The sequence below is a fragment of the Arachis hypogaea genome, chromosome 16 (assembly GCF_003086295.3).
Source record: "Arachis hypogaea cultivar Tifrunner chromosome 16, arahy.Tifrunner.gnm2.J5K5, whole genome shotgun sequence".
Taxonomy (NCBI): domain Eukaryota; kingdom Viridiplantae; phylum Streptophyta; class Magnoliopsida; order Fabales; family Fabaceae; genus Arachis; species Arachis hypogaea.
Window position 1 is genome coordinate 34,906,809 of NC_092051.1, and position 72,089 is coordinate 34,978,897.

General features: G+C 36.8%; 1 protein-coding gene, 1 non-coding gene and 1 pseudogene across 9 annotated transcripts; 2 read left to right on the forward strand and 1 right to left on the reverse strand.

Annotated features, from left to right (window-relative positions):
* The first annotated feature begins 9,664 nt into the window (after positions 1-9,664).
* LOC112760812 (small nucleolar RNA R71) lies at positions 9,665-9,771 on the forward strand. Its single transcript, XR_003181233.1, has one exon. It is a non-coding gene; the product is annotated as a small nucleolar RNA R71 (small nucleolar RNA).
* Positions 9,772-16,090: 6,319 nt separating this feature from the next.
* On the reverse strand, positions 16,091-18,947 carry LOC112758996 (uncharacterized). Of its 8 annotated transcripts, none has more exons than XM_025807803.3 (6): positions 18,424-18,947; positions 18,122-18,202; positions 17,853-17,981; positions 17,681-17,741; positions 17,508-17,583; positions 16,091-17,382 (listed from the first exon to the last, which is right to left on the reverse strand). In XM_025807803.3, the coding sequence occupies exons 1-5, from the start codon at positions 18,732-18,734 to the stop codon at positions 17,545-17,547; spliced, it is 621 nt and encodes a 206-aa protein (XP_025663588.1). In that variant the 5' UTR covers positions 18,735-18,947; the 3' UTR covers positions 16,091-17,382; positions 17,508-17,544. The 8 variants fall into 8 exon arrangements, with proteins under 8 accessions (XP_025663588.1, XP_072076307.1, XP_025663587.1 ...); XM_072220206.1 differs by having other exon boundaries at positions 16,091-17,405; XM_025807802.3 differs by having other exon boundaries at positions 17,508-17,586.
* Positions 18,948-33,933: 14,986 nt separating this feature from the next.
* Positions 33,934-46,728, forward strand: LOC140180098 (uncharacterized; annotated as a pseudogene).
* Positions 46,729-72,089: the final 25,361 nt, after the last annotated feature.

Consider the following 72,089-nt stretch of genomic DNA (forward strand, 5'->3'; position numbering starts at 1 on the left):
GTTCTTTTTAAATTTTTAGTTATCTTTATAATTTTTTTTTTATTTATACAGTCTTCTATTCTTTCTTCCTCTCATGAAAATATACTAATTAAATATGATATTTAGATTTTCAATCAAATATATTAACATCTAATTTTGTAATATTTTAAATTTTAATAATAATTTTAAAAGTATTATCTCGTCAAAAATAATATTTTTAAATTTATCATAAATATATATAACTAAAATCACAATCAGTTATAGATAAGAAAGTTGCGATACTATCTATTCTGAGGGTTACCTAAAATGCTGAATTGGGCCTGAACGTGAGGTCTAGATCCCTTTGTGTGGCAGCATCTGACTTATTGTTATCGAGGTGCCGCCTGCCCGAGTTTCTTGTGAGGAGGTGGGGGATGGTACCTGCAAGAGACTCTGATGTTTAAGTTAGCAAGGGCTTTAGGCGGGTTTTTAGTAGATTGGGACGTGAATTATATTTGAGGGGTGTCAGTGTATTTATAGTAGAGTTGATAAGCACATTTGTTGGAGTAGTTCTATCTTTTCTGATGGATAACCGTTCATTTTATCTTGTGAGTTTGTTGGGATCTATCTTTTTAATGAAGATAGAGATTGTAGGCGAGATTTGGAGAGGCAGTTACTTGCTTTTGGACAGGTAGAGCTGAGCTCCTTTGTCAGTGTCTGACCTTTTTGAAGAGGTCGGGCGTGTCGTGGAGGCCACCCTTCTTGGTGGGCCTTTTTGTCTTATTGGGTCTGACTTTATTTATTGGGTCAGAGTATAAACAGTGCCCCCTGCTTGAGTCCTGAGCTTTCTGTAGGTCGGGCTTGAGCATTTCGTGGCTTTTGCTTTGTCATCGAGTGCCCGCCTTTCCAAAGGTTGAGTTCTCGATGTGTTTGAAAATTTGAACGTTGCCTCTTAAATGGAGGCGAACATTGCGCGGCAGTTTTTCTTGGAATCCGCACAAGTTTTTGAAGAGGAGTTAAGTGGGCATTAAGCCACTTGTCTCTTATAAAATCTCCTTGGCTTCCCTTCTTCTCACTTCTCCATTTCTAAGAAAAGTCCTTCGTTTTGCTCTTCTTCACTGTAAAAAAGATTATTTCTTTTCCTTCATCTCTCTTTGCGACTCCATTTTCAAGATTCTCCTAACCTCGTCCCCTTCAGAAGAGTCCTTTGAAGAGGATTGTTTGTGTCTTGCTGCCTGGCGTGCCCTTTTTCTACTTGATTCGTCCATCAAGGTTGGTGCTTTTTCTTACTTTATCAATGGTTTTGCATTTTGATTGTGTTGAATGGCACCTGAGTAGTAGCTATTGATAGTGGGTTTTGTTGATACTTTAGATTTTGGTGATGGTCTTTGCTGTTTTTTTTTTAGAACTTCCTCTTTGCTTGGCTGTTGTTTCTTTGTTTAAAGATTCCCTTTTGATTGAAGTCTTTATTTGGTTGTTTGAGGGTTCTAGAATTTCTGAAAACGAATTTCTGAAACTTATAGTAGTTTGTTACATTTGTATTGCTCCTAATGTGACAGTCCAGACCACCCGCTAGCACGATATTGTTCGCTTTGGCACACAAGGCCTCACGGTTTTACCTTTGACGATAGGGATGCTAGCCGAAGCCCCCCACACTCACTCGTCAAAACGCGTCATGCTAGGGAGAGGTATCCACATCCTTATAAGGCATGCTTCGTTCCCCTCCCCAACCGATGTGGGCCTTACAATCCACCCCCCTAAGGGAGTCCAGCGCCCTCGCTGGCACATCGATCCGGGTTCCGGCTCTGATACCATCTGTAACAGCCCAGACCACCCGCTAGCACGATATTGTCCGCTTTAGCACACAAGGCCTCACGGTTTTGCCTTTGACGATAGGGATGCTAGCCGAAGCCCCCCCACTCACTCGTCAAAACGCGTCATGCTAGGGAGAGGTATCCACATCCTTATAAGGCATGCTTTGTTCCCCTCCCCAACCGATGTGGGCCTTACACCTAATGGTGTCGCTTTCTGTGTGATGACGCCGTTGCATAGGAGAGAGGCCATTATTGTCATGCCTTGTAGAAATTCTTGAAAAAATGGCTTTCTTTTGTTTAGCTTGTTTTGACCGACCTCTTATGTACGATGTCCAAGTTGTTGTAGTAACAATCTTTTCATTTTGTATCTGTAGGTGTAGCTTTTATGTCACGTGCTGTAGTTCTGAATATGTCGACTAAGGTTCCTCCTAGCCTCTTATCTTGGGTAGATACCACCGTCCTCTCTTGTGTCCCGGTACAGGATAGGGAATATTGTGATGCTTTCCACTGTCATAATAAAATATGTGAGAATAGGGAGGATGAAAGGAATTACAAATTAGTGGTGCCCAACCCTGAAGAGAGAATTTGTTTGCCCCCTTTGAATGAGTTGGAGCATCCCTTCTTTTACGCCTATGATTGTTTTTTCACTAGGTTAGGCATATCTCTTCCTTTTACCAATTTCGAAACGAACATTCTTTGGGCTTGAAATGTAGCCCCTTCCCAACTTCACCCGAACTCTTGGACCTTTCTAAAAATTTTTCAGCTTCTATGTCGGGAATTTAATGTCCAACCTTCTACCAAGCTCTTCCTCTACCTGTTTGTTTTTACCAAACCCGAGACACTAAAAGGAAAAGCTTCTTGGCTTTCCTTCCACGCTGTCGAGGGTAAAAAGGTGTTCTCCATTTTTGATAAATCCTTCCATGACTTCAAAAATCATTTCTTTAAAATCCGAGTCGTGGACATGGAGGATGCCCGACCTTTCTTTTTGGATGGGAATGACGAACCTTTCTTTCCTCTTTACTGGCAAGAACAACCTATAGTGACCAAATATGCCATAGATAGTCTAGATGAAGTTGAAAAAGCCTTCGTGGATGTGTTGCAAGAGTGCTGGGGCCGAGCTCCTCACTTGGACACAAAGAGATTCTTAGGAGACCTCGGTCAACTCTGGTCCGAGTTAGGTAGTTTTCCCGACCTCTAGCTTTTTATGTTATCTCGGGTTATATTTTTATTATCTTAACGTGCCTTTGTATCTCTTTTCAGAAAGTATGGCTTCCAAGACTTCTTCTATGAAGTATTTGCGCCAGGCTCGTAAGACTGTGGTGGCCCGAAGTCTTCAAGACAAAGAGGCTGAGGGGACATCATCCCGATCTTCCCCCCAGAAATTGGATTCTGGTGCTGCTTCCCAGAAGAAGCTCATCCCTACTCCAACTGTTAGCTTGATCCCTTCTGACCCAACTTTGGAGAGCTCGGGTACCCTATCACCTCAAGGGCCTCCCCCTAAAAAACAGAAAACTTCTGGGGAGCCGAATATCAACGATAAGGGCTTTGACAGGTTCGCCTGGAGTGAGAGGAATATCCTGCCCTATAGCCATATAGTCATGGATGACGTGGCTATTCAGAATTACCTCAACCATATGGCGTGTAATTGTATCCGTATGGAGGGGGTGAGTACTGCTCTGGCCAAGGAGGTAAAAAAGACTCATGTTCGTGTCACTCAGGCTTTCTTGGACTCTGCTCGGGCTGAGGTGGAGAGACTAAATAGCTTGAAGGATGAGTTGGAGGGGGAGAATACCAAGCTGAAGTCGGATTTGAGAAAGGCTCATTCTCGAGCGATAAAAGCTGAGGCAGCAGCGTTGATGGCGGAAAGGGTGAAGAAGAGGGCTAAAGAGAGTTACATGAGGAACTATGGGGAGCTTATCAACCTGAGGGAGGAGCTAAAAAATGCCTGGGAGGAACACGCCGTTCTTCAAGAGAACGTGGTCGAGGGGATAGGCGAGCTGTTTGAAAACTTCAAGGCTCAGGTCCGAGTTCTTACCCCTGACCTTGACTCTCTCTGCTTGGCCAAGATAACATTGTGGTCAATGGGAAGATTGTGCCGGCCCCTGATGAGGGTGAGGGGCCTCCTCCTGATCCGAAGACTTCGGCTCCCCAGGTCGGTCGAACTTCTATAGCGTCCGATGTCCAACCTAAGGTTGTTATTGTAGAGACCTCTTCTCCGCCTTTTATTGATATCCCGGCCGTGTGATGAGCGGATATTTTATACGCTTTTGACATTATTTTCATATAGTTTTCATTGTATTTTGCTTAAGTTTTATTAAGTTTTCATAGGTTTTAGTGCAAAATTAACATTTTTAGATTCTACTTCGAGTTTGTGTGTTTTATGGTGATTTCAGGTATTTTTTGGCTGAAACTGAGGAGCTTGAGCAAAAGTCTGATTCAGAAACAGAGAAAGGACTGTAGATGCTATCAGGATCTGACCTCCGTGCACTCAAAGGAGCTTTTCTGGAGCTGCAGAAGTCCAAATGGCATGCTCTCAATGTCTCTGGAAATCTAACATTCAGGGCTTTCCAGAAATATATAATAGTCTATACTTTGATTTGGAAATGAAGGCCCAAAACTGGCGTTCAACGCCAGCCACCAGCCCCATTCCTGGCGTCCAGTGCCCACAGGGGAGCAACTGGCGTCCAACGCCTAGGATGGAGTCCATAGCCAGCGTTCAACACCCTTAAAGGGTACTAGCTTGTGGGAGACACTCAAGCTCAGCTCAAACACTCACCAAGTTGGCCTCAGAAGTAGATTTTCACACTATAAGACTAGTTTATCTTATTTTCTGTAATCCTTAGTTAGCAGACTAGTATATATAGAACAAAGATCACCCTTGTTAGAGATCTTGGCCCCATTCGAACCTTTGATTATTATTTTCTGTACAATATGAGTTACTAACCTCCGAAGTTAAGGTTAGGAGCTCTGCTGAGTTTTAAGGATCAATAATATTACTTTTCTAATTCAATATGACTGATTCTATTCTCTTATGCAACCCCGTTCTTCATCTTATGAATTGAGGGTGACCCGTGACAATCACCATTGTTCTACATGCGTTCCGTGCGATTCCTGACCCGGATAGCGTTGAACTAAATCTAGAGATTGCATTGCGGATTCCAATAGAGCATCTGAGTAACTATGGATATGTGACATAAAATTTCATTGACTATGGATGCGTGAGGTCTCTGTGGCGCTAAGGATAGAGTCAGAAAAGCAGCACTTTCTGATCCGGAAGATCTGCCTTGTCTGTGGCACCTTGAGTAGGATTGCGTGAAGGGAAGTGGATTGCTTAGAGCTTCATCTTCTGCAACAGTGAAAAACCTAGAGGTGGCTTAATGAGAGGACATGAGTCATCTCAACGTGGTGGATTACTGCAGTGGAGGAGGTTAACTTGATGAGAGGACATGGGTTAATCACTTTCGGCTGCCATTGAAGGAAAGAGAAGGTTATTGAAGTAGACAATAAGAAAAGTTAATCCGGAAAGACAAAGCATCTCCAAGGCCTTAACCGTTCTCATACCATTGAATTCTCGTCTATTTAGTAACATTTAGTTATTTATCTGTTTTATGCATTTTTTGTGACAAACTATATTTTCTATCCGCCTAACTAAGATCTGTAAGGTGTCCACTGCTTGCTCAAACCAACAATCTCCGTGGGATCGACCCTTACTTACCTGAGGTATTACTTGGACGACCCGGTATACCTATCGGTCTATCTGTGTGAATTCTTTGGAGCCAGTTTCGTGCACCACCGTGCCAGTTTTCATGCATCCTCCAACCCCTTCTATCAAAGGGAAAGATGCTGTTACGAACGAGGATCTCAACCCGCTTCTTGGCGAGAAATCTTAATTTCTTTTTGTTTTTTTTTTTATGTTTGGAAGGACCCGACTTATGGGTCTTTATGATACTTAATTTTTTGTAATAGTTGGTAGTTTCTTAAACACTTTTGCCTTTTATTTTAGTTATTTCTACAACTTTTATAAAGTAATGTTTTAGAGTTATTCTCCTTATCTCTCAGAGAACTTTTCTGCTTTCGAAATAAAGCTAGGTTTTTGTAGTTGAATATAGTTTGCTTGTCTTTAGCAACTTTTGTTAAGTTATGAGTTTCCTTTTATAGTTCCAACTTCGAGTAGTCGGCCTTTATTAAGTTACTTCTATAGCTCATTTTTTATCCGACCTCATTGAGGTCGCTTTGCACGAGTTGTTTATATAACTTCTTACATTAACTTGTATCTCATCGCTTCATCTTGCCGACTATTTTTAGGTCAGGCAATAATTTTCACAGTTTGTCGGGATTAAATTAATGCATTCTAAATAGAAAACTTTTGAAAAAAGAGATAGAAATTTTTATTAATAGTCCAGAAATTTCTTTACTTAGACTTACGTACTAGGGAATTTAGTACCCCTAGTTCTTGTGCTGGTGCCTCATTAAAAAACCCTTAAAATCAGGAAAAAGAGTGCACCAAGGCACAAGATTTTCTACTTAGCTATAGTAATTTTTTAGGTTACATGTGTGCCAAGACCTCGAGAGCTCCCGCCCTTGGAGGTCGGACACTTTGTAGTAACCTTTGCCTAAGACCTCAACTATTTTGTTAGGTCCCTTCCAATTAGCAGCCAACTTTCCTTCTCCTGATTTTTGTACTCCTATTGATCAACTTTTGGTTGTATCTTAGAGCCATCCTTCCTTAATTCAAGCTCTTTCTCGGACTTCGAAGAGAAGGTCGAGCTCTTCTTTCTGTGCCTGAAAGTTAGCTCTTTCATTGTAGAATATGACCCTAGGAGATTCTTCATCTACTTCTATGGGGATCATGGCTTCCATTCCGTAGGCAAGTCGAAAGGGTGACTCCCACGTTGTGCAATGTGGGGGTGATTCTTTATCAGCCCAAGCCCCTTTTGCGTCTTGTAGTCAGCGCTTTAACCTGGCCAGTATGACTTTGTTGGCAATTTCAGCCTGTCCATTGGTTTGAGGGTGCTCTACTGATGTGAACTGGTGTTTTATTTTAAGGTCGGCCACCAAGTTCCTGAAGGTTAAGTCTGGGGGGAGATATATATATATATAAAGGGGCGTATAATATGTTTATATATAAAAGTGAATCTAATTAGGGGGTGGGACCAAATCAAATTGATTTGGTAAGGAATTGGTGGATTGTGGTTGGAAGGATTGGGGGCAACCAGGAGATTCACGCCTAACTTGATATGTCCTTGTGCCTAACTTGGCCTGAAGAGACATTCTTATGGCGCCTAACTTCAGTTTCTTTGCGCCTAACATGAGTTAAACTCCTTTACTCACTGCGCCTGACTTGAAAAACCCTGTGCCTAACTTGAGGCCACCCATGAGTGCCAGCTACCGTTGCGCCCAACTTGGAAGAAGCTGCGCCTAACTTGAGGTGTGTCTTCACAGCTTGCGCCTAACATGAAAATTCTCAAGTTAGGCGCAGACACTCCAGAGAGAATTGTTCCCTTGTGCGTAATATGCGGCGCCTAACTTGAAAATTCTCAAGTTAGGCGCAGACTCTCCAGTGCAAAATTTTCCTCTGCGCATAGTATGTGGCGCTTGACTTGAGATTTTCAAGTTAGACGTCACCCAAATCTGAATCAATATCGTCCTGGGTGTTTGAAACTCTGTATTTAGAAACCTGTTTCTGTTTTTTTTAATATTCTGCATGATCAAAATACACATAAAACAAAGAAAAAACAGTAGAAACTCAATGAAATTCAAATAAATAATAAAATCAAAGCAACGAAAATTAAACTAAGGATACGAAAACATCGGGTTGCCTCCCGACAAGCGCTTCTTTACCGTCACTAGCTTGACGGTCAGCTCCTCTAAGGAGGAGGATCATAAGGGCTCGGTTATTCACCCCTCACCTTAAACTTCTTTCCTGTTTCTCCATAAAGTAGCTCAATATGCTCCAGAGAGAGGATTCTATTTACTGTATAAGTCCACACTAGATTGCTAGTCAACACCACCTTCATTCCTGTGGAGAAACCTTTAGTGGGGATCTTCTTGTTTCTCCATCCCCTGGATATTTTCTTCTTTTTCGGAACCTCCTCCTTGGTGGATGATGCATTTCTGACACCAAACTTAGGTTTGATATCAGGAGAAATTTTATTGATTGTCACCAAAGGAGGTTTGAGCTGCAGATTCTGCTGTCTGTCATCAGGGGGTTCTTGAAGATTTGGATCAAGAAGCTCAGTCTGCATGCACCTCTCTTCTTCACCTGCTGAATGTATATCTTTGAAGACATGAAAGACCAGTTGCTCATTATGCACTCTAAGCACTAATTCACCTTCTTCCATATCAATTAGAGCTCTTCCAGTGGCTAGAAATGGGCTTCCCAGAATTATAGAGGCATTCTCATCCTCTCCTGTGTCAAGAATCACAAAATCTGCTGGGAGGAAGAACTTACCCACTTTGACCAAGATATTCTCCATTATTCCGTATGCAGGCTTTATAGATTTTTCTTCCATCTGTAATGCTATCCTTGTGGGTTGTGCCTCTTGGATTTGCAGCTTTTTCATCACAGACAATGGCATTAAATTGATGCTTGTTCCCAAATCACATAACGCTTTCTCAAAGGTTGTGCTCCCAATGGTGCATGGAATTTGAAAGCTCCCTGGATCCGGCATCTTTCTTGGCAAGTTATTCTGAATGGTGGAACTATATTCCTTAGTCAGGACCACTGTCTCATCTCCTTTTAGAAGCTTCTTCTTTGATAATAGCTCTTTCATGAACTTGACATAGAGAGGCATTTGCTCCAAAACCTCAGCAAAAGGAATATTGATTTGCAACTTTTTGAAGACTTCCAAGAACTTTGAAAACTGCTTGTCCTTGGTCTCCTTTTGAAGTCTCTGAGGATATGGCATTTTAGGCTTGTACTCAGGAGCCTTTGGCAATGTAGGATAAGTGTCAAGAGAGTCTGGGAATGGGTTGTCCGCACGCTTTAGAAGGATGTGCTCTACTTCTTCCTTCTTCTCCTCTGGAGATTCTTTTTCAACTGGCTCCTCATTAACTTGTGCTTCCGTACTTGCCACTTGTCCACTTATCAAGGTGATAGCCTTGCATTCCTCTCTTGGATTTGGAATTGTGTTACAAGGAAGGCTATTAGTGGTCCTCTGATCAATTTCATTAACTTTTATGGCTAATTGACCCATCTGAGTCTCCAAGTTCTTGATTGATGCTCTGGTTTCCTATCTAAAACTTGCCAATATTGCTTCCAAATCATTGTTCTACTGGGGCTGAGAAGTAGCTTGCTGAGATGACTGAAACTGGTGGCTATTAAAATTATTCTGTTAAAAACCATCCTGAGAATTATTATTAAAATCTGTGGCCTCTGAGGTTGCTCTCTCCACCCAAAATTTAGGTGATTTCTCCACCCCTGATTGTAGGTCTTAGAATAGGGATCATTATTAGAATTTCTAGGAGCACTCCCCATGTAATTGACCTGTTCAGAAGAAAATTGAGCATAATCATAATTTTCATTTTGCATAACATTACCTGTCATGTCATAAGAGGCTTCTTGGGGTGCATTCTGAGTGTTGACAGCTACTTGCATTCCACTCAACCGTTGAGTAATCAAATTTATTTGCTGAGACAAACGCTTGTTCTGAGCAAGAAGAGCATCAACAACTTTCACTTCTAAAACGCCTCTCTTCTGAGAGATCTCAGAGTTTACAGGGTTCCTGTTGGAGGAATATCAGTATTGGTTATTAGCAACCAACTCAATAAGCTCAGTAGTCTCCTCTGGTGTCTTCTTCATGTGCAAGGAACCACCTGCAGAATTATCTAAGCGCATCTTGGACATTTCAGATAAGCCCTCATAAAATATATCCAGCTGAGTCCATCTAGAGAACATGTCCGGAGGGCATTGCCTAGTCAGTAGCTTGAATCTCTCCCAAGCTTCATAATGGGTCTCACCATCTTTCTGTCTGAAAGTATGAACCTCCACCCTTAACTTAGTCAGTTTTTGAGGTGGGAAAAATTTAGTCAAAAATTCGATGACAACCTTATCCCAAGTATCTAGACTTTCCTTGGGTTGAGAATCTAACCACATCTTTGCTCTATCCCTCACAGCAAATGGGAAGAGCATGAGTTTGTACACCTCAGGATTCACTCCATTGGTCTTCATGGTATCACAAATCTGCAGAAAATCAGAAATAAACTGATTTGGATCTTCCTGCCCGTCCATGATACTAACAATTTTGTTGCACAAGAGTAACTAGCTGTGGCTTCAGTTCAAAATTATTTGCAGCTATTGGAGGCACCACAATACTTTTGCCATAAAGGTCTGCATTAGGAGCAGTGTAAGAGCTAAGCACTCTTCTAGGTTGCTCATTCCCAACTAGATTTGCCACATTGGCATTAACAACATTATTATGATCCATAGTGGACTCTGCAGCCTTGTAAAGTCTTGCTTGTTGCAAACGCCGCCTCAAAGTCCTTTCAGGTTTAGGATCAAAGTCTAAAAGAGGTTCCTTATCTCTGTTCCTGCTCATAAACAAACAGAAAACAAGAAAAGATGGAAATCTCTACGTCAAAGTGCAGAGAATTCCCAGTGAGGTAACCTGTGTAAAAGAAACAAAATAAAATAACTAAATAATTAAAGCAAAAAAGTTCAAAAATTATAACTAAAATTAAAGTGAAAATTTTGAAAATATATTTTTTAATTTTTTTAAATTTGAACAGAAAAATTAAAATAACTAACTAAGTGACACCAAACTTAATTTCAAGAATTAAGGAAAAATAAATATATGATGCAAATTTTTTTTAATTAAAGACAAATAAAATATAGAAATAAAAAATAATGGAAACAAAAAAAATGAAAAAAAATGAAAATAAAAGAACTAACGAAAGTTTGAAAAAAAATTAAGAATTAAAGTTAAAGAAAAAATGAACGATGACAAGGGGAGAAGGAATTACTAACGCCGAAAAAAAAGGAAAAAGAATTAAAGGAACATAAAAGAAATGGAAAATAAAAATTAATAATGCTAACAGAAACTAATTAAAGGTTAAAGTAAAAAAAAAATTATAGAAATAAATCAAGTAAAACTAAAGCAAAAACGCCTAATTTAAGCAATCAAACAACTGGTAGCTGTCAATCATAGTCAATTTCCGGCAACGATGTCAAAAATTTGGTGCGAAATTTATAACCCACAAACTAACCGACAAGTGCACTGGGTGATACCAAGTAATACCTCAGGTGAGTGAGGGTCGATCCTACGAGGATTGATGGACTAAGCAACAATTGTTGATTAATTTACTTAGTTAGACAAACAGAAAATGGTGTTGAAGGTTCAAAAGCATTAACAGTAAATTCAGAATATCAGAAAGCAAGCAATAAACAAGTTGTGAAATATATATGGAGAAATAGTTAAGGCTTCAGAGATATCTATCTTCCGGATTGACTTTTCTTACTAACTATTTTAATCATGCAAGATTTAATTAATGACAAACTATATGTGACTAAACCCTAATTCCTTAGACCTTTTTAGTCTCCTCTAAAATTCACCAATCGCCAATTCCTTGGTCACTTAATTCCAATTAGAGGGTGAAGTTCAATTCTAGTTATATGCCACAAAAATCCTAATTACCCAAATATAAGAGGATTATATGTCACGTATCCCATTAAGTCCAGATAATTAAAAATTTAGGAGAATATATTTTCAAACTATTGTTCAAGTAAAGAGCTTTTCCAAGTTATACAAGAACTCAATTAGAACAAGGGTCATACTTTCGTTCCACCCAAATTCATAATATAAAAAACGAAAACAATTCTTGAATTATAAATCAGTACATGAATTAAAATAGAAAAATAATAGTATCAATCCATACAATAGACAGAGCTCCTAACCTTAACAGTTGAGGTTTAGTTGCTCATGGTGCAGAGAGAAAAACTAGGATTCGTAAAAACTGTAAAGTGCGGAATGAGGTAGAAGAGAAGAGAAGAGGAGAGATAGCCCAAAGGGCTGATTCTTTTTCCCTTTTATATCTAATCCTAATTAATGTAATTATATTTTCTAAAATTAAATAATATCTTTTCCTATTTTTAAATAAAAATTAAAGTCTAATCAGAATAAATAGAAGATCTCGCATGGTTTGTACATAGGCGTGGGGACCACTTGATTCATTAACTCAGAAGCAAATCCCACGCCTAACTTGGCATGGAGCTGCGCCTTACTTGAGGTGGGCAGCAAAGAATGGCATAGAATGCTTGAACATTGGTGCCTTACTTGAGGGGATCATGCGCCTAACTTGAAGAATGGAGTGCTACGTTGCGTGTTGTTATGATGCTTCGCGCCTAACTTGAGAAATCTCAAGTTAGGCGCAGCCTTGGCAGCGTTGATGGAGAAGAAGTATGAACTATTATACATCGTTGGAAAGCTCTGGAAGTTAGCTTTCCAACGCCACTAAAATCATGTCCATTGGACCTCTGTAACTCAAGTTATTTAGGTTTGAGTGCGAGAGATCAGGGTTGACAGCATCATTTGCCTTCTTCTCTTTTTTCTGCGGAAACTTCATTAAATCCATCCGAATGCTACCTAAAATAAACAGAATTGCACACGACTCAAAGTAACATCCATAGTAGCTAAAATATAATTAATTCTTGATTAAACTCAACAAATTAAATGCAAATTCACTAGGAAAAGATAGGAAAGATGCTCACGCATCATAAATTGAGTCCCATTGTTCGTGGTGATGGAGGAGGAACTCCAAACCTTGTGACAATGTTATTATACAAGAATTTTTTATTTCTTTGGGCGGTGATAGTCGCTAAGGGCTTTGCCTTGATCCACCTAGTGAAGTAGTCAATCCCTACTATAAGGTATTTGACTTGTCCTGGTGCTTGTGGAAATGGTCCGAGCAGATCGAGACCCCATTTTGCAAATAGCCATGGTGAGGTAATGTTGATAAGCTCCTCAGGTGGCGCAATGTGGAAGTTGGCATGTTTCTGACAAGATGGGCACTTCTTAATAAATTCGGCCGCTTCCCTTTATAAGGTCAGCTAGAAGAAGCCAGCTCGGATTACCTTTTTGGCCATTGACCGAGCTCCTAAGTGATTTCCACATATGTCATTGTGTACATCTTCTAAGATTTTTTTGTATTGGAGGTCGGGACGCATTTCAAGAGTGGTGTTGAGATCCCTCTTTTATCTAGAACATTATGGACCAATGTGTAATTTTGCGCCTCCTTGATAAGCCTTCTGGCTTCTTTCTCATCCTTTGGAAGGAAATCAAATTTGAGGTAGTTGACTATAGGAGTCATTGATAGAAGGATAAATGTCGGTCTAGAATTTCTCAAAGGAATTTCATTGCAAGCATAGTCCAAACTAACAATTAACCCTCAATCAAAGTTTAAAATGTTGTCACAATACAAATCAAAATAGCCGGGAGTATTAATCCCGGGTCGTTCTCCCTAGGAATTGCAATCTAGTGCTCAATTATTGGCTATGAAGGGTTTCAAGGGTGAGGTAGCAATTGACAAGAAATGTAAATAACAAGAAAGTAAATGGAAACTTAACAAGACAATATATAAATCTAATTCTATTCTGGAACTAACTAAACAACTAAAATTAACTAAAGCGAGAAGCAAGTAAGTAGAATTGGGGTTTTTAAATATGAGTTGCAAAAGAACTCTTGGCTAAGGCATAGGAATTGAGATCACTATCCTTGTCTAATAACCATATATTGATAACTATGAGGGACCAAACCCATCAAGTCTACTTCTATGCTTGAAGTATGTCAAATAGGCTTGATCAACATCAACCCATAAGTCCCAACCTAACTACTAATTGACTTAGTAGTGGACTAGTGTTAATGGGTATCAAATTGACCAACAAGGGTTCCTAAATCACTAATCCAATTAGACCCAATGACTCAAGGTCACTCAATTTCCTTAGCCTAGGCCACGAGTATAAAAAAAAACTATACAAAAATTATAAGAGACATTTTATCAAACACTGAACATACATAAAAAGGGGGATTATGATAAATTGTAATAGAAATAAAATCTACACTATTGATCTGTTCGATTATTCCGATTGCGAAGGTCGGCTTCTAACTTCAGGAGTTTTTCTTCCAGCTCCCTTTGTCGCCTTACTTCCCTCTGCAATTCCTGTTCTGCTTCTCACTGTCCCTCAGCTTCATACTCGATTTGTTCTAGTCGTTCTCGCTGGCCGCATACTAGACCCAGTATCTCTGTTGTTTGAGGGGGCTCTTCATCTTCAGGATGATGGATTTCCGAATGAATCTGCCTTGGCTGGGGGTTCCCCGATGGCCCTTCTCCATGAGGGTCATGTGTTTGGTGTGGTGGAGGTAATATAATGGCGTTGCCCTTTGGTTGGGGCTCGGCTTCAGATTTAGATGTCGTATGGCTGTCTTCATACTGATGGTCCGCCATTTGTCAAGGAATGAATTCCAGGCCCCCGGGAACGGCGTCAATGTTCCGAGGGTTACCTGAAACGCTGAATTGAGTTTGAACGTGAGGTCCAGATCCCTTAGTGTAGCAGCGTCTGACTTGTTGTTGAGGTGCTGTCTGCCCAAGTTCCTCGTGAGGAGGTGGGGGTGGTACCTGTAAGAGACTCCGATACTTAAGTTAGCAAGGGTTTTAGACAGATTTTTAGTAGATTGGAATGTGAATTATATCTGAAGGGTGTTAGTGTATTTATAGTAGAGTTGATAACCACTTTTGTTGGAGTAATTCCATCTTTTCTGATGGATAATCGTTCCCTTTATTTTGGGAATTTGTTGGGATCTATCTTTTTAGTGAAGATTGAGATTGTAGGCGAGATTTGGAGAAGCAGTTACTTGCTTTTGGGCAGGTAGAGCTGAGCTTCTTTGTCGGTGTCCGATCTTTTCGAAGAAGTCGAGCGTAACGTGAAGACCACTTTTCTTGATAGACCTTTTTGTCTCATTGAACCTTTATTTATTTATTGGGTTAGAATATAAACACTATCAAAATTTTAAATCGTAAAATAATGAACTTAACCAATCGTATATTAATTTTTGTGTTAATCTATTAATTTAAATCGATGGTCATAGTCATTATTAATCGAAAAAGAAAATACACAACAGTAAAAATAGGACAACAATAAATCTTTCATATATAGATACAATCATAAGTGTGTATCACTCTTAATAATTTAATTGAAATAATAATAATAATAATAATAATTGAAGGATATATAACCATAAGAACTCGGTGCATTTGAATTCGTATCGTTTGATTTATATAGTATTCTTTCAAGGTCACTCTAAAACTCAAAATCACTCTAAAACTCAAAACCTTGCTTTGAATGCTGGTTCTTAAATGCTCTTCTTCTCCAAAGTTCCAAGGGCGTGAAATCACAACCACTTCCTTTTGTTCCTCCAAAACCACATAAACGAGAAAACAAAAAAAAATTATGATGATCAAAATTTTAAGAAGAATAAAAGTTATTACTATAAAGACTATAAATAATAAATAAAAAATAAAAATATATTTATCTTTTTATAAAAAAATTTGATCCTTTTTAAATATTATAACCAATAAGGCAATAACCCTTCTTAATAATTTTAGTATTAATTTTTTTTTTTAATAATTAAATCTTCCTGACGTCTTTAGAATAATTTTTCTTCTTTTCTATCTTGTATCCTAAAAACATTTTTTTAAAGAGAAAAACCCTAAATAAAAAATACTTTATTAAAATTATTAAAAAAGATAAATTTTTAACATTTCCAATTCATTAAATACACTAAAATTTTAAAATTTTCTATTATTAACTCTTAAATACTTTGTTTATTTGAGGTGAAGTGAGAAAGTAATAAGGGGAACAAAGGGGAAAAATGTGAATTTTCTTTCTTTGATTAAAAAGGAAATAGAAAACAAATATGAAAGAAAAATAAAAACGAAGGTAAAACTCGATTAATAAATATCTTTCCCATAACGAACGAAAATAAAAGAAAAATTAAACTTTTTTTCACTTTTTTCCCTCTCCTTTCCTACTTCACTTATTTCCTTTCTATTTATTTTCTTTGGAAAGCCAGAATATACCCTTAAAGCACAAAATAACTAAATCCTTTAATAAATAAAAAAGATATTATTAGGTATTCGTTTAAGAATTTAAATTTTATATATTAGTGTACAAAAATTTTATACAGACAGTCAATCGATTATTATCACATCAACAAAACTAACACCAAAATTAAATTCTAACCAATGCCATAAAAATTGAAAGCATATTTGATCCATCAACTCTAATAGTTCACGAATCAAGAACTGAACTGCAAACAACACAATGATTTGGCGGAAATGTTATCCATTTTTTCATAGTAATAATATGCAATAGAATACAAGAAATTGTTTGCAATACGAAACTAACAGAATATAACGATTCCCCCAGATATATACTTTAACAGCTAGCAAAAGGAAAAACGCAACTCAACTATAGCAAAGCAAAAAGCTTAAATATAAATTACAAGGTAATAATTATAATAAAGTGAAAAAAAAAAAAATCGACGCGTTCCCTCCACATTCAGCCCTAAGATTGTACAATTCTAAGTTTTGGCACAAAATCAAGCCATCTTCAAAGGGTTTACTTATCTCTAAGTTAAATGCAAAGATTAAAAAATTGGAAACTACAGCCTTGTTAAAGCCTCCTTAAAACGGTTTCAAAACACACTTAAAACTTTAACTTGAGAGTCGACTTACCATTTTTTGCACGAGTGCCAGAAGATAGTAGCAGGAACGCAATATTCCAACATTTCTACTGATCCAGAAAATTAATGAAATAGCTCTACATAAAATATAATAGCATAAAAAACATAATCCATTCACTCCAATCACTCACTACTCTCTACTAACATCTAAACATGACAACTATATATGCATGTCATACAAATATATGCATTTCAAAATGCAACCGTCATCACCAACCATATGTTTTCTCTTTTTTTCCTTTTCCTAATTTTATTTAATGAGAGATATACCTCTCACCATCTAAAAAGAAGTAAAAGTTAACGGATATTACTCCAATTAATGATTTAATATCATCAACCCCTAAGAATACCCAAGAAAATCAGTTTACTTTTTAGCATAAAAGGATCATCCTATATTATTCAAGCAATGTTATATTTAAGGAATAATTTCTAGATCTATCCTAGCTCTCCAAAGACAAACTATGCAAGAAACCCTATCATTTCGTCAGCAGATTCTGGATCAGCAAGGTGCTAGTTAACCAAACCAGCTTGGTCCACACTTCTAGCACAGTGATAAGTTTGGTAGAATGGATACAGATGACATTAAGTATGAAATACCTTCCTTTCAGCAAAACCTTCAATATCAAAAGGAAAAACTCTAGGCTGTAGATTCCAAAGTTTTAGTCTATTGAATTTAAGATAAGTAACACTGTGAAGATGGCCATTAATTACCCAAAGATGTCACCTAGTAAACAAACACAAGAAACAAAAGGAAGCTTCTTCAGGCAAGTTCAATCTTAGACATGACTTAGAGGAAGGCAGCAGTTCACCAATGAATGATAGATGCATCTGAGGTGTGGAGGACACTGGGAATCTCAAACTGTTATAAGCTAAAACTGCAAAAAAGTTCAAGGAAAAGCTTTTAAGAAAAAAATAAAATTAAACAAGTCAGGTTGCAATGAAAGACAAATAATTTATCAAGGCAAAGAATAAAGATTTGAATAAGAGTAAAGTAACTTACAAGAAAATTTCCTACGGTAAAGGAGGCAGCTTGCCAGTCAGGCTCCTCCTCCAGCTTTTCCTGCAATAGCTGCCTTCTGCTTTGCAACAGAAAACAGATAAGCCAACATAAGAATATACATTTTTTTCCCCTTCCTAATCATGAAAGAACAGAAAGTGATCAGAGGGCCTTACAGGCTCGATCTTCCCCTCTCCATTCACTTGAGTTAGAGAACCTGATGATTGATTTGAAAACCTACAAACAGGGAACAGAAAGACCTGATAAGATACCACAAATGCCCAATTCTCGTAATTATAGGAATGGAACCGGCTAATATGAAATGGGGAAACAAATTATGATACCAACCTTTCTGCTCTTGCTTTCCTTTTATCTTCCTCAACGGGGTCAACCTTGGAAGCCGGGGCGAACCTGGCAAGTCGTGCTTTCTTCTTTGCCTCTTCATCAGCAGATGAAGCTGGACTTGGCATCCCAAACCTGCAAAGCAGAAATTCGTCATTACTATTCCAATTGAAAATGTCATGAAGATCAGGACAGGAACAGTGGAACAGAGAATATATATATATATATATATTTGACAGAGAGAATAAATATTAGAAAGTGGAAAAGCTTGAAACCTCTCAGCCCTAGCCTTCCTCTTCAGCTCCTCTGATTTCGATGACTCTGTTCCCTGTACCGTAGTGGAACCAGTGCCAAACCTGCAATAATTAAAGCTAAGACAAAGTGCATGTAAAACAAAGCTAAATTGCATTGTTCGTTCTATTCAATTATACAGAAGAATCCAATAAAACTAAGAACGTTTGTCGGATCTTAAAGCCTAATTTATCTTGCAATATTAATATTAAGGAAAGCATAAGAAATCCTAGTCGCTCGAGGCGTGAAATCGAGAAAGGAAAAAGGGAAACCCTAAAAATTGTACCTTTCAGCTCTGGAATTACGCTTCTCTTTCTCGGAGAGCTGGACGGAGATACCGAACCTCTCAGCGCGGCGAATCTTCTTCTGAATATCGGAGAGAGGAGCATCGTTTGCGGCGTCGGACGGCAGTGGAGCATCCTTGGAATCAGGTGCGGTGGTGTTGTTGTTGTCGGCAGAAGGAGGTGGAACGGAAGGATCTGCGTCGGAATGGGCGGTGGCAGGGGCAGGGTCTAGGGTTTTGTTAGGGTTTTGGTCCTGCTGCGGTGGGTTGGTGGGGGTGGGGTTGGGATTAGGGTTGTCGGTAGTGGTGGCCATTGGTGGTTGAATTGGAAGACAAGAAGTTGGATCGGGAAGAGGAACGAGGAAATCGAGGGAGAAGGAGAGAAGAATCGAATACCGCGCGTGCGTGGAGAGAAGAGTGTTGAACGCTAGCGGAGTGGGACTCCTTTTCCTCCTTTGTAGGCTTATATCAATATTGGATTGATGTTAGGACAGACTAAATATTGGAATAATGATTGGGATTTGGGAGTGTTAATTTAATTTTTTTATTTAGTATATATTATCTGTTTTGAAAATATACAAATATAAAAAATTTAAATTTGTATAAATGATTAGGAGAATCGAAATTCTTTATATTTTCCATAAGATTATCATTATTATTAGGATTTGGTGTACTTATAAATGTAAATTAACAAATAATTTTTAAGGATTTTATACTCATTTAAACTAAAAAAAAAAAAATACTTAGTAATGCGTTTATCCTATCACACTATTATTTACATAAATATTCTATTTTTACTATTAATAAATGTAGTAGAATGTAGAAATTATATATTTATTAAATAACAAGTAAATCGCACAAAATATTTTATTTAATACATTTTAAATCAGGTAAATTTTTTGGTTTAGAAAGGGATCTAGTTTTTACACATATAGATAAGGATTAATCTCTACATACAAGTAATTAAGGCTTACAAGTCTTACAAGCTCTTTACCCTCAAATGTGTCTTTTGTGGCATCTGTCTTTCACGTGCCTCTTTAACAGAATATTAAATCAATCCAAATCGATTAACGCGCGAATATATATCTTCTAAATTTCAAAAGATTTTGTTTCCTATTTCGAATCTCTTGCCAAATTTATTCAATCTCCTTCTTCCATTCTCTCTTGTCTTTTCATTCATTGTTTTACGTGCGTTTATCACTAATTTCTTCTTTGTCATTTACGTGAGTTTCTCTCTCTGTACTCTAGCTTCGTTTTTTTTTTTTTCGATTTTTATGGTTTCTGAAATCAAGCTTTGAACTCGTTTTGAAGATAATGGATGCTTCAACTTCAGATTGTCAGCTGAACCAGGGCGAAGTGGATTTTGAATTTGAATCGAACGAAGTTCCTGAGATTTGATTTAGTTTCAGTTAATTATTGAATCTGAATTTGATGCAGTTAGTTGTTTATGATTGTCTAGCTGAATAATTCGTGAACATTGACTGTGAAATTAATGCGTGAACATAATCTGTGAATTGAATCTAATGTACTAGTTTTGATTAATTTTCTACATTTTATACCAGATGTTCGGGTGTAGATCAAGACTTTTTGGGTGTATTTTAGGGAAGTTTTGGTGTATTTACAGTTTATAGCTTTTCTTATTATTTTAGTTGAGTTGTTATCGTTCGAGTGTAGATCAGAACTTTTTGGGTGTATTTTAGAAAAGTTTGGGTGTATTTACAGTTTATAGCTTTTCTTGTTATTTTAGTTGAGTTGTTGTCGTTCGGGTGTAGATCAGGAATTCTTGGGTGTATTTTTAGTTGAATTGTTATTTTTTTATGAGGTGCAGAAACTCTATAGTATATTCTTGTTTTTAACATGGTGTATTTTGCAGCCCCTCTGTGTTGTTGATGACCAGTTTGTTCCCAAGGTTGGAATGACTTTTAACACCCTTGAAGATGCTGCAAAATTTTACAAGGACTATGCCAAGGCCGCAGATTTTTCTACAAGAGTTCGGAGCACAAATAAGAAGGAAACGAAATTAAGAATCAATTGATTACATGTAGCAGAGAGGGAAAATGGAAATCTAAAATATCTCCGACCGAGAAGACAAATCCCACAGCTGGTTTAAATTGTCCTGCAAGAATTTATATACACACATTGAAGGGTGTTGGTGCTTGGATCATTTTGAAGGTCGTGCTGCATCATTCACACCCTTGCTGTCCAACTCAAGCAGAGATGCTCAAACAGCACAGAAAACTAAGCATGTCCATTCGTCGTACAATAGAGAATAACGAGGAGGCTGGTATCAGACCAAGCAAAACTTACCAATCATTCGTTGCGGCAGTTAGCGGTCACCGCAAGTTAAATTTTATTGAAAAGGATGTGAGGAATTACATCACAAGAGAAGTGCGGAATGTTTCGGAATAAGAAGATGCAAAGGAATTCGGGAAATATTTATTAAGAATGAAAGAGAAGAATCAAAATTTCCTTTTCGAGCTTGAACTTGAGGACGATCAATCGATTAAGCTGGCTTTTTGGGCTGATGCAAGGAGCAGAGCTGTCTTTGAGTATTTCGGAGATATTATTTCATTTGACACCACCTACAATACAAATAGGTAATATGATGTTCTTGTTTATGATGCTAAATTAATGTTTGTTCTATGAATCTACTGCAGAGGTGTATATTGGATTTTTTTGGGTGTATAAAATCATTATTTGGGTGTACGTAATGATTTTTCATTCTGCAATCTCGTACTTTATTTCAGGTATAATTTGGTTTGTGGTTCCTTTGTCGGGGGTGAATCACCACGGTTAATCAACTTTTCTTGGATGCTCTTTGATGAAAAATAAAGAAATTGAATCATTCAAATGGTTATTTCAATGTTGGCTTCGTTGCATGGGAGGAAATGCTCCGAAAGGGTTTCTCACCGATCAATGCGCGTCAATGAAAAGGGCTATAGAGGCTTGTATGCCAACAACAATTCACCATTGGTGTATTTGGCACATCACGAAGAATATCCCAAGCAAATTAAATAGCTACAAGGGACATGCAGAAATTGAACAAGAATTGAGCCAAGTTGTTTGGAACTCTCATAGCAAAGACTCATTTGATAGGAATTGGAATGATTCTCTGCTGAAGTATGGTCTTATGGACAACAAGTGGCTTTCAGGTAATGTTGTTTAAAATCTGCAGCAGAGGTGTAAATTGCATATTTTTGGGTGTAATATAGTCTGGTTTGGGTGTATTCTGCAGATCTATACGAAGACCGTCATATATGGGTTCCAATTTATCTGGATCACCACTTCTGGGCAGGGATGAAAAGCACACAAAGGAGCGAGAGCATGCATTCATTTTTCAACAAGTTCATTACACGGAACAGCTCACTTATCCAATTTTTCAAACAATACGATAATTGCCTCGGAAGCAGGGAGCAAGCAGAGAGAGAATCAAATGCTACAGATTTTTATACGGTCATACTGTGTGCAACAAAATCTTCCATTGAAGCTCAGTTTCAAGAAGTGTACATTCACCAAAAGTTTAGGGAAGTCTAAGCACAATTCAGAGGAAAGGCGAATTGCATCACAAGATTAACGAACTCCGCTCTAGGCTATTCAGTATACGAAGTTGGAGAACAAGTTTCCAGCTCAATATTCAACAAGTTTGTGGTTACTTACAACTCAGTACCAGCCCAAGTGAAATGCCAATGCTTATTATTCGAGTCAAGAGGCATATTGTGCCGTCACGCACTAAGCGTGTTAAGCTTTGAACGAGTAACCCAAGTGTCACCGAGATATATATTGAAACGATGGAGCAAGAAGGTAAAGAGGCGACACACACACATCAAGAGCAGCCACGACGAGCCACTGTTGGAGCCAAGAAGCAAGAGGTTTGACGAATTGGTGTTTCGTTTTCGCAAAATATTTGCGAATTTGCATCATAATCGGAGGAGCTGACTGCCATTCTGCACCGTGCGTACGATAACGTCATGGTTGAGATGGAAGAACTGAAAGCCAAAAGGAAGGGGACATGTTCGTTATCTCACGAAGATGCCAACTTGGAATCCATTAACGAGTTTTAAAGCCCTCCAAGGGTTCGAACAAGAGGACGTTCAAAAAATAGGCTAGGTTCAAAGTTGGACAAACAGATTGCAAATGCCTCAAAGAAGAAGAAAACAAAAGCTCTAAACGAGGTAAAAGTGATGTTCTTTAAATATGTGGTGATTGAGTTTAATTTTCTTGTTAATCGTTTTGCTAATATGTGAGTTTATTATTTCCAGTTAAACCTCTTTGATGCTGCATCAGTGGTGCGTCCAAATTCCAGCCAATATCACGGACATGTTATGAATTATCAGTTCAGGGAACCAGCAGCAGGGGATAGTTTTTTGGGTGTATAGTTACAGAATATGGGTGTACAGCTCAGTTTTTTTGGTGTATTTCTGAATTTTCTTGTGTTTGACATTTTACATTTATATATTTCAGATGCTGCTGTTTATGTCATAAATTATTGTTTTGTTTATTTTTTATGATTTAGGGTTTAGGGTTTAGGGATTTAGGAGTTTAGGAATCCAGCATCAGGGGATAGAAGTTTGGGTGTATATTGAAATTGTTGGGGTATAAAATTCCATTTTTTGGGTATATAGTAGGTTGGGTGGCTTAGTGTTTAGGGTTTAGGATTTAGGGTTTTAGGGTTTTAGGGTTTAAGGTTTTAGTGTTTAGGGGTTTAGGGTTTAGGGGTTTAGGATTTTAGGGTTTAGGGTTTAGGGCTTAGGGCTTAGGGTTTAGGGTTTAGGATTTAGGGATAAAGCATCAGGGGATAGAAGTTTGGGTGTATATTCAACTTTCCTTGGGTGTAAAATTTCATGTTTTGGGTGTAAAATTTCCTGGTTTGATGTTTTCCTTCATATTTTAGCACTTATAATTCAAACCTTTTGAATACAGCAGAGAAAGTTTAATTATGGAAAAAAAATTTATAATAAAACTGGATTATATTGGCAAAATTTTACAGCATGTGTTCAAATTATTACAAGACTACATAACAGTTAGATTAAACAGTGTCAATATCATTAGAATATATCTGACAATATGGACTCAATAACAATGAGGATGGCTTAGACAGTCTTATTGCATCACTTTCCCTAATGGCTTCAGCTTTGTCTTAATTCATTTCATGAAATAGAATCCGAGAAGCATATTCTACTCTATAGTGGTCCACCTCGTCCTACAGTTTAAAAGAATATTCTTTTTAATCAACCATGTTAATTTAGTAAAGTAATACAGAGTTATATAGTTTTAAATATAATTACCTGGGTCCAATTGTCATACTCATATTTCCCCTTTTAACGTTTTTCGGGCTGAATTATTTCAAGCCACTTCATTACATAAACAGCACAGTCATAGCTGAAAAACAAGAAATAAATTAACAAATTACATATAGGAAAGATTAATTTTCAGAATGAAAGATTTATACTTTGTCTTTTGGCCTGAGATGTTAATGTATGGTGGTTCAATTTCCTAATCCTTTCTCTTCAGAGGTGCCCCCCAGCATATACTCTCATTCTTGAAATTACATATCCCTTAAAACACAAAACAAATCAGTAATATATGAATAAATTTAATAAAGAAATACACCCAAAGGAGCACAAACTTACACCTTATATTGAACAGAAATACACCCAAATATTAAAATACAAAACACAGAAAAAAACTTACAATGAATTTATTTAGGTTCATTCTGGCATCGGATGGACATGTCTTGTGATATGGGTCGAGTATATAAAATTTTCTCTTTCTTGCATCAGCCACCCATAACCACCAATTGTTTGAATAGCAAACAGGTGCAAAAATTTGAAGCATGTCCACATTGAACAGTGTTTTAGTTTATTTGGCACATAACTAAAGAATGGTAATAAGAAGTTTTAGAAACGAAAACTTACATATGGACGTGATACTAATTTTTTGAGGTCCAAGAAGGGTATAAACATTGGGTAGTCTTCCACCCTGAATGGCTTATTGGTTTTAGGCTGTAAGAATTCCCCATTAGGATGATTTTCAACGGCCATGTTTTGCAACAATTGTGAAACACCAAATAAAATATAGAAAATACACCCAAATGAATACAGAAAATACACCCAAGATTCGTTGAAGTACACCTTACCACTATATCAGGGGAGAGACAGTATATTTCTTCTTGAAACCTTTTAATGTTTTGCTGGTTAAGGATGAGGCACATGGCAGAGACAATCTAGAAAAAAAAACCCCAAATCAATTTACATCAATCAACATTGCAGTTACATTTCATGATAAAATCATTAATGTTATTCTAATATTACCTCAGCTTCTATATGTGTATCAGCTTTGAGAGATGTGAAGTGGACTTTTGACAAAATGCATCGATCTTGGGCATTGAGTGTGTAGACGGCGTCATACTCGTTAGTGCTTCCATCTCCGTATGTCTTCACACATGTGGCCTAGATGTAGCATTTTTCTTTCATTTCAGCCGACATCTCGTTGGTCCTCGCAGGAGTTTCAAACTTTTCAAAACTTTCTTCGCCACTCTGCTTTTGAATCTGTGGACTTTTACCTTCTGTTTTCACCCCACTGCTTGCAATTTTTTCCACCAGCTCCCCTAATTGTTCTATTAGTTTTGGCATTTCAAGAGTTTTTTCCCTCTCCCCCTCTTGCGTTGCTGCTTCTTCTTGGCTTGAATCAGTCAAGCCAAGGCTGAATGATGGCATCAGACCTTCTTTAGGAATGCAAAATGATGTCCGTGCCATCATCGTCAGTGCAGCAGCGTCTTTTGGGGCTGGATTACTGCGTGATGACATATAACGTACTATAAGAATAAGAATAGATGAATGATATTGAAAACCAAATTTTACTCTGCTGAACTTACATTTTAGATGGAGCTGGTGGAAGCGTGGGTGTGCTTTCTTCAGGTTTTGGGGGGTGGTTCTGGAGTGCTGCAGGGTTACATAAAACGAATCATGTTATGAAAAAAACTAGTTATAGATCAATTGTGAAGATATGCACCCAAACAATAACGAAATACACCCTAAGATTATTCCTTACATTTTTGTAGTTTCTTCATTAATTTTTTCACTTGGAGACTTTGCAGGGGTTGGTTCAATTTCTGGCACAGGGGTTGTCTGGGACAGAGGTAGATAAACTTGAATCGGAACTCTAAACAAGACAAAAATAAAAGGTTAAGAAAGCCCGTGAAAATAAAATGGTTATAAGGTTGAAATTTACTTGAAAAACTCACATTGAAAGCGCTTCAGTTTGTGACTGTGTCTCTACCCGCACAACCATCATATTCTCTTCAGCTGGGTCATTGGCTGATTCTTCTACAAGACTCAACCTGAAATACACCCAAAGAAACTCAAAATACACCCGAAGCATTCAAAAGAAACACATGCTTTGTTTTTTGAGAACTTACGTAGTTGCAGTTTTTGCTTTTTTTCCTGCTTTTTTTTCTTGAATAAAACATTAAATGGCTTTTTTTTTCTAAAAAAAATATATATAGAATTAGAAGCAGAAGGTAATGAAAGATAAAAGCAACCAGTACTAGAAAGAGAAATTACATGCTATCCGCCGGTTTGTTTATGCTGCTTTGATCTGTGTGTCCTTGAGACAAAGGATCATCACTTCCTAAGTTTACCTCCGGTATTCTAAACATACAATAGATATCATTCAGTAAAAATACCATACGGTTAAATTAGGATAACAAAATTTTATCAAATAAAGGTTCTTACGTTTCAGATGAGTCATAGTGACCTTCTGTCGATTGCAGGTCAGCTCCCTTCTCCCTAGGAAACCAGAAACAATTATTAGCAACGAAACACCTTAAAATCGGTAATATACACCCCAAACATAACAAACTCCTGTGCAGCAGATTTTTTATTATTTTTTTCTTTTTAGATTCCCTTAAGAATTCTTCTAATTCTTCAGTTCCAATCTCAAATATGATAGTACATGCATAAAAAAATGTTAACAAATATAATTTTGATGATAAACGGTAATATAGCTTTACAAAGTATCCTACCCATGATAGGATTGAGTTTGTTCAGGAGACGAATCCTCAACAATGAGCTTGCTCTTTTTGGATTGCGTCCTGGAAAAAAAAAAGTATGAATCAGAAAGACAAAATAAAATTGATCAGAAAACACTATCCAAAGCAGTGCTTACTTTTTTGCTCAAGTCTGAATTTTTTTCTTTGTTTTTTATTTTTCTACTGGTGATGATTCTTCGATTCTGAAAGTTAATAAGAAACGCTTTGTTAATACATGAAATATTCAGAATAAACGGAAAAGAAAGCGATGATAATTTCAGAACATTACTCATCATTCAGTTTCTGAATCGGAATCCTCCTGAATCTTCTTCCTTTTTTTGGATTCTATTCTGGAAGGCAAACAATCATTAGCAAAAAATACCCTAAAATGGACAAAATATACCCTAAAAGTAACATAATACACCCTAAAAGTGACAAAATACACCCAAGTATGTTACTTACTTTTTGGCTGTTCGGGTGGGTTGTTTCCTTTTTGGTCCCTCTGAGTCTTCTTCAGTCTCAGACTCAGAGGAAGAATAGACTTCAGTCTCAGATTTATCACTCTCAGATGATGATGAACTTGCCTTCTTTTTTTTGCTTTTTTGTTTTTTTTTTTGTTTTTTTTGTTTTTCCTTCATTTGTTTCAATTTCTCCTTTGTTTCTGCCATCTTTACGATTCCCTGAAACAGTAGAAATGTTAGTTAACAGCATCCACGTAAATAAAATACACCCAAGGTATTTCGTTCACTTACCATATGTCTATCCATTTTTGCTCTCATTCTTTCAACCAACTGCTCTCTATTCCAGTTGGCAATCCAGGGTTGTGCAGCTCTTTCTTCTCCTTTCTTGTCTTTGTTTTTTAACAGATAAAAATAGACTATCATCAGGGCAAACAGGTAGCCGTCGATTGACTTTTTCTTTTTTAGATTGTAATTAGTTATGTCCTTGATGATGAAATTCAGAACATGGGCTCCCCAGTTACCCTCCTTTATTTTGTCCATCTTGAAAATTGGAGCTAGGTGCACAGGAGAGATTTTGTTTATTGTGGTTGGTAACAGGAACGCCATCTGTATATAGAGGACGAAAATCCTTTTGAACATGAGGCGATCCTGTTCATTTCCAACACCAATACTCATCATCTCATCCGTCAGACTTTTTAGAGTCTTCCCCTGGAATCTTTTAAAAATTTGTTTGTTCTCTTTAGAAAGTTCTTTATAACTAACTTTCTCAGGAAATAGATCTCCTACAAAAAAGAAAACAACTTAAATTGAAAATCACTTGAAATACACCCAAACATCACTCATATACACCCCAATATCACTCATATACACCTATGTTTGTTTCTTGATTATATGATAGCAGAATAATATATTATGAAGAATGGAAGTATAGAGATTTTCTGTAATGAGTTACTTGAAGCGTTGAGGCCAAGCGCAGCCCCTATTGTGCTGGGTTTAACTCTAAACGAACCGTAGCTGGTTTTGAGTGTGTTTTTCCCCGCTTTAAAGGAGTTAGCCAACTCCTTTAATAGTTTGTGATGCACCTTCATTGGCGGGATGTGCATCAGTCCACCAAAACCTACATCCCGAACAATTGCTTTCTTTTCCTCGCTCATATGTTCAAATTTTTCACTCAACAAATGGGTTGCACACTTTAAGTCTTTGGTTTGCTATAAACAAAGCAAAATTAGAGTCATTAGAATAAGATATATTTGTATTAGGAAAAATTGACTTGTTCTAAGACATATATTTGTGCTTACATTGTATTTTTTTCACCTTGGTTTTTGCTTGCCATTTTCACTGCAATGAAAAAGAGATGCTGTCAATAGATAAAAAATACACCCAAAAATGACAAGGGTATTGATTTTTCTGCACTCTTTGATAAACTCAAATGGACTCCTCTGTTTAAGATTCACAAGCCGGTCTACCCAAATCTGGTTCGTGAGTTTTATGCGAACATGATGTACATTGATGGAGCCTTACATTCTTATGTCAAAAAGGTTCATCTGACCTTGAACAGAGAGACTATTAGTGCTGCCTTAGGGTATGAAGATGAAGGTGCAAGAGCATATATGTCCGGCAAATGGGACTCCCAGGTTGGGATTTCTCTTCAGACTGCTTTGTCTCGGGTTTGTGAGAAATTTTCAGCTCTTGATGGAACTACTTTAACACACAAGGTTCTCGGCCCTATGAGAGTGCTACTTCACCGCATCATCAACCACATTCTGATGCCCCAGAGTAGTTCTTATCAAAGAGTAACTGTCTGTGATACTTTGATTTTATTTGCTATTCTTAATTCTGCTTCTATCTCTTTTGGTTATCTCATGGTGCGACACATGTGGGACTGTGTTCGCAGCGATAAAAAGGCCAATTTACCTTATAGAATTTTTCCGACATGCATTTTTGAATATTTCAATGTTGATCTGATCAATAAGTCAGTAGAAAATAGGGTTTCAACCATAAAGGGAGGGGGAGTTCCTGAATCCATGAAAAATAAAAAGGAAAAAAGCTCCATGGAATCTGAGAGTAAAAGTGAACATCATCCCTCTAAATCCTCCAAAATATCCGAATCTATCAAAGAGGTGTTGAATGAGTTCTCTCATATGTCCAAACTGATGATCAAATCTTCTAAGGAGGCCAGGAAACAAGCTTATGAAAATGAGAAGGCCTGGACTAAGTGCAATGAGAGAATCAATCTATTGCTCAAAAGCCTGGAAAAAGACATAGCTTATTCGGATGAAAAAGATGATTCCCTTGGCTCAGATATCAATCTTTCTAATGTTTGATGTGCTCTTTGCTACTCACACCTTTGAACTCTGTTCTTCTAATTATTCTGTTGTTTTAGTGTATTACTTTGAACTCCTTTTTTTGGTTTAATCAAATATTCTGCATTTTATCATGTTATTTTTTATTTGTTTTGCAGGACCCCATTGATGACAAAAGGAGGAGGAAATAAAAAAAAAAGAAAAACAGGGCTGAAATCTGTTGATAACTAGACAGGGCTGCAATCTGTTGATAACTAATGATTATTCTTGTGCTCTAAATTTCTCTCTAAATTTCTGATTTTTATTCTTGATGATTATTCAGTGGTTTATGCTCTAATTTTTGCATTATCATGTTCTGAATTTTTTGTGCTCTGATACCTTTTACTAATTTTTGCTTTGATATTTATTGCCAATTATTCTGAAGCTTTGTTTTTTTTGATAACTGAACATGAGCAAATGCTTCAATGAGCTTGATTTATTACATTGTTTGGCAAGAAATTTTGTTGGGCAGGAAATTGTTTTGAACATGTTGAAATAAATATGTTGAGTCTTGGTTATTTGCTGCAATGTACTCTAAAAGTACTCAGGCATACTTTGTTTTATTTTTAGTGAGCAGCAAGTAGCCCAACAGATAACAAATCAAGTTTTGATTATCATTATACAGTTGCTCAAAAATCAAATTGTTCAACATACTCAAAATATTCCATATGTTGAATACATTTAATATTTTTTGAAACTATTTTTAAACCATGTTTCAGGTACTGCTCTCACTGGAAAAGTTGCACACATTAAGGGGGAGCTGTGTGACAAATGAAAAGGGGGAGGATTCAAAAATTAACAAGGGAGTACTCTTAAATCCTTAATCCTTTTCCAACTCTATTTTTAATAATGTTTGTCATCAAGGGGGAGATTGTTGAGTTTGAAAAATTTCAAATTATTGTGATGATCAAATATTGCTAAAAATATTAATTAGAAATTATTAATTTAATTTTGGCTTCAAAATTATTTGTTTAATAATTTCTATTGTATGTGCATATTTTTTATCATTGGGCATAAAGCCTTGCACAAAAAAATTCTATATGATATGAGGCTGAAATATTTAATTGGTTAGCAAGATAATTGGGCCAGAAAATTATTGAGCAAGCCCAAAAGCAATGCTTCTATTTGACCCAACAATTGGTTGGTCCGAATTTGAAAGGAAGAAGAATGAAGTGGAGCATGTGTGGTTCGGTTATCCACACCCCTCTTTGATGGAATTCAAATTTAATTAAATTGGATTTAATGCATGCATTGGTAACAGGAAAGAGAAAATTGCAAATTGATTTGATGGCAATTACTTCTCACACGTTACAAGGCATGGGGAATGAAAGTGGAAAATTAATTCATTTTAAATCCATTCATTATTTTCATTGATAAGCTTCTTTTCTCTCTTCTCTCTCTTCTCTCTCTTTGGTTTCGGTCACTTCACTGACAAGAAAGAAGAAAATGCAAGCTATCAGAGGAAGAAGCAGAGAAGCTAGGAAGAAGCAAGGGCCAAGGTGATGATGGATCTTGCAAAAAGAGGATTTATAGTATGGCGTGGCTGAGATCTTTTCCACTAAAGGTAAGAAGTGGAGAAGAAGCTTTAAGATGACCATGCCTAAAATTGGTAGAAATCCAATTCAGTCAGAGAAGAAGATCTCTTAGGTGAAGCTCGTTTCCACTTTTGTTCATCCATCACAGAAGGTAGCTACTGTAGCTACGTGGAGGTAGAAGCAAAAATGGAACAGAAGGAGCTGTCAAGGATCAAGAGTTTATCAAGGGTCAGAAATCCTTCTTGGGGACCAAGTCAAGATGGAAGGCTCAGATTGATGAAGCTTGATGAGAAGGGATGAGTGAGAGGTAATTGCATGATGGTTTTGCTTTTGGTTTTCCTCTCTCTTCTCTCTGTCCGAACCGGTTTTGATGATTGAAGAAGAAGTTGGCTCGGTTGAACCGTTTCAACCTTGGAAGCTTCCCCTTCTATAATAAGGGTGAACGGCCAAGACTTGAGGCAAGGAGAGAAATCACAGAGTTCTCATAGCTACCCTAAGCTTACAGAGTTCTTCTTCTTCAATGGGTTTTATTTTGTATTCTTTTCTTTAGTTTTGTCTATTTGAGTCTCATGGTGAAAAAGGCAAACAGTGTGAGGTTTGTAAGAAAAAGTCAGCGAGAGGTAAAAGGCTGAGTGTACAAAATTAAAGAAAAAGCCATAGGTGTCTTAGAGGTCCTTTGTACATCTATGTGTTGTGTATCATGATTTTGTGGGAATCCCATTGCAAGTTGGGTTAGCACTTTGCAGTTGAAAGCTTGGTAGGTGACCAAGTCAAGTTTAGGATTGGAGATAGATTCTGGACTTGTCTCGGATAGGAAGGTTGTTCCTAGGGAAAAATTGGAGTCTGTAATCTATTTGATTATAGTGAAATTCCATCATTGTTGTGATGGAGACTAGATGTAGGCTGCATTGCACTTAGCAGCTGAACCAGGATACTTCTTGGCGTGTTTCTCTCTTTCTCTTCTACTCCATTTCAGTTTCTGTTGCTAAGGAGACAAAATTGAAAAATATCTCCTGACTAGTACGAGACAAAAAAAAATGTCTCGTGTTTGGTTATGAGACAAAACGCAAAAAAATCTCTTGGAGCATTCTAAAAGGCAAGCAAGTATTACTCAGCAAAAAAAAAAGGGCTAAGATTCAACCCCCTTATCTTAGCCACTGATTACCATCAATTTTTAATTTTCTTACAACAATATCATTTAACTCATACTGAAAAATACAAAATTACCTTTTATTTGTTAATTTTTTAAAAGACTAAAATAATTTTTTAGAATTTTAGTCATTTTAAAATCAAATTTTTAATTTATAATAGAATTAAAAATTAATATTAAAAGATCACTTTTAAAAATTAACTAGGGAGTATTTTTATGTTGGCGAGAAAGTTACAAGGGATAATTTAATATTTATAAATTAAAAATATTTTAGTCATTTCATAATTAATAATAAGAATATTTCAGTATAAAGTATGTTATAATATATTTATTAAAAACTAAATAAAGATAAATACTAATATAAATAATATAATTCACATCCTGTCTTTTTATGAATTTTATATAACTAAATAAATTAAATATTTTATTTACCAGTATATATAATTTGTGAAATAATTAAGTTTTTATTTCTATTGTACATCTTGTTTACAATAGAATCGAAAAAGGTAGTTATATATCTTATTTAAACGAGATAAGTCATGTTTGATTTACCTTTATCTCGTTTGAAAATGAGATATATATTAATATTTTTTTTATTACATATCTGTTTATTTTGTAAACGAAATATATATGTATATAAATATATTATTTACACTGTATTTGTAAGTATAAAAATATAATCTCCTCAAAATAATAAAAATGTATTTACAGTATGATTTAGATCGATTTGACTTAATTTTTTAATTTCTTATTTAATTAGAAACTACTTTTTGAAAATATGTGAATTAAAATATTTATTTTAGAAAAATTTAACACTTTAAATTTTTAAATTACAAAAAATTCTATGATTTAAATTAAAAAATATATTGATTTTACCTTCTAAACTAAAAAGCATAATATAAACACATTCTTTTTAGTTGCTCAAAAATATGTTAAATTTTCTGTGATCATACCTCATTTATATTATATACAAGATACAAATATATCTATCTCATTTTTATTATAAACGAAATAAATTATATTATATAAAATAGCAAATACTCTTTCACATTTTTTCTCTAATTAACTGATACATGTTAATTTGTCACCTTACTCTATGGCAGTTAATTTATGTCAATTGGAAGTATCATTATTATTATTATTATTTTGACAATTCATAAATTAAAATAATTTTTAAACCTATTATTTTCAACCAATAAACTAATTATTTTTATTTAAATTACTCTTTTTCACTTTTTGCTCCTTCCTCCCACACCATAATTTTATTCACCACCCCGGCAATTTACCACCACTGTTGACCAGGCACTTGTTAACGTCGACCACCATGCTATCATCTTCGGTTTTTTTTAAGTTCTAAATTTTAAATGTTTAATTCTTTTTCTTTACAAATATAGCTATCCAAGATACGGTGGTTGAAATAATAAGCTAAGGTCCATATTCATAGAAGAGTAAAATATTAAAATCAGTTATTATATATTTAAGTATAAATATATATATTATTAAATTTATTTTTAATATAATTTTATATTTTATCGTATATTTTATATTAGGAATTAATTTTAGTGAGTGAGTTTAAGTATATACCTGAGTGTGGTGTCACGGAAAATTTTAGAAGGTTAGATTTAACAGTGTTTGTATAGTTTTCTGAAGTGTTTGAGAATGCTCTAGATGGTTTCGGAACGTTCTAGAATGTCCTAGAAGGTCCCGGAATACCCTACAAGGTTCTAGAAGACTCTGGAAGGTCATAGAGTATTCTAGAAGGGTATAAATGTATATAGAAGTATAAAGAGTGGTATGGAATAATCTAGAAACATTTAGAAAGTTGTGGTAGGATAGATATTTTTAAAAAAGGTTCTAGATGATTAATCTAGGCTATTGATTAGATTTAATCCTAACCATCCATTGAGGAGGTGGATGGCTATAAATAGGAGATGAGAGTTAGTGTGAGTGTGTGAATCATTTGTAACCACCCTTGAGCAATAAAGTGTTCTTTCACCAAAACTTCCTTTCTCTTGTGTTCTCTTGTGTTCTTAGCTTTCTTGCTAAGTATTGAGGGTTAGGCTGACTTGGTCTTAGCTCAAGAGGTTGAGTAAGTCCGAGTGCCGGCACGGTAGCGTTGGAGTGTGTCCAAGGCTGTGACAATTTTGGTATCAGAGCCTGGTTCGAGAGGGAGCACAAGTGATTTGTGGGTATGGCTTCTAGTATCACCATGGAGCATATTGAGTCTCAAAGGGGAAGGAATGCTATTCCTTCTCAATGGGGAGGCAAGAAGATCCGTTCTTCAAGTGAGCCTAGAGGTAAGGACTCTAACTTCCTAGAAGAGAGAGTTTCTGTGTTGGAGAATGTTCTATCCTCTATGGATGAGCGTTTCCAAAGGATAGAACATGATAAGGAGACCCTCGAGGCTCACGTGTTAGGAGAACTAGATGCTTTTAAAGAAAGCATGCTCCAAATCGAAGAGAAGCTTGAGAATTCCTTAAAGCTATTTGAGGAAGTTCGAGTTTGGTTCGAGGAGGCAAAATCTCGACCAACCATTATAAGGGAGGCGACAAAGATTGATCTCCCCAAGCCAAAGGAGTTCAAGGGCATAAGGGACGCTCACGAGGTGGAGAACTTCCTATGGCAAATGGAGAGGTACTTCGAAGGCCAAGGGGTGGTCGAAGAAGCAATAAAGGTACGCACTGCAGCTCTCTACCTTTCTGATAATGCTACTTTGTGGTGGAGGAGAAAGTGCGTAGATATGGAAAAGGGTACTTGCAACATAGCCACATGGGAAGATTTCAAAAGGGAGTTGAAAAGACAATTCTTCCCTGAGAATGTGGTTTATGAAGCAAGGAAGAAGTTGAGGGAGTTGAAGCACAAGAGTACGATTAGCGACTACGTAAAGGAGTTCACTACTCTCACGCTTCAAATCCCCAACTTAGCATCAGAGGATGCATTGTTCTTCTTCATTGATGGACTCCAACCTTGGGCAAAGCAAGAACTACAAAGAAGGAATGTTAAGGATGTCGATGAGGCCATCGTGGTGGCCGAATCACTCATTGAGTATCATAGGGGAGACTCTAAACCCAAGTCATCCTCCAAGCCTAGTTCTACTAAAGGTGGGGGAGACAAAGGAAAGAGTTTCTCAACCAAGAAGGAAGGAAAATACTCTTCAAAGAAAGAGTACGAAGAAAAGAAAAAGGCTTTCATGCCCAAAGGAGGATGCTTCGTGTGCAAGGGACCACACCAAATGAAGGATTGTCCCAAGCTAGGGACTTTGGCATCTATCGCTGAGGAACGAGAAGCTCAAACTCAAGTAACTGAGTGTGTTGGATCTATCCAACACATAAATACTGTGAAGACCAAAGAGGCAAGTACTGCAGAAAAGAAAGGCTTGATATATGTCAAAGCCTTTATCAATGAAAAACCTGTCATGGCTATGATCGACACTGGTGCTACACACAACTTCATCACGCCTGATGAAGCAAAGAGGCTTGGGTTGAAGATCATCGAAAAGAATGGCTGGTTCAAACCCGTGAATACCAAGGGTGAACCCCTTAAGGGAGTAGGAAAAGGGGTTGAGATGACTCTTGGTTCTTGGAAGGGCCTTGTGGATTTTTCAGTAGCACCCATGGACGATTTTAAAATAGTCATTGGACTCGATTTGCAAAGGAAAGAAAATATAATACCTATGCCATACTACGACGTAGTATGCGTCATGGAGAAAGGGTCTCCATGCATGGTCCCTACAGTCTCTAAAGTTGGCAGACAATCGATACTGTCTGCCATGCAACTCAAGAAAGGGTTCAAGAAGGGAGAGACTACATATTTGGCTCTATTACAAGAGAAGTCAACATCCGAAAGAGAAGACGTTCCTCCCAAAATCAAGGAAGTCCTTGAAGAAAATAAGGATGTGATGCCTCCCGAGTTGCCAAAACAACTACCACCTAGGAGGAAAGTGGACCACAAGATTGAATTGGAGTTAGGAGCAAAGCCGCCCGCCTCAACACCTTATAGGATGGCACCGCCAGAACTCGATGAGTTGAAGAAGCAACTCAAGGACTTGCTAGATGCTGGGTTCATCCGTCCATCGAAGGCACCTTATGGCGCACCAGTCTTGTTCCAAAAGAAGCATGATGATTCATTGAGACTATGCATCGACTATCGAGCACTTAACAAGGTAACCATCAAGAACAAATACCCCATTCCTTTGATAGCCGATTTGTTTGATCAACTTGGTAGAGCCAAGTGGTTCTCAAAGCTAGATTTGAGGTCAGGATATCACCAAGTGAGAATTGCCGATGGTGATGAACCTAAGACCACGTGTGTCACAAGGTATGGATCGTATGAGTGGTTGGTGATGCCTTTTGGCTTGACCAATGCTCCTGCGACCTTCTGTACCTTGATGAACGAAATTTTTCGACCTTACCTTGATCGGTTTGTAGTGGTCTACTTGTGTAACACCCTAAGTTCTTATACTATCGTGGAGGTTTTTAAAATAAGGTGCCACACTTGATCCAAGAAAAAGAATGACTTAATCGTTACGCGAGGCAGGAGTAAATACATGTAGAGCGGAAAACGAGTAGCGCTAAAACGTTGGAATTTGAATTAAACATCTTAACCATGAGTACGTTTCAAGATACTTATAGGAAACTAAAACAGGAAAAGAAGCTAACTACGTCCTAAACTAATCTCGTCGAAGAGGCTCCCCTACTTGCATCATATCCTATCCTTGATTTAGTTATTCACGAATCGAGGTACCAGGGGTCTCCCTCCAACACCCTTTCGCGCAGTGAAGACCCGGTTCCGTTGTGTGGGATGAACCAAAACTCGACGGGGTGCCGAAGTGGGGGAATAAGGTACGTATTCCACCTTTGGACTTCCGCAAGGGTTCAACTTCTCCTCTGGATCCGCCTCCATGGTGTCTTCCTTCTGGTCAGGGTCGTCGGATTCCTCTTCCTCGGCCTTGGAGTCGGACTCGAGGTGTACCACCTTAGGTGACCGCTTTCTAGATGTTGAAGCATTCCTATCTAGGAAGGTTATGACGGGCAGCTGGGGTTCTTCTTCCACGGGTCCTCGACCTAAGTGGATAGTCTGGAGCACGGTAGTAGTGGTCGCAACTACCTACGCGTGCTTTGAGGGGTCATACTCAGCTGCGTCGTCTCTATCCGCTGTGTCATGTTCCTCTGGAGATAGTATGGGAAAGGAAAGGGAGTGAGAACCTAACGTCTCAGTAGGAGTGCTATGTAACACCTCCATATCCATCCCCAGCCCACGTGCGGGATTTTAAAAACAAGCGTATAACATGACATGTAATATGCATCTTCTTTTTTGTAAAACATGTGTGTAAAAGAAAGGGGAAACATATAGGAAAATAGAAGGATAACATCAACATAATCATAATTAAATCTAAGGAAAACATAGAACTCAAGCTTTCATTCGTGCCTTCTTCTTTCTTAATTTATAACTTATATGGAGGGTATTGAGCTCAAACCGGTATAAGTGGGAGTCCCCTTCCCTTACCGAAGGTTCTTATCCCAAACGTTTTGGCGATCACCTTCCCTTACCGAAGGATCATCTCGATCGATCACCTTCCCTTACCGAAGGATCATCTCGATCGATCACCTTCCCTTACCGAAGGATCATATCGATATCTTGTCTTTGGGGGTCACCTTCCCTTACCTAAAGATCATTCCCTCAGTTTAATTTACAATCAAGGTTATTTAGACATACACAAGAAGAGAGTCATATAAATAGATATATTATTATATAAAATTGATGGGATAGTCCCCTTCCCTTACCGAAGGTTCTTATCCCAAATGTTTTTCGATCACCTTCCCTTACCGAAGGATCATATCGATATCTTGTCTTTGGGGGTCACCTTCCCTTACCGAAGGATCATTCCCTCAGTTCAATTTACATTTAGGTTGTTTTAAACGTACACAAGGGAAAAATCATATAAGTGCACATAATAAGGATATTAAATATTTTGAAGAAAAACATGTACTCTTGACTTTAAAGGAATAATGATAGAAGAGATCACATAGATGCACATAGGATTAAAATTTTAAATAAATATTTGAGAAAGCATATACTCTTGACTTTAAAGAAATGGTGATAACATAATGGTATAATAGGTTACATGGATGCACATGATGGAATAGGGTAATTTAAATAATTGAATTAAAATATTATAAATAATAATATAACCATGTAAGAGATCACACATATACCTATATGTTGAACAAGACATAAGAAGGCATGTACTCTTGGCCCTAAGGGAATATCAATATAATAATATAGGATATTGAATAAGCATCTTAAGAGGACATGTACTCTCGACCTAAAGGGAATATTAACAACATAATTATATGAAAGGGCACAAAATGGGTATAGTAAATAATTGAATGAACATCATACGGAGACATATAATAACGATTCAAGAAGACGTGAATGGCATGGTGGAGAGACATGATCATCATGAATGAAAGGTGAGTGAGAGAAAATTAATGTCATGATAACATGGAAGAAAATAATAATAAAGAATGGAACATAACACATGCCAAGCGTTTAAAAAAACATAATTCCCTACCTTCTTTTCTAACGCTTCTTTGAGCTTGCCTCTTGTGTTTGCCCACAGAATGTTATTTCTTTGTAGAGAGAGAAGGGAAAGGATAAGTGTTTGAGAGAAGTGATTTTCTACCTATGGGTGCTCCCCTATTTATATACATTTGGAGATGGGGTGGTTGGGATATTTTAAATTTCAAACTGAGGGTGGTTACCAGGTTCCTATCCAAAATTTCAAAATTCTAAACTTATCTCCTAACTGATTTTCAAACTTCAAATTTAATTTTGTTTCTAGAAGGGGCGGTTGTTACATTATCACCCCCATAAGAAAAGAATTTGTCCCCAAATTCCATGTCTGAACTTGGTCGATAAGGGTCGTTTAACTAACTTAGGGGTCCTACTGAAATTTCCTTACTGTTGGGGAGAAAAGGAGATCCTCACTACGATTGTTACCTGTAAATAAGTCCGGGAGCTTCTGTCTCATGTCTGCCTCTTTTTCCCATGTGTAGTCTCTGGAATTGCCGCTACCCCATGCCACCTTTACCAGCCGTATCGTCTTGCTCCTTAGTTGCTTCGTACTTCTGTCTACAATCTCTATGGCTGGTAGTTCAAAAGTCAGGTCGTCTTTGAGTGTTACATCCTCTTGCTGCAACACATGGCTTGGATCGTGCTGGTATTTTCGGAGTTGGGACACATGAAACACGTCATGTAGTCTTGATAGATTTGGTGGTAGGGCAAGATGGTATGCCGACTTTCCTATACGCCGGAGGATTTGGAATAGACCCAGGTACCGGGGCTTAGTTTTTGTACCATAAGAGCCCTCCCTACCCCGGTGGTGGGGGTGATTTTTAGGAATACGTGATCGACTTCCTGAAATTCGAGGGGTTTCCTTCGTTGATCTGCATAACTCTTTTGTCGACTTTGGGCGGTGCGAATTCCTTCTCTTATCCTCTTGATATCTTCCGTGGTCTGTCTTACTAACTCCGGTTCTAAGTAGCCTTTCTCTTTTGGTCCGTACCAGCATAAAGGAGATTGGCATCTTTGCCCGTACAGTGCCTCATATGGTGCCATCCCGATGCTACCATGGTAACTGTTGTTATAAGCAAACTCGATCAGTGGTAGGTGACTCTCCCACTTTCCTGGTCTGTCTAGGACACAAGCTCGTAACATGTCTTCCAACGTCTGGATGGTCCTCTCCGTTTGTCCATCTGTTTGCGGGTGGTATGACGTGCTTAGGCACAATTTCGTCCCGAATGCCTTCTGCAATGCGTTCCAAAACCTCGAGGTGAATCTTGGGTCTCTATCCGAGACTATGGTCGTGGGTACCCCATGTAACCTCACGATCTCTCTGATATATAGCGTGGCTAGTCTTTCCAATGAGTCGGTCGGCTTAACTGGTAGAAAATGGGCAGTCTTTGTAAACCGGTCCACGATGACCCATATAGCGTCACGCCCTGCTTGAGTACGGGGTAGTCCCATGACGAAGTCCATCGATATGTCTTCCCATTTCCACTTCGGGATGCCAAGGGGTTGCAATACCCCTGATGGTTTCTGATGTTCGATTTTTACCTTCTGACAAACCAGGCATTTATTCATGATCGTGGCTAAATCCTTTTTCATCCCTGGCCACCAGAACATCTTCTTCAAATCATGGTACATCTTCGTCATGCCAGGATGAATGGTAAAATCTCCTTTGTGGGCTTCTTCCGCAATCTTGCTTTGAAGATCGCCTTCCTTTGGGACACAGATTCGACCTTGGTATCTCCACACCTTGTCCTCTCCTTCGGTGAAGCCTTTCAATTTTCCTTCTTTGACAAGGCTCAGGGTTTCTTGAAAATCGGGATCGAAACTCTGCGCCTTAGTTATTTGTTCTTTGAATTGACTTGCCACTGATAGGTGGTTCAGACATATGCTTTTTGGGGCGAGGGTGACTTGTAGGTTCATGTCTCTGAAATTCTTTATCAACTCTGCCTCTTTTATCATTAGCCATGATGCCTTGAGTACCTTCCGACTCAGAGCGTCAGCCACCAAGTTAGCCTTTCCTGGGTGGTAATTTAGAACAAAGTCATAATCTTTAAGAAACTCCATCCACCTCCTTTGTTGCATGTTGAGTTCCTTCTGGTCGAACAGGTACTTTAAGCTCTTATGATCGGAGAATACTCAACTCCGTACAAATGATACCTCCATGTCTTCAGCGCAAATACTATCGCGGCTAGTTCAAGGTCGTAAGTTGGATAGTTGGCTTCGTGGGTCTTCAGTTGTCTTGACGCATACGCCACTACCTTTTTGCATTGCATTAGTACGCAACCCAATCCTTGTCCTGAGGCGTCGCAGTAAACTTTGAAGGCCATGTCGGGGTTAGGTAAGGCTAGTACTGGGGCGGATGTCAAGTGACACTTTAATTCTTGGAAGCTTCTTTCGCAGTCTGGCATCCAAGCAAACGGGGTATCCTTCCTGGTTAAACGGGTTAACGGCAGGGCTAGTTGAGAAAACCCTCTTATGAACCTTCTATAGTAGCCCGCCAATCCTAAAAAAACTCCTTATTTCTGTGACTGACGTCGGCCTTTCCCAGTTTAGTACCGAGTCTATCTTACTGGGATCCACTGATATTCCGTTGCCGGAAACTATGTGTCCAAGAAATTGTACCTCCTTCATCCAAAACTCACACTTGGATAGTTTTGCGTACAACTTTTTTTTTTCTCGAAGGGTTCCCAGTATTACACGCAAGTGCTCCCTGTGTTCTTCTTCTGTCTTGGAGAAAATCAAAATATCATCTATGAATACCACCACGAAACTGTCGAGGTAAGGTCGAAAAATTCTATTCATGTAGTCCATAAAGACGGCGGGGCATTGGTCAACCCAAAAGACATTACGGTGAACTCGTAGTGTCCGTATCTCGTTCGAAATGCTGTCTTTGGAATGTCTTCCTCTCTTACCCTTATTTGATGATACCCTGATCTCAGGTCGATTTTTGAGAACACTGTTGCACCTTGTAGTTGGTCCATTAAGTCATTTATTCTTGGGAGGGGATACTTGTTCTTCACCGTGATTTTGTTGAGTTGCCTATAGTCCACGCAGAGACGCATGCTGCCGTCCTTTTTCTTCACAAACAATACTGGAGCTCCCCAGGGAGAGGCACTTGGTCGGATGAATCCTTTTTGCAGCAGCTCCTCTAGTTGGTTCTTCAGTTCAGTGAGTTCCAATGGAGCCATCCGGTAGGGGGCTATGGAGATTGGCCCTGTCCCAGGCATCAATTCTATGGAGAACTCAACCTCTCGTGTTGGGGGAAACGAGGGTATATCTTTGGGAAAGACATCTGAAAAGTCGTGTACTACTGGTATCTCACAGAACTCCTGATGGGAGTCTGCTTTTACCGAATTTAGCAAGGCATATTCTTGCCTCGTACTGGTGTCTTCGGAGGATCTTGGAAGGTCACGTGTGTCTCGTATGGATTGAGAAGGGAAGATGACTTTTCTCTCAAAACAATCTAACAAGACTCGGTTTTCGTTGAGCCGGTCCATTCCTAGGATGATGTCTAATCCTACTAAAGGGAGGCACACTAGGTTAGCAAGGTATGATCGACCTGAAATGAGGATGCAAACCCTCTGACAGACCTGCTGAGGGCAAAGACTCGTCCTTGACGTTGGGGTGCATCGGCAGAGGGTGGGGGAACTGTTGGACATTCCCTGTTTATGGATAACCATAGGAAGAGGCTTCATTAGTCATATCTCCTAGGATCGACTTTGCTCTGATACCAATAATGTAACACCCTAAGTTCTTATACTATCGTGGAGGTTTTTAAAATAAGGTGCCACACTTGATCCAAGAAAAAGAATGACTTAATCGTTACGCGAGGCAGGAGTAAATACGTGTAGAGCGAAAAACGAGTAGCGCTAAAACGTTGGAATTTGAATTAAACATCTTAACCATGAGTACGTTTCAAGATACTTATAGGAAACTAAAACAGGAAAAGAAGCTAACTACGTCCTAAACTAATCTCGTCGAAGAGGCTCCCCTACTTGCATCATATCCTATCCTTGATTTAGTTATTCACGAATCGAGGTACCAGGGGTCTCCCTCCAACACCCTTTCGCGCAGTGAAGACCCGGTTCCGTTGTGTGGGATGAACCAAAACTCGACGGGGTGCCGAAGTGGGGGAATAAGGTACGTATTCCACCTTTGGACTTCCGCAAGGGTTCAACTTCTCCTCTGGATCCGCCTCCATGGTGTCTTCCTTCTGGTCAGGGTCGTCGGATTCCTCTTCCTCGGCCTTGGAGTCGGACTCGAGGTGTACCACCTTAGGTGACCGCTTTCTAGGTGACCTCATATAAGTGCACATAATAAGGATATTAAATATTTTGAAGAAAAACATGTACTCTTGACTTTAAAGGAATAATGATAGAAGAGATCACATAGATGCACATAGGATTAAAATTTTAAATAAATATTTGAGAAAGCATATACTCTTGACTTTAAAGAAATGGTGATAACATAATGGTATAATAGGTTACATGGATGCACATGATGGAATAGGGTAATTTAAATAATTGAATTAAAATATTATAAATAATAATATAACCATGTAAGAGATCACACATATACCTATATGTTGAACAAGACATAAGAAGGCATGTACTCTTGGCCCTAAGGGAATATCAATATAATAATATAGGATATTGAATAAGCATCTTAAGAGGACATGTACTCTCGACCTAAAGGGAATATTAACAACATAATTATATGAAAGGGCACAAAATGGGTATAGTAAATAATTGAATGAACATCATACGGAGACATATAATAACGATTCAAGAAGACGTGAATGGCATGGTGGAGAGACATGATCATCATGAATGAAAGGTGAGTGAGAGAAAATTAATGTCATGATAACATGGAAGAAAATAATAATAAAGAATGGAACATAACACATGCCAAGCGTTTAAAAAAACATAATTCCCTACCTTCTTTTCTAACGCTTCTTTGAGCTTGCCTCTTGTGTTTGTCCACAGAATGTTATTTCTTTGTAGAGAGAGAAGGGAAAGGATAAGTGTTTGAGAGAAGTGATTTTCTACCTATGGGTGCTCCCCTATTTATATACATTTGGGGATGGGGTGGTTGGGATATTTTAAATTTCAAACTGAGGGTGGTTACCAGGTTCCTATCCAAAATTTCAAAATTCTAAACTTATCTCCTAACTGATTTTCAAACTTCAAATTTAATTTTGTTTCTAGAAGGGGCGGTTGTTACAACTTGGATGACATTGTTGTCTATAGCAATACTTTGGAGGAACATGTAGAACACTTACGAACCGTGTTCAAGATCTTGCGAGAGAATAACCTATATGTGAAGAAGGAAAAGTGTTCCTTTGCAAGGGACGAACTCCACTTCTTGGGACACATCATTAAAGGTGGAACTCTCTGCATGGATCAATGAAAGGTGAAGGCTATCAAAGAGTGGGAGCCGCCAAACAAGGTATCTGAATTGAGGTCATTCCTTGGGTTGGCTAATTACTATCGGAGGTTTATCAAGGGATACTATGCCAAGGCTGCACCATTAACTGATCTTCTCAAGAAGAACCACTCTTGGGAATGGTCAAAGGAGTGTCAAAAGGCTTTTGATGAGTTGAAGGCTGCTATCACAGAAGGACCAGTACTAGCACTACCCGACTACTCAAAGGTGTTTGAAGTCCACATTGATGCTTCTGACTACGCTATTGGAGGAGTTCTGATGCAAGAAGGACATCCTATTGCCTTTGAGAGTCGCAAGTTGAATGATACAGAGAGGCGATACACTGTCCAAGAGAAGGAGATGACCGCGGTGGTGCATTGTCTGAGAACTTGGCGTCACTACTTGCTTGGTTCACACTTCATCGTCAAGACAGATAATGTGGCTACAAGCTACTTCCAAACTCAAAAGAAGTTAAGCCCCAAACAAGCTAGGTGGCAAGACTTCTTGGCTGAGTTTGATTTCGAATTCGAATACAAGTCAGGCAAGACTAATGTGGTAGCAGATGCGCTGAGTCGCAAGGCTGAGTTAGCGGCCATTTCTATGGTGGAAGGAGATATTATGCATATCATCAAGGAAGGGTTGCATCACGATCCATTAGCCAAGAAGTTGGTGGAGTTGGCTAGAGAAGGTAAGACCAAAAGATTTTGGTTAGAAAACGACCTTCTCTACACAAAAGGGAGAAGACTATACGTTCCTAAATGGGACAATCTGAGAAGGAAGTTGGTAAGAGAATGCCACGACACCAAGTGGGCTGGTCACCAAGTTCAGCGAAGGACCTTAGCACTCATTGAATCTTCTTATTATTGGCCTCAAATGAGAGATGAAGTGGAGAGCTATGTGAAGACTTGTCTTGTGTGCCAACAAGATAAGATTGAAAATAAGACATCAAGTGGGTTGTTGGAACCTCTGCCTCCATCAGAGCGACCGTGGGAAAGTGTCTCTCTAGATTTCATATCTGCCTTACCGAAGTCCGAGGGGTTTGGATCTATTCTCGTGGTAGTGGATCGATTTTCGAATTATGCTACCTTTATACCTGCCCCTACTGACTGCACTGCAGAGGAAGCAGCACGACTATTCTTCAAGAATGTGGTGAAGTACTGGGGATTGCCTAAGAGCATCATTAGTGATCGAGATCCACGCTTCACAGGACGACTATGGACAGAGCTGTTCAAACTCCTTGGGTCGGAGCTTCATTTCTCAACAAGCTTCCATCCTCAAACCGATGGGTAGACTGAGAGAGTGAATGCCTTACTTGAGTGTTACTTGAGGCATTTTGTAAGCGCTAATCAGAAGGATTGGACAAAACTCCTAGACATTGCTCAATTCTCATACAATCTGCAAAGGAGTGAGTCTACAGGGAAGAGCCCATTCGAGATTTTGACTGGACAACAGCCGCTTACACCTCACTCTCTTTCTTCCTCTTACTCAAAGAAGAGCCCTGGAGCTTATCATATGATTAAGTCATGGGAAGAACAAGCAGATGTCACTCGTTCTTACCTCGACAAAGCTGCCAAGAGGATGAAGAAATGGGCAGATAAGAAGAAGAGGCATGCAAGCTATCAAGTGGGAGACAAGGTAATGATCAAACTTCTTCCACAACAATTCAAAGCCTTTCGCAAGGTTCATAAGGGCTTAATCCGCAAATACGAAGGGCTATTTGAGATCATTGGACGTGTTGGGGAGGTTGCTTACAAAGTACAACTCCCTCCCTCTATGAAGATCCACCCGGTCTTCCATGTGAGTATGCTTAAACCATATCATGAGGACCAAGACGAAACGAGTAGAGGTAACTCGAGTCGTGCTCCGCCTGTGGTGATTAGATCTTTTGACAAAGAAATCGAAGAGATCCTAGCTAATCGCGTCGTGCGACGAAGAGGAGTACCACCAAGTATCTAATACTTGATCAAGTGGAAAGGACTCCCGATAACCGAAGCTAGCTGGGAAGCTCGTGAAGATCTGTGGCAATTCCAAGAACACCTAGAGCGCTACCATGAACAAAACGTGACGAGGACGTTTGCTCATTAGGTGGGGGAGAATGTCACGGAAAATTTTAGAAGGTTAGATTTAACAGTGTTTGTATAGTTTTCTGGAGTGTTTGAGAATGCTCTAGATGGTTTCGGAACGTTCTAGAATGTCCTAGAAGGTCCCGGAATACCCTAGAAGGTTCTAGAAGACTCTGGAAGGTCATAGAGTATTCTAGAAGGGTGTAGATGTATATAAAAGTATAAAGAGTGGTATGGAATAATCTAGAAACATTTAGAAAGTTGTGGTAGGATAGATATTTTTAAAGAAGGTTCTAGATGATTAATCTAGGCCATTGATTAGATTTAATCCTAACCATCCATTGAGGAGGTGGATGGCTATAAATAGGAGATGAGAGTTAGTGTGAGTATGTGAATCATTTGTAACCACCCTTGAGTAATAAAGTGTTCTTTCACCAAAACTTCCTTTCTCTTGTGTTCTCTTGTGTTCTTAGCTTTCTTGCTAAGTATTGAGGGTTAGGCTTACTTGGTCTTAACTCAAGAGGTTGAGTAAGTTCGAGTGTCGGCACGGTAGCGTTGGAGTGTGTCCAAGGCCGTGACAGTGGGCTTATAAAGAAATTAAATTTGAATAGAATAACAATGCAACTCTCATCAAGGCAGGTAACCAATTAACGAATTTGTTTTAGGAAATGGCGGCAAATGATGTTCCTAACGATGGAATGGATGGAAGGAATCGTCGAAAGCATTACTAGGCAGTTTCCAAGCACACTCTGAGCCAATTGGAATTTCTAATGTCCCAAGAAAACTCCGTGAAGGTAACAAGAACGCTTTCATGCCAAAGACCATTTCCATCGGCCCTCGGTACAAGGGAGCTAGAAGGGACCTAATGAAATGGCAAAACATCAAATTGCACTCCATGCAATCTCTTCTTCATCGAAGACCAAACAAACCAGCAAAAACAAAGCTCCAAGAATGCATGGAATGACCTTGCGAATATCATGTTGTCTGGCGCTGGTTTCTTGCTTGAGCTTCTCATTAGTTCTTCAAAGGAATTCAATGAAAAACTTAAAAGCCGGTTGGCGCCTCCCAATCCGGATGGCGAAGTAAAGAGAACAGGGGAGGTAGTGACTGATTTGTTGGTGTTGGAGAACCAAATACCGCTTATGATTCTCCATAAGTTGTCTGAAATAATTTTAGTTGAGGATGATATTTCAATTGAAAGTTTGGCACTGAATTTCTTTGGCTACATCCCGGACGAAAGATTTAAGCCGGACTTTAACCCTGGTGTTGCGTCTCGTCACTTTCTTGAACTTATCCACTCCTACATCTCTGAAGATAGTGAAGAAGAGGAAGGAGAGCAACAGGATCAGAGAAACGAGGACAGGTGCATTTTTATTCCGTTTTACAATTTCAAAATCTCCGACTGCATATTATTTTTTCAAAGGTATCTAAGGTCTAATAATTACATATATATGAACTATAATTACAGTTTTAGTTACAATTTTTTAAAACTTGTTATAATTTATAATTAAGACAAGTTTGAGTCTGAAGAGAACATCCTATGAACATACAGGTGTAGGTGTATTCCGATCAACAGTATTAAATCTGTTAACTTCCAAAAGGTATTGAATACCTGTGCCAATTGTGCTTCCGTTTGTGGTTATGATGTGGAAGATGCGAAGGGGATCAGAGAAGAGATTATCGATGCTGCCAGCAATGTTCAGCAACTTACTTCCTATGCTCAACTCAATCGATGTGTTCCCATTCTTGCAGGTGCTGGGGTTACAATAATCAAAACTATACACAGGAAGTTTTATTTTTTTTATTTTTTTTGTGATGATCCGCTCTTTATTATTGGATATAAAAAGTGTTATCTACATACCAAAATCAATTATTTATTTGTGTAATTTAATTTATTTTTTAATCATTATAGATATACATTAAAATCAACTACTAAAATTATTTATTCGTATAGAATACACATTATTGAAATATAAAATATAAATTAAAATGAGTTAAACTACTTATATATTTATACACAAATACATGATAGCTGATTTTAGTGTATAAATAATATTTTTATTCATTTTTAGTGTATATTTTATATTTCATATATATTCTACACTAGTAATTAATTTTAGTGACTAATTTTAACTATATTTGATATATAAATCAAATAATTTAGATGTTATAGCTTAAGTTGTACCACTATCATTCCTTTGTATTTAATTACATAATAGATAAAATTATAGTAGTTGTTAATTAATGTGGCTGATGTGATTTTACAACTTTAACATTTTTTTTACAAAAATTAAAAACAAATTTTTAATATATTTTTGTAACATTTTTTGCTTTTATTTTTTAAATTAACAATTATTTTAAATATTAAAAAATTACTCTAATTGTAGTAATACTTTTTAAATATTATGAAAATTTATCATACTAGTCACATAGCATGTACCTAATTTTAATTAGTTTTAAACTTTTTACACGCAATTTATTAAGTTTGATTACCTGCACCTATAGGTAACGAGAAAAAGCATGAGAATCCAACTCAAGGACCAAATGAAATAAGGGGCTTCAACTTTAACATAAAATTTCAGAGGACCAATGGGACTCTGGAAATTCTACAGCTTCACATCACAAAATCAACAGAAGTGACGTGGTGGAATCTCATTACATGGGAGCAAGGCCACAGCGGATTCAGTTGCAAACACAAGTGTACTTGGGCTGCATTATTTTTCAACGGCTTAATGTGTTGCGAAAACGATGTTCAACTTCTCAAAGATAAACAAGTGATAATGGATCACTTGGACTTAGGTAACCGCAAATTGTTGGAGTTCTTCCGTTCCATCGTCCATGGAGTTAATTCTGACAAGGCAAGTGATTCTCCTTACTGGAAAATGGTTAGCGTGATTAACTCCTATCGCGGCACATGTTGCCTCGGCATAAAAAAAATACTCCATAATACCGCGCCATTCTTGGATCCTAACGGTTTTTCGCCACTTTGACCGGCTTGTGTTGCGCGGTTACAACCTTCTCATTGGAATGATATCTCTTTACGCTCTTATGCAGACCATCTATACTATCCTCGGCTACTATGAACATCAAAAGTGAGAAATTTTGGTCAAATGTTTTTGCCGCCTCCTCGCTCCCTACCTCGCTGCCCCCCCACCCTTACCACCACCTCCTCCTCCCGGAGGCGTTCAATAATTTTGTGTTCTTTTATTTCCAAATAAAAAGAATCGACTATTTATGTAGATGTAAATGTGAACATAATGTAAAGTGGAGTATCTCATTTACTAAAATGAGTTTGTGGAAGTATTTTCGTTAGAATAGGCAGTAAAAATAACTTCAACTATATTTTACTGTATGATCTATTTAATGTTCAAACTGTAAGGGTTTTACAATGTATGATAAGTACTTTGTGATGAGAGAATTAGAAAAAAGAAAGTAAAGAAATCAGATAATAGAGAAGGGATGAAAAATTTTATGCAGTAATTTACTGCAGGAGCAATCTGAATTAGAATGAATGACTAAAGATCGACACAAGGCTATAGTTGGACTCCAGAAAGCTAAACCTAATAGAACTATAATTAATCAAACCATTTTCTAACCAATTTTTACTGATCAACCTTGGGTTTCTTGTTTTGAAGTCAATCAATTATGCTGTGTACTAACACCTCCCTCAAATTAATAGTTGGCATAGGAATAACTCTCAATTTGAACTTCAACCTTTCAAATGTTGTTTCCGTGAGAGGTTTAGTCAACAAATCTGTCACTTGATCAGTTTCTGGCACATGGACAACATGAAGTAGTTTCTTTTAAATTTTGTCTCGAATCAACTGAACTTCATGCTGAAAATGTTTTGTCTTATTGTGTAAGATAAAATTTATCATAAGTAATACAGTGTTGAGGTTGTCACAGTAAATTATTGGTGGAGTATTCAACTTTACATCTAATTCATCAAGCAAATTCTGCAACCATTCCATTTATGCTTCACAAGATATCAGGCTCCGAAACTCAGTTTCAGTAGAGAATCTTAAAATAGTTACTTATTTGCTACAAGACCAAGAAATCAGAGCACCAAGGTGCACACAGTAACCTAACACTAACCTGTGATCCTCAACGTCTACTGTCCAATCCGAGTCAGAAACACCATAAACCTCATGTCATCACTCTTATGTAGAACCAGACCATGATGCTTGGTGCCTTGCACATATCTCAGAACTCTCTTCACTGCCTTCCAATGTGCCAGCAACAAACTATGCATAAATTAACTAATTTTACTCACTGCAAAAGATAAAATTGATCTACACTACAAGAAAAATACTGAACACAGTTGGATTTAAAAATGCAGAGTAGTGGAAATTTACTGGTAGTGAAGATGTCGAATTCATCAGGTTAAATTATTATTGGCGGATTTACGTTTTCGACGGTAAATTAGCCGGTGATAATTGGAGAAAAATAAAAAATAGGCGTGTAAGTTAGTATCAGATTTATCGTCGGATAAATCCGCCGATAAACCCATTTAGTGAAAACGCTGTGTTCTGTACTGTTGGATTTTTTTTAATGTAATTTTGCCTTAAATTCGAAATGCTAATGCTCTCCCCTTTCATTTCGAATTTCTCTCTTTACCCGTTCTTCTCCCGCTCTCTCTCTAACCCTATTGCTCCCTATCGCTCCGTCAGCCCCCACCGCCGCCTCCTCTCTCTCTCTAACCCTTTCCTTCCCGCCACTCCGTCAGTCTCACCGTGTGTCAACTCCACCGCAGAATCCTCTCTGGCAACGCCCCTCCCTCTCACCGTCATCCAGTTTTGTCAGCTGCCACCAACAGCGCCGTCCACCACAAACATTCTCCCATCTACTTCTGTTTCTGTTCAGCGCCGGCCACCACGAACATTCTCCCGTCTACTTCTGTTTCTGTTCTTGTTAAATTTAGAATTAGTTTAGATTTTAGTTGTTAATTAGTATTATGATTTAGTTAGAAATATTTTTTGTGTTTAGTGAATTGACGTGGTTAAGATAGGATTAGATTAGGATATTAGATTTTTGTGAGTTCTAATGTTGTAATGATGTGATATTGTTGTTATTGTACCGCTGATTTTGAATTGGAATTGAATTTAGTAAATTGGTGATGCTCAAACTTAAATGCATATATTTCACATAATTTAAATAAGCATATTGCTAAATATTTGTGAAGTTGGTTAAACTTACTTTTATACGGGTCAATTTTTGGTTAAACTAATTTTATCTGTGTAATTAAATAATTTATTTTCTATCATTTTAATAGTTCTTTATTTTATGCATAGCCAGTGTAATTAATTATACTATATTATTTGTTATAATGTATATTATATTTTATTGTATTAAGGTATTATTATTATTATTATTATTATTATTATTATTATTATTATTATTTCTTGCATGAGTCAATAGTCAACAAGTTGATTAAAGACTCCAATAATAAGTCACATTAATTTTCAATATGTTTTAAGAATAAAAATGACAGTAAATTAAAAAAAATTAAATATGCGATCATTTTAAATTACTTATGAATGATTTTTTATTTGCATACGGACAAAATTATACATGTAGTAATATATATATTGCTAAATGTTTGTGAAGTTAGAATATGCACTTAGTAATATATATTGCTAAATGTATTTCTTTAACTAAGTTTAACGTAGTTTATTTTGATTAAGCATTTTGAATGATGTTACGAATATGTTTAGCACATTTTTAATTGGTATGCTCTTTGCAGACAACAGATAGAGGTGTTGCAGATCAGCCTAGTGGTTGTGGTAAAGAAAGGATTTCTGCCAATACCCCTAGAAATTCTAGATCTTCTCTCTCTAATCCAACTACTCCGATGATGTCACAGGTTGCGGATGCATCGGAATAGCCATTCATCATGGTGCCTAATTCACTATAGTTTGAAACAACTTGGGATCTTCGAATTTTTTCAAACATGTGGACATTAATTGAAGAGAGGATACCATAAGATTAGGCATTTGCACTAGCTCGTCCCATGCCTAATTTAAATAATAAATCTATAACATATTTTGTTTGTAAAAGATAAATTTGTACTTGTTCAGTTTTAGTCACTTCTATTCCTAAAAAATAACTTAATTCTCCCAAGTCTTTCAAAGAAAAAACTGAATTCAATCTGTTTATCATATTTTGTACAACAGTAGCATTATTCCCTGTTATAATTATATCAATGTCGCATAAAATCATAATGAAGAAAGTTATCTTATTTAGCATTAACAAAACCAAAGGAATGTAAGGTAGAACTAAGCTTAAGAAATTATTCTCTTGGAGATTGTTTTAAGCCATAGAAAGATTTTTCTAGTTTGCAAACATGTGTATCACTGTGAACTTCAAAATCAATTGGCTATTTCATGTAAATAATTTGATGCAAGTCACTATTTAAAAATGTATTATTAAAATCAAACTGTCTAATAACTTAGTTTCTAGTCAAAGTTAAACTTAAAATCAATCTGACTGTTGCAAGTTTTGACAGAACTAAACATCTATTCAAAATCATATTCCTCTTTTTGATGAAAGCCTTGAGCTCCGATCCTAACTTAGCTTTGTGCTTTTGAATGGTGCCATTAGGGTGCCTTTTAATGGCATAAACCCATTTGCAACCTATAACTTGGGCTCCTGATGGTTTTGGAATTAATGTCCATGTATGATTTCTAATTAAAGCTTGATACTCATCACTCATAGCCTTCTTCCAGTAAAAAATAGCTAGAGCTTGAATAGGATTATTGGGAGGTTGTTCTTCTTTAGAATTAGAGATAAGAGAAGTAGCTAAAACTCTTGGTTTGATAGAACCTATCTTGGATCTAGTCAACATAGTATGAGTACGGATTAGTAGAAGGTGTAGTGTCAATAGTCATAGAGGCATTATTATTAACAGGTTCTACAGGTGGTAACACTATTTCTATACTTGAGACAGTTTGCATTGATTCTTTTGAAAATTCTGTTCTTGGGATATATCATTATTATGACTAGTGTCATGACTAGATGTAGTTAAAGAAGGATGAGAATTATTTTGTGATGCAGACGTAACAGAAATATTATTATGATTATGCAAATAAGAAGTAGAATTGTTAATATGTATAGAAGGTATAGGATTATAGGATTGACTATGGTCTAAATTAACAGATTGAGAATCAGATTTAACTTTTCTAAATAATTCATAAGAAAAAACATATTCATCAAACAATACATTTTTTGTAATGTAAATTTTACTATTTGGAGACAAACACTTGTAACCTTTATAATTGGGAGCATATCCAAGAAAGACATGCTTGTGAGACCTATCATCCAATTTTGATTGGTTGTATGGCCTAAGCAAAGGGAAACATGTACTTCCAAAAACTCTTACTGAGTTGTAATATAGTTTTTGACTAAAAAGCATCTCAAAAGGAGATTTGTTAGACAAAGTAGGGGTTGGTAATTGATTAATTAAATAAGTAGTAGTGATTATAGCTTCATCCCAATAAATTTTTGGCATTGCAACAATGAATAATATAGCTAAACTCATTTTAATGAGGTGCCTGTGTTTTCTTTCTACTATTCTATTTTGGATGCCATATTGACTGAGAAAAGTAGAAAAGGCTTTGGAGGTGTATTTGTAAAACATGGTAAATTAATAAATAATTAACTAATAAATTAATTATGAGCTAAAGAAATTTAAAAATTAAATTTTATAATTTGAAAAAATAAAAATATTTAAAATACGAATTTAAACATTAATTTTAAAAATTTTTAGCCCGAAATTGAACCAACGAGCCAAATCAGTTGAATCGAACCCACATTGAGCCTTATAATCTAAACTCAGCCACACATTCCCTTCTGATAAGGAATAGATTGGGAGTTAAGGTTATATCATAATAGATAAGTATTATTCAATAAAAGGAGAGAAGAAGAGGAATTTATTGGCATAAAAAGACACAGCGGAAACATAAAAGATAGATAAAGGTTTTCCTACTAGACCTCTGAGATACATGTTCTTAGCAACCTAGGTCACCGGAAAGGATTCCCTACTAGACCTTCAAAGAACTTGTCCTTGACAACCTAGATCAGAGGGGCAAAAATTAAAAGAAACCACCACGCAGATCACCTTAGTGTTGGATCCTCCAATCTTCCTCATGCAACAAGCGAAGCAAATCACTCACCTCACTTCTCACACAATAAAACGTACTTAAAAGTAAATGAAATTTATACATCAAAAGTTATCTAAATGGTCTCACCAAAGGTGTATAAATAGACCCTTAACAAACTAACTAAAAGATAAGATAAGATTAAAATTTAAATCAGATCTAATCTTAATGGATTAGATAATATTTGATTTTAAATTTAAAATTCTTAAAAATACTACTAAACAAATCAAATTTAAAACAAATATTCTAACAAACTTTAACCACATAACAAACTAAAACAAAATTCTAAAATTTCAAAATTTAATGATAAATTATGTCTTCCACTGAATTCAGAAAGCATTATTGGGCTTCTTGCTGTCCTGACTTAGCCCAATGGGCCTTGCCCATTCTTCCTTGGTTAGAACTTGATGTAACTCTATATGCATAAGTGCTGCCAAGTTTCCAAAGTTCTCCTTGAGCTTCTTTGCATGTGCTCTAGTAATGGGACCCCCTGGAAGTGTGAAATTCCCAGTCTTCCCTTTTGCCTTAGAATTCTCCAATTGTCATTCTGAGCATGTATCATTGCCTCCTTCCTAAAAAAGATTCGTCCTCGAATCTGTGTCTATATCAAAAGGAGAGAGATCAGAAACATTGAAAGTAGCAGAGACATTATACTCACCTGGTAGGTCAATCTTGTAGGCATTGTCATTGATCTTCTCAAGAACTTGGAACGGGCCATCCCCTCTAGCATCAAGTTTAGACTTCCTTTGAGTAGGAAATCTCTCCTTCCTCAAATGTACCTAAACCCAATCTCCTGGTTCGAAGACTATATGCTTTCGGCTCTTGTTAATCCTTTCAGCCGTGGCTTTGTTCTTCCTCTCAATTGAGTCACGAGCCTTTTCATGTATAGCTTTAACCTTCTCAGCCTTGCTTGCTCCATCTAAACTAATAAGATCACTCAAAGGTAAATGCATTAAATCCAAGACAGTTAGAGGATTAAAACCATAGACAAGTTCAAAGGGCGAAAAACCAGTAGAAGAGTGGATTGTCCTGTTATAAGCAAACTGAATAAAAGGTAAACAATCTTCCCAGGTTTTCAAATTCCTACCAACAATAGCACGCAACAAGGTTTCCAATGTCCTATTTACCACTTCAGTTTGACCATCCGTTTGAGGGTGACAAGTAGTTGAGTATAACAATTTTGTTCCCAACTTACTCAACAAAACTTTCCAAAAGTGACTTAAGAATTTGACATCACGAGCAGAAACAATAGTTTGGGAAACACCATGTAAGTGCACAACTTCTCTAAAGAATAGGTCAACAATATTTGTGGCATCATCAGTTTTATAGAAAGCAATGAAATGAGCCATTTTACTAAATCCATCTACCACAACAAAAATGCTATCTCGACCCCTCCTAGTTCTAGGCAAACCAAGAACAAAATCCATAGAAATATCAACCCATGCGTGCACAGGAACACATAAAGGAGTATACAAACCATGTGGTAATGACTTAGATTTAGCTTGTTTACATGCAATGCATTTAGCACAAAACTTCTCAACATCTTTACGCATGTGGGGCCAGTAAAAATGCTCAGATAAAATATCCAAAGTCTTATGCACACCAAAATGACCCATCAAATCCCCACTATGTGATTCTAAAACAAGTAGCTCCCTAATAGAACAAGTAGGTACACAAATCCTATTACCCCAAAAAAGAAAACCATCATGCTTATAGAATTTGTTATGTGTACCATGTTCACATGCAGCATAGATAGAAGCAAAAGCAGCATTAGTTGCATACAATTCCTTTATACACTAAAAACCTAATAGCTTAGAAGTAAGGGTTGTGATTAAGGAGTACCTTCTAGATAATGCATCCGCAACCACATTTTCTTTACCTTGCTTATAGACAATTATGTATGGAAAGGATTCAAGGAATTCTATCTATTTTGCATGTCTCTTGTTCAGCTTCCCTTGGGCCTTCAAGTGTTTGAGGGATTCATGATCAGTATGCACCACAAATTCCTTAGGTAGCAAATAATGCTGCCACACTTCTAAAGCTCTCATCAAGGCATAAAGCTCCTTATCATAAGTTGAGTAGTTGAGACGGGCTCCATTCAACTTCTCACTGAAATAGGCGATTGCTCGCTTTTCCTGCATCAAAACAGCACCTATACTAATTCCAGAAGCATCACATTCTATTTCAAAAGTTTTAGAAAAATCTGGTAAAATAAGAATGGGGGCAGAACACTAATTCTTTCAAGGTGTTAAAGGCAAGTTCTTGTTCTTGATCCCATTTAAAGTTGACATGTTTCTTGATGATTTCAGTTAAAGGTGCAGCAATAGTGAAAAAATATTTAACAAACCTCCGATAAAAACCGGCAAGACCATGAAAACTTCTAACATCAGAGACACTTTGAGGTGTGAGCCATTCTCTAATAGCCTTCACCTTCTCGTCATCTACCTCAATCCCTGTAGAACTTATCACAAAACCAAGGAACACGACTTTACTCAGACAGAACGAGCACTTTTGGAGATTAGCATACAATTTTTCCTTTCTAAGTACCTCTAAAACAGATTGAACATGCAAAATATGATCATCAAGATATTTACTATAGATAAGGATATCATCAAAATAAACAACCATAAATTTACCTAAAATCTCTCGCAAAACATGATTCATTAATCTCATGAATGTACTAGGTGCATTAGTCAAACCAAATGGTATAACTAACCACTCATACAAACCATATTTAGTTTTGAAAGCTGTTTTCCATTCATCACCAAGTTTCATTCGTATTTGATGATAACCACTCCTTAAATCTATTTTAGTAAAAATAACAGAACCATGCAATTCATCAAGCATATCATCAAGTCTAGGAATAGGATGGCGATATTTTACCATAATCTTGTTTACAGCTCTGCAGTCAACACACATCCTCCATGACCCATCCTCCAACAGTACCGGAACAGCACAAGGACTCATGCTTTCTCTCACAAAACCCTTAGCCAAAAGGTCCTCGACTTGCCGTTGCAATTCTTTTGTCTCCTCAGGATTAGTCCGGTAGGCTGGCCGGTTAGAAATGCTTGATCCGGGGACAAAGTCAATCTGATGCTCAATGCCTCGTAACTGAGGTAAACCTGGGGGCATCTCATCCGGAAAGACATCTCCAAATTCCTGCAAGAGTGAAATAAAAGCATTAGGCAGGTCATGGTTAGTTTCAATAGTAGAAAGTAAATACTCTCTAAATCGCAATAACACCAATGCTTTTTTTCCCAAACTAGCATGCTTCAGATCCCTCTCTTTTACATAAAAACATATTTTGTGAGCACTCTCACTCTCCACAGATTTTTCTCTTTTAGAACTCTCTTTTTCACTCAGACCCTGACTCTTTTTCTCACACATTTCGTCTCTTAGAGCCCTCTCTTTACCCTTTTGTTTTTCAATTTTCTCACATCCTAAAGACTCTTTAGTAGATTTGCGAATGCTCAGTTGCTCCAGGTACACTTCTTTAGGTGTCAAAGGTGTAAGGGTAATCTTCTTCCCAAGATAAGTGAAGGAGTATCGGTTTGTGAAACCATCATGGACTACCCTCCTATCATACTGCCATGGACGGCCTAGGAGTAGATGAAAAGCTTACATGGGAACCACGTCACAAAGTACCTCGTCACTATATCTCCCAATAGAGAACTGTATGTGGGCTTGCTTCATAACCTTCAATTCACCAACATCACTTAGCCACTCTAGTTTGTAAGGGTTAGGGTGTTTGGTGCATTTCAACCCCAATTTTGTGATCAAAGCAGAGCTAGCAACATTTGTATGACTTTCAGCATCAATGATCATGAGTCCAACCTTACCTCCCAATAAAACTTTTGTATGAAAGATGTTCTCTCGCTGTTCTAGACGATCGTCCTTGGCTTGTACATTTAAGATCCGCCTAGTAACAAGGGTCTCGCCACTAATAGCATACTCAACTATATCTTCATTATCTGTAGCATCATCCGTATGTGGCATGTCCTCATACCCATCTGAGTTATTAGATTTTGAGAAAATATCATTTGCTTTAATTACCATGGTCCTTTTATTTGGACACTGGGAAGCATAATGGCCTAATTCGCGGCACTTAAAGCAGGTAATATCACGATGTCGTGCAGGAGGTTTAGAAGTGGAATTAGGTGTGTGCGTCTTCCTGTGCTGCTCTATAGGCTTCTCCTTTGATTCGGTAGGTTTGGATCCAGTCTTCTCCCCGAAATTAGCACCTCTCGAATCCCACCGTGAAGTAGAGTTAGAGAAGAATTTTGCAGCCCTTTCACCTTTTGCTGTCTTTCCACCTTGATAGCTAGGTTCACCAAGTCTTCCATATTCACAAATGGGTGACATTCTATAGTATTTGCAATGTCTCGGTTCAGCCCACTCAAGAAACATGCCATAGTAGCCTCAGACTCCTCCTCAATATTTGCTTGGATTAGCAGCATCTCCATCTCCTTATGATACTCATCTACAGACTTAGAACCTTGGTATAACCGTTGTAGCCGTTGATGTAGCTCCCTGTAGTAGTAAGAAGGGACAAACCGTTGTCGCATGACCTTCTTCATCTTCTCCCAAGACAGAATTGGTGGTTTTCCATTCCGTCTCTTCTGTTTGTCCAGCTCGGCCCACCAGACAAGAGCATAATCCGAGAATTCTACAGTCGCTAGTCTTACCTTTTTCACATCAGAGTAGTTATGACACTAAAATAAGAGCTCCACCTTTCGTTCCCATTCCAGGTACGCCTCAGGGTCACTTCTGTCTTTAAGATGCGCATCTTGATAGCATTAAGGTTACTATCAACATCTGCTAGTTGTCATGATGCAGGGATCTAGATGAAGTCTCCTCCTCAGACTCCGTAGAATCATTATGAACAGATTCTTATGACCATGCTTTTCGCCTAGGGAAAAAAGAGTTAATTCGGGAATCCATGTCATCAAGACGTTGTTCAATCCTTGTAAGGATGCTAGCGAGTGCGTCGACGCAGAAAGTTAGTTGTGGATTGGGGTTCCCTTCAGTGTTAGCCATCAATAAACCTGTAAAAGAAAAGACCTTACAACACTCTTCTCACGTGTATCACTCGGAGTAGGACACTCGTGTTTTCACTCAATACGTGGCTTTTACCCTCTGATGAGCTCACCACTCTTGCCTTTTTCCACTCTTGGATTGCTTTAACAAGTTGCACTTCGGAAGATGAGGAATTGAGACACCAAACTAAGATAATCTGAATGATAGGGACGTTCAACTTGACAAGAAGACAATTAAAGTATGTGACAAAGGAAGAAAAATAAGAAGTAATACTAAGATGACAGAAACTAGCAAAATTGACTCCTAATTGGAACCTGAAGAAAGTTTGAAAGGATAAAACAAAGGGAAAATTTAAAATTTTGTGTTTTTTTTTTTCATTTTTTTTTGTACATTTTTTTTTACGTTTTTTTCTCCGTTAACTTGAATAAATAGAAATTGCAGTAATAGAATATAAGGATGAAATTTTCATTTTTTTTGGGAACGCTAAAGTAAATTTGCAGAAATTGAAGAGAAAAATAAAGAGACTAAACAAAAATCCTGGAACGTGCAGATAAATAAGAATTTACCTACGACCTGTAACTGATACCAGATGATAAGGAATAGATCGAGTGTTAAGGTTATATCACAATAGATAAGGATTATTCAGTAAAAAGGGACAAGAAAAGAATGACATTAAGAAGAGGAATTTATTGGCATAAAGAAACACAGCGGAAACATAAAAGATAGATAAAGGTTTTTTTACTAGACCTCTAAGATACCTGTTCTTAGCAACCTAGGTCACTGGAAAGGATTCCCTACTAGACCTTCAAAGAACTTGTCCTTGATAATCTAGATTAGAGGGACGAAAACTGAAAGAAACCACCATGCAGATCATCTTAGTGTTGGATCCTCCAATCTTCCTCATGCAACAAGCAAAGAAAGTCACTCACCTCACTTCTCACACAATAAAACGTGCTTAAAAGCAACTGAAATTTATTCATCAAAAGTTATCTAAATGGTCTCACCAAAGGTGTATAAATAGGCCCCTAACAAACTAACTAAAAGATAAGATAAGATTAAAATTTAAATAAGATCTGATCTTAGTGGATTAGATCAGATTTGATTTTAAATTTAAAATTCCTAAAAATACTACTAAACAAATCAAATTTAAAACAAATCTTCTAACAAACTTTAACCGTATAACAAACTAAAACAAAATTCTAAAATTTCGAAATTTAATGATAAATTATGTCTCCCACTGAATTCAGAAAGCATTATTGGGCTTCTTGCTATCCTGACTTAGCCCAATGGGCCTTGCCCATTCTTCCTTGGTTAGAACTTGATGTAACTCCATATGCGTAAGCGCTGCCAAGTTTCCAAAGCTCTCCTTGAGCTTCTTTACACGTGCTCTAGTGATGGGGCCCTCTGGAAGTGTGAAATTCACAGTCTGCCCTTTTGCCTTAGAATTCCCCAATTGTCTTTTCGAGCATGTATCACCTTCAATTCTGCAATTCACGTTGGGAAAGTGAGATTGAGGAAGAAACCCCAAACCCTTTCCACTTTCAATTTCAATCTTCCATAACTTTCAATTCAGAGCTCCGATCCTGCACCATTTGCGGCTATGCGATCGCCTCGCTGAGCTCTTCAAATTCATTTGAACAAAGTGGTAAGAAAGTCGAAATTTCTTACACATCTCTTAATTCTCTTCAATTTAGCATCTTAGTTTTGGGATATTGAGAAATTTTATATTTTTGATGATTTACATGTACTCTAGCAGTGGGTAATTATTGGCTTTCACTCTAATCATTGGTGGATAAGGTGAAAAACCTGTAAACGCTTGTGAATTATTGAATTAGTGGAACCCTAGTGTGATTTTGATAAATTATGTGAAAATTAGATTGAATCTATATGAATTGACGTCAAATTGGTGGAGTGAAGTGCTTGAATTGGAACTCTGGTGGCTGAAAACTTGTTGGGTTGGCTTGGAAGCTTGTGAAGAGGAGGTTTTGAGGTGTTTTAAGCTTGGAAAGAAATTGGCCAATGTAAGATTTCAGTTTCTTATAGTTAATATATAATGTTGTGTGAAACTTAGGCTAGTAGCCTTAAGATAGGTTCAATTGCATGAATTAATTGATTGAATGAATAGGATGATATAGAATGTGGAATGAGGTTGTATATGAAGGAGTGTTTTTATGATGTTATAGATTGATGATGATTATTGATAAGTATTGAATGATAAATATTGATGTTGATGAGGATTGAATTACATGTTTTGGTTGATAGAATTGTGTGTGATATGTGACTAATTGAATGGAGGTTGGATATGAGTTTGTGAATATTATATTGATGTATAATGATTGTGATGGATTGGAATTGTGTATATTTGGTGTGATTATCGCATGGATGGTAATTGTTGGAAGTTGTTGAAATGAATAAATTGGAAATTGAACGGTTTAGGTGTTGAAATGATTAAGAAGTAATTGAGGAGTATTTGTTATGGTGTAGGAGTACTTAGTATGGAATTAGTATGGTTAAATTTGAAATTGGATTGAGAATTTTGAAAGTGGAGGACTATGGTAAAATTTTGGTAAAAACTTATTTTTGACCAACTTCGGCAGAACATAACTTGGCTTTCGGACCCCCAAACCCTGTGAAACTTGTTTTGAATGAAAATTGGCTTCATAAAGTTTATAACATTCGAAGAACAGATTAAAAATGATTTTTAACGAAAAAGTTATGCACATTTGAAGTTTGATGTGAAAAATTGATTTCTGAACTTAACAGCTTTTTGAATATATTGATATGCGTGAGTACGCGGCAGGGTCATGTGTACACGAGTATTGCTCTGCTCAGAAATCTCGCGTACGCGGACAAATGCATGCATACGCGGCACTGTAAAATTGCAATCTCGCATACGCCGACGATGCATGCGTACACGGCACTGTAATTCTTCAAATTTTTGCGTACGCGGGTGGCATGCATATGCATGACCACCCTATTTTGCTGCAACATGGAGTTTCGAGTTTTTGATCATTTTGTTAGTCTTTGTACCTTTTGTAAATCCTGTTACGACTCTAGATCCGGTGAAATAGAGGGTAGAAGGGTTAAGGATGAAATTTGAGGGGTTGAGATAGTAAATTGAAGAAGACGATTATGAAGTGTGATATTGAGAAATGATAACGAGGAGGAAAGAGTATGAAAGTATATATACGAATGATGAGGATTGATTTTAATTACGATTTTTGAATAAATTGAGATGATATGAAAAATGGAATTGAAAATCAAAATTGAATCTGATTGAGATATACCACCGGATAAGATGCAGTGGCATTGTCCAATTGCTACAGGTAAAAGTTGAGACACGAGATAAGATGCAATGGCATAGTCCACTTGCTCCAAGTAAAAGTTTGAGACACCGGGTAAGATACAAGGGTTGAGTTTTGTCACACTTGCTCTGGGTTGAGAATTGTAACACCACTTGGGTAAGAGGCAAGGGTTGAGGTTGTCCCCCTTGCTCCGGATTACACGGGTATAGGCATGTCGGGTTTGGCTGTATAATCGACAGATAAGCTCATCGGCCATAGGGCAGACATACATCATATGCACTTGTATGTTTTGTTTAAGTATGCATTTATTTTCGCTTGCCTATTTGCATAACTGTAATTAACTGCTACTTGATCTAATTGCTATATCTGTTTTCATATTTGTGTTTTTCTTGTTTGTCATGTTTGTATTTGTTTCTCAGATATCCCTCATGCGTAGTAAGGTGTTACAATATTCACCTTTATTATCAGATTGTAAGACTTGTATTTTTCACTTTGTCACATTTTCCATGTAAATTTTGTACTGAATGAAAGCTTGATAGACTTGAGACTTATTAACAGTAAGTGCAGGTGTGACACAAAAAGACATCAATGAAGGTGACATAATACCTATATCCTAAGTGAGAAATAACTGGAGAGACCCCCATACATCAGAATATATTAATTGCAAGGGTGTATTGTAAACAGTTAAAGAATCACAATATGGAATACTATAGAATTTTTCCTTGCACAATTTTCACACACTCTTAAAGATTGATCTTTAATATCATTTGGCACTTCTATTTTACAATGTGCAAGAATGGATTTTACAGTTTTAGTGGCTAAATTTCCTAATCTTCTACTCCACAGATAAAAAAGAGAGCAATGTACAGAAAAGGCAAAAGGGGGTGAGTCTAATTGTTGTTTTTGAGGTACTGTGATATTGATGAATTTACATAGGCCAACCTTTCTAAAAACTTGCAAGAGTATCTTCTTGGTGAACTGACATTTAACAAGACAATGGTAAGCATGAAATTCAAAGAAAACAAAATTATCTTGAGAAAATTTAGATACACTTAAAAGGTTCTTAATAATTTCAGGACAGTGAATAAGTTGTAATAAAAAAATCTTTCAGATTCAATAGCATATAGAAAAGCTTGACCAACATTAGTAATTGAAATAGATGAAGCATCACCAAATTGTACTTTGTCAGATCCTGTACTCAGAAGAAGAAGTCAGATTCTGCTGTGTCTGGATAGCAGGCAGGATCAAAGACTGAAGAGGAAAGTATCAAATAAGCAGTTGGATTTTGGAAATTTGATGTTGGAGGAGGTGGTGTTGAAGCAATAGAGTTCACTTATGAAGATGTGGAAAAAGTGGAGCTAAAATTGGTAGGAGATAGGGGTGCACATGGGCCGGGTGAAGCCGGGTTTGATGTGACCCAGACCCGGCCCGAAATATACACCGGGTCTATTTATTAGACCCGAACCCGGCCCTAGACCCGATGAAATCAATACACTTTCGGGCCACAATTATACCGGGTAAAAGCCGGGTGAAAACCGGGCCGTTAACATTACATTACGTTGATACCTTCTTGTAAGCTAGCATGTAAAAATATCCAAATTTTCAAGACTCCAACCATTATTTAACATGGTAAAATTCACTTAGAAAAATATAACAAGAACCAACCATTCTTCAAAATTAAAGCATAACCACAATCAATACTAAAGTATAACCACAATCAATACTAATATTGTCTAATAATACCAAATATTTAAATCAATACAAATAACACAATATTATGCATTAGTCTAAAGTCTTTATGCATTCTAAACATAAAACATTAACTTATAGTTTTATAATGACTAATAACACAAAATATTAAGATTTACAATACTTAAATTCCACATAAGAATAGTCATGATCCATCACTAATAACACAAAATATTAATTGTGTATGATGACCAGGTCACCGGGTCGACTTCGGGTGACCCGAGCTATGGCCCGGACCCGACCCGAAATAATGACCGGGTCTATTTTTGAGACCCTTACCCGGTCCTAAACCCGATGAAATCACACCAAATTAGCCTCAAAAGTGTTCGGGATCGGGCCGGGCCTTCGGGCCGGGCCGGGTCTGTGCACCCCTAGTAGGAGAATTGAATCTGGAATTTTGATTTTGTGATGGAGGTAGTATTTCTTGATGAAACCTATGGAAATAATGCCAAGCTATGTGGCCAAAACGACCACATACCTGACATTGTGGACTTGGCTGTTGATAAAACGATCTACCTCCTCAAGGATACCTGCCACTACCTCTAGCTCTCCCACAAAATTGGTTTCCTCTGAAATTGTTGAACTTTAGGACAAATTGGCTTGAATTACAGCGTTATCTGATTTTCTAAACTTGTCTAGCAGATCATCGTGAGTTAGTAAAAGGGGTTTCAACTTCAGAGAGACTAAACAATTCAGGTTTAGAATTAACCGTAATCAACATCATGTGATAATCTTCATTAAGACCTTCTTTAATAGCTTCAGTGTGCTGCTCAATTGTTAAAGGACTTCCCAATGTTCTTGATCTTTACAATACAGTCTATAGTTCTTAAACCTTGCTTTTTAATTGTCTTCAATTGTGCCTTGAAAAATGGTCTTCAATTCTTTTCCAGATTTCATAGCTGAATATGCAACCCACCATTTTGTTCTTGAACATGGAGTCCATGGAAGCCAGCCGCCAGGTGCTTAAATTGTAATCATCTTGTCTCCACTGTTTTTCAACTTGGGCTTGTTGAATCAAATTGAGTTGGAACTCAATATTTATAGAGATGTTCTTCAAGATCCTATCCTTTAATAGCAAAAAGAGCTTGTTGCTGCCAAGTCTTGTGGTTGTTCTCCCCTAATTTATCACTGATAGGATTGAAGGACCTTGAATTGAAGAAATTTAGTGGTAGAGAATTGAGCATTGTATTGTTTGCTGCAGGGGTTAATGACTGGTGGTGAATTGAAATCATCATCTGAGTTTTGACTTAAGCAAGTTATGGATCAAAGAACCTAAAGCTCTAGATACCATGTAAGGGCTTTACAGTATGATAAGAACGTTGTGATGATGAGAGAATTACAAGTAAGAAAATAAAGAAATCAAAACAGAGAAGTAACTTGCTGCAGGAGCAATTTAAATTAGAATGAATGATTAAAAGATCCACACAAGGCTCAGCAACTAATCATATATATAGTTGGACTCCAGAGAGCTAAGTCTAACAGAATTGTAACTAATCAAACCAATTTCTTTCGATTTGTACTCATCAATCTTCATTTTCTTGTTTTAGAATCAAACAATTCTGCTATGTACTAACACAGACAAACTACATTTTAGTGATTAATATCACTCTATACATTTACATGTGATTGAATGATCAATTCTTTTGTTGGACAATGGCAGATAATGAGAACCAAAACGTGGGTTGATTCAACATAATAAAAGGGGGGAAATTGCAACAATAATGATTTTTCTTCAAAAGGAAAAAGCTTTAGAACAATGTGATTATTGTTGACGCTTGTGTGAAACTAAATAGTGTTTCTATTTGAAAAAAAAAAAAAAAGTTACGTTCAGTAAATAAATAAATGAAAATTTGTATTATCATCTCGGTGTAAAAATAATATTAATAAAACAAATAAAGTTATGTTATTATATTAATTATTGTACTACAACAAATTGCATCTTTTTTTTTTTTTTGGTGACTAACAAATTGCATCTATGCTGTAGGAAAAAATTGTTCGGGAAAAAAAAATTAAAATATATGAATTATTGCTGTACAACAGACATTTTGATAAGGCTAACGGCGAATGAGTTAAGAGTATATAAGATACATTAGCAAAGTATATAGTAAGTTTTTCTAAGCAACAATAACCAGTATTCTAAAATTCATTTTCTTTCCTTGTTTAACTGTCTTCAACCTCAATCACTATTTGCTCAATATCCTATTACATTTGCATTTGTTCAACTCATTTCACTTTTTATATTTTTGTTCATGTGTGTTGGTTTCTTTAAGCTATTAAACCTGTATCCTTTATCTTCTTCGTTTAATTACTTGTTGAGAATATATATTTAATTTTTTGGATTTTAAAATATTTTAAAAATATTATTGTCTTTAACAAATTTTGAAGAGCATTTTTATTATTAATTTAATAATTTTAGAATATTTTAATAATTTACTCTATATAAATTATATAATTTATTTATATAGAATTACATATTATGTTCATGTTATTAGAAGTAGCATACAAGCTTTTAATAAGTCAAACTTAAACTATATACATAAACTCAATTGTTAATGAATGGATTTTAAATTTGGCCTAATTCAACTCACTTCCAACATTAATTTAGGGCAAAATTTGTAAAGGATAATTTAGAATTTAATCAATTAAAACGCAATTCAAAATTAAAAAGTATACATATCACTTAAATTAATTGCTACTATATATATATATTAAATAACTATTTCTAACCATCAAAGAGTTTAAGCGCTGATAAAATTAGTCACAAAAAAAACAAAACTAAACTAAAGATATTTATAAGAAAAATAAATTATTCTATTCGACAAAAATATTCGATCATCAAATTTTTGTTGATTCTATTAAAAAATTATTTAAAATTTTTAAATGATCTCTATCATCATCAACTTTCTTTTTACAGAACCATTATCATCAATTTTAAAACCCTCAATCCAATTCCATTGAAAATCATCCCCACCCTTTTCAAATCCCAAATCGCAGTAACAACGAATTCAAAATTTCACTAGAGTAGTATATATGAATGCCAAAATTGCTTAACAAATGACGATAAGAAAGATACAAAGTTATAATGTTGACAAAAACAATAATAGATGAAAGATTAAAACACATTTTTTTTATTCTACCATCTTAAAAAGAACATCTCTCTATTAGAAAAATGCTTAATACAGACAAATTTACAAATAGATTTGATCTTTATTATAGACGAATTTTTGGTTACTGATAAAATTACTGACGGATTTTGTTCCTCTGTAAAAATTTTGTCAGAAATTATTTACCAACGGATTTTTTTCCGTCAGAAAATTACCGACAAATTTTTACCAGTTACCGACAGATTTTTCCTCGGTAAATTCTCTCCTCCATTTTTCTGAAACGTTGAACTTTTTGACGGATTTTCCATCAGTAATTAGAGACAGATTTTTCGATGGATATTCCGTCAGTAATTAAGATTTTTTGACGGATTTTCCGTCGGTAATTAGAGACAGATTCGACAGATTTTTCATCTGTAATTAGAACCTTGGAAAATCATCCCAAACTTTGAATACAGACAGAAAATCCGTCTGTAAATCCGTCAGTAAGGTAAAATAGAATTTTTTTAGATTTTTTCATTGCAAAATAAACTTGTTTTCATACAAAATAAATATAAATTTAATACAAATTTTTATCTAATTGTTTTCGAGTATTTATAATTTTTTAAAAAATAAACAAATTTATCGTATTATCAAACTAAAAGAAAAGTACTATAAACAAACAAGTCAATATAATTCAAAATATAAACAAAGTGTATTGATCATCAACTATAATTCCCAGTATATTTTGGCTATAATTCAAATCATCAAATGTGTATTGATCTCTCTATTTTGGCTATAATTCCCAATATATTTCTCCTTTGATGCAGTCAACTCTTAGATACTCAGCCTGAAATATATACTCTTGAAATATATCCTACAATGAGGAGAAATGATTGATAAACTACTATAAGTATCAATAATACATAACAATTAGATAACAAAATAGTTACAATGAATAAAGGTAAGTTACCTTTGTCTTTCGGGAGTGTTCATCAACCCATTAAGTCCTATCCTCTTTACGAGTATGAGTGTGCTCAAAAAATTCATCTATACGTGATGGTCTTCCAAGCGAATGATTCTACATACTGTAACTAAATTATCAACAAATATGAGTGTACAGTTGATGATGTATTGTACTAAGTAATTGATGATGACTTAAAGCCTTGTACTAAGCAATTTATTAGAACAGAGGCATAAGCTTTGAATTCAATATCTTGAAATAAAGAGATTAGACAAATACTTTAATTTATGGTTGCTTACCCTAGTACAAACAAAAACAAAATATACAACTCCTCTTTTAAGGAAAATAGTTCACTCAAAGCATGAAATTTTTAATGAAACTCAAGATATTTGACTAAACTAACGAATAAGACTAGCACACCTTACAGAATTAGCAAACTTAGAATTTTAGAATTAGTAAATAACTAATGTTTGCTCATGTCCTTTCTAGTAGTAGACTAGTACACCAATCAATTGACAAGTAAACAATACATATAATTCATGCAAGAGTCTTTGAGGACATGAAAGATTCTCTAGTACAAATGGTAGAAGACAATAGCTTATGATACTCATTTATATATATACATCTACAGGGCATGGACAAGGGATTATAGTTGATGAACTATGACCTTTAAAACTCAGATATTCCAATAAGAAAAATTATAAATGAGATGAACTCAGATATTTTAGTGGGAAGGGAAGTACCTCGAGTCGATTTCCTGGCAGCTATATTTTTCGTCTGTAATTGTTTGTAGACATCAGTGTCCCAACGTCTCATCAATTCACCAAGAACTTCTGGTGGGATCCAATATAGACGGGCACCTTTTTTGCGAATGGCATGGAGAATACCTCGCAAGCGCTTGGCAGCCCTAAACCTCCAAGCTTGATAGATATCATCCTCTTCCGTATCAATAATGAGACTTCGGTATGGTAGTTTCAATCATTGGAATAAAATTTAGCCTCTGAACATATACAAATTTATTTTACTGTAATTTTGTGTAATTGTTATATATTGTGATTTATTATTTTAACACTACAAAATTTACATATGTTTGTGGATGTTTTTTCAGAGAAATTTTTAAAAACCTCCAGCATTTAATAAACTCCCACAAAATAACTAACAATAAAATCCAACTGTTACCTACACATAATTAAAACTCCTTTAAAATTCTAGAAAACATTCAAAGAGAAAGAATAGAGAGGTAAGAGCTCATCGAAACCCTAAGCTCGTGATAGACATCTCCATCGCCATCTCTGTCGTGCCTCTGCCGCCATCGCTGCCGCTTTAGAGTTCACCTCCTTTCTGCTTCTGCCATAAAGCTACTGAGATCAAGCCAAGGCACCTCCTTCATCAATGTGTTTCTAGATCTAATTCCAATGCCTAAGCCTCTGAGATTGAGAGAAAGCACCTCTTCGGTCAACTCTCCTCTGCCAATATGGCTCTCGTGTTCTCCATCGGCATTCTATCTGTAACACCCTACCACACAGAACTTCATGCCTAGTACGTAAATCAAAGATGGTGAGGCGCTACGACCTCTGAAACAAAAATATGTAAATATATATATATATATATATATATATATATATATATATATATATATGAAGAATAGTTTAACTAGGAGCCTTGGAAGAAAGGATGAACAAAACAAGACCGAACACACGTCACACTCAGAAAGCGATTAGATAGAAGGCTTATATAGAAAACCAAAGAGACAAGTATATAAATAGAGTTTTAAAAAGATAGATACATAATCAGGCTCTAAACTCGACCTGCGAAGCAAAGGCCGACTAGAATATACATACATATACATACATATATATAATCCAAAGTTATCCCATGTATAAATAAAATATCTGTTTCTCCAAAATTAACCTCTAAGTGGACAAAATACAAAATACACATGCGAAGAATCTATATACATATATACATAGCTTAAATCAAAATATAACAGCCCAAATGATAGCTCTTCGCTTGTAAGGAGGGTCTCCATACACTCAACGAGGTGCCTCTCGACCTGTATCTGAAAAATAACAGAATTATGTATAGAATGAGAACTGGGGGTTCTCATCATGATAAAGGTGTCCGCATAATTAATATATATATATATACCAGGAAAGCCAGAGGCATTTCTTAGAACACCGACACTCAAGGATACAGAAGACTTTGGTTGAGGAAAATTAAAGAACCAAACTCTCTCAATTATACTCACGAATTTAGGTACGGTTTTGCGCTCTCAAGTATCTCTTTTTTAATGATTTAACATGGATGGTCTTGGAGCTAAGGAAACCAAGAATTTTGAACACCAGTTACTCCCAAAAAAAGACCTATATTTATGCATTTTAATTAATTTTTTTGGGAGCACTTCAGCAAAATGAAAAATCCTAGATTTGGGGTTATCAAGTTTAAAGTTGAAGAACAAATAAAGTAGCAATTTTCAGATTGACCAAATATAATTTGGAGGTTATAGATTCAAAGAGCGATTTTCAGATTGACTTTCAAAGAGGATCCTCTCTGGAACTGAAAAAACCCTAATAAAAAATTTGAAGAACTCTAATCGGTGAATGAAGGGTTGGTGACGTCGATAGACTCTTTATGGGGGTGACATTTGAGGGTGTCAAGGAAGGAGTAGAGTTTTGTGTTTTGAGCTTGTCGGGGGAGCGGTTGGGGCAATGGCACTATAACAGAGACAGAAAATTGCGGCGGTTCTCTGAGGGATTTGCGGCGGTTTTTAGCCGCTGTGAAACGGAATTCCAGCGGTTCGTTAAGCGTCGCCAATTAGGGGGTGGTTATATGGTTTTACGGCGGTTCTCATGAACCGCTGGCACAACCGCCACAAAATAGGATTAGATTATTTACGGTGGTTTAGAACCGCTGCGATTTGGCTGGTAGGTTTTTTAAAAAAATTGCAGCGGTTTGTAAACTGCTGCAATTTTGAAAGTAATTTTTTTAAAAAAATGTATATTGCAGAGGTTTATAACCCCCACAATTTTCACATTTATATTAAAAAAAAATTGACTTCATAAAGCTACTCAATTATATTACTTCTACATCTAGACGAACACAAAAATAAGAGCAAGCTAAAAATGACTAAAATATCACAAGTAATCACAAATTTAATAATGACCCTATTAAAGATCCAAATTAGATAATACAGTAGCAGCTTGATTCATCTAGCAAGTAGCAACACAAAATCTATAGTTACAGGAATTTTTAGCCACTGCTAACTTATTTTAACGCACTATAATCTATGTTGAATCTCCATTCACCTTCTTTTTTCTTTACTAAGAATAACAAAGTTATAGGGACAAGTACTAATATATATACAATTATTATTTATGAGCTTGTTCATCATCTAAATATACTAAAACATATATAAATATAAAGCAAGATGAAAAGATTTATCCCATGGTGCTCATTACTCCAAACCGAATGCATTACAGAAACAATATCAGTTTTTGTGGTGAAGTCCTTTATGCCAAACAGACCTTTAAGTTGTTGCAGTGCAATAGTAATGGAAGCTCCAGCCATGAAACCCACAATGGCAGCATGAGATAGGAAATCTATAAAGAAATCAAGCCTACAATAACCATTCATGAAAGCACAATACTTTAGGCAAAGCACCACCAAAAAAGACAATGCATATATGAATGAAAATGAACCTTTTGCATAGTTAAGTCCTATCTAGTATTGTATGTACCTGCAAACTCCAAGTACTAATTTAGTGAAAGGTAGCAGTCAATGCAAAGGCGCACCTAGTCATGG

Excerpts from the sequence above, each read along its gene's own strand:
- LOC112758996 (XM_025807798.3), bottom strand. The coding sequence starts at position 18,734 with ATGGCCACCACTACCGACAACCCTAATCCCAACCCCACCCCCACCAAC. Across the intron at positions 18,218-18,423 it reads CGTAATTCCAGAGCTGAAAG|CTTTAATTATTGCAGGTTTG; the intron begins GTACAATTTTTA and ends ACTTTGTCTTAG. Across the intron at positions 17,742-17,852 it reads AGGAAAGCAAGAGCAGAAAG|GTTTTCAAATCAATCATCAG; the intron begins GTTGGTATCATA and ends CCCTGTTTGTAG.